Source organism: Teleopsis dalmanni, chromosome X (assembly GCF_002237135.1).
Source record: "Teleopsis dalmanni isolate 2A chromosome X, ASM223713v2, whole genome shotgun sequence".
NCBI classification, from domain to species: Eukaryota; Metazoa; Arthropoda; class Insecta; order Diptera; family Diopsidae; genus Teleopsis; species Teleopsis dalmanni.
In genome coordinates this window covers 41,270,275-41,322,716 of record NC_051848.1, presented here as the reverse complement: position 1 = coordinate 41,322,716, position 52,442 = coordinate 41,270,275, and the positions used below count along the sequence as shown (strand labels likewise).

The window sequence follows — 52,442 nt, the reverse complement described above, 5'->3', positions numbered from 1 at the left end:
TATTTTTATTATTTAAAATGTTATACTATATGGTTTTGTAGATAGTCTGTTGTCAACAATAATAGTGAAATGGTAAAGTGGTATATAGCAGTTGTAAATAACAGAGATCTTTTTAATTTTTTTTTCGTTCTTTTTTTATTTGCTTCTTTATTTTTTTTTGAAATTCTATTTCATTTTTGTATATATTAATATTTTGTTATTTATTTGTTATTTATATTACTCGTTTAATAATTATAAGACGTTATAAGCTTTATTAAAAAGTAATAACTTTTTGTAAATGAATATAATATTATTACTTTATTATATTAATTTTATTAAATTATTTAAAGCTGTTTTAATAGTTTTTTTAAACTGATTAAATCCATTTATTTAAAATCCTTACTTTTTGACATATTTTCAAAATAAATATTTTTCTGAAGATATTGAATTTTAATTAATTAATTTAATTTTTTTTATTTGATTTTATTAATTTTTAATCCCTTTTCAATTGTAATATTTTTATGCAGCTTATTTTATTTTAATTTCTGTTTTAGAGTTTGTGGCTTTAAGAACTTATTTTTTGCTTTGTGGGTGAATATACTATATGAATTATACATTTTTAAATAAACTAACATTTATAAATATACTGATCAGTGCAGATATTCAATATTTATAATAAAGTGACTTTACTTTAAAGTAAGCTCTGTATTTTTACCAGAGACAATAGACTTGGCGTGTGTTTTTAATCTATTTAAGTCAGAGTTTGAATGTGTATCAATTGTTGGTCCTGTTATGTTCTTTATAGATATTATAGTTTCGTTCATATTATGGAATTTTTAGAAACTTTCTCAGAATAAAATCTTGGTACGTTTAGAAATCTGGTAAATGATAAAACTCGTCGGTTTATTGAATCCACACGATCATAAAAGCGATTTGATTTTTTCAATTGTTTTTATATGATAATGTTTTAATACTTCATTTTCCATCATATAAAGGCGTTAATAGTCGTATACATTGCTTTATAAATATGTGTTTGTAATGCTTATAAAATATTTAGTATTGTCTTGCTCTCAGTCATATTATTTAATTTTTTAAATTTTGTGTTTAATGTGTTTATTTAAATAAGAATTAACAACACAGATAATCCTCATGTATTTGAGGACATTAGATTAGAAAGTGGTTAAAAGATATAGCATGAATAAAAAATTTTAATGCAGCTGAAGTTCTTATTTGTCAGATCACCAAATCTTAGTTTTACGAGACTTACAAGGTCTTTACGGTAGAGACGGAATATTATGATAATGTGTTTAATTTAATTTCTATTCAATTTAATAGTTTTTTTATCTAATAAATTCTGAAAACGACCAAGTCTACTCTAACTAACTCTTTCTAATGCTTGATTGGTTAACGACCATATTTCTCGCAAGAAATCCAATGAATTCTTCTACAAAAATGCCGGATGGTTTCTTTTTCCTGCAAGTTTCTCCAACTTTCATAAGAGTATTGCCGTTTTACGACCATATTTCTCGCAAGAAACCCAACGAATTCTTCTCCAAAAATGCCAGATTGTTTCTTTTTCCTGCAAGTTTCTTCAAATTTCATAAGAGTATTAAGATCAATACACAGCTTCTTTACCCGGATTCTTAGACACTAGAGAAGATCAGAGAAGATTGCAGTAAGCTTTGCAGTATTATAAATTTTCAAGATCGGGTCTTATTAAATGACAGCCAGGTCAGGTCAATCAGAAAGTAACACATAACTTAAGTATCTTGTATTTATTATTGACTAACTAAAGAATATAAATTTAAGTATTTCTCTTAATTATTGCTAGAAGCACATAGAAGCACCAAGTCGAGCATCTACTTTATTCTTCGTTTTATGTTCTTATCTCTGAGAATCTAGATAAAAGTGATATCAGCTGCACACTTCTTACTTGATATTATGTGTGTCTTGTGTTAATTTCATGGTGAATATAAACAAATTATTCATTTTGGAACTTGAGGTCTTTATTTTTGCAAACAAATATCGTTGGAATTCATTGATAATTAAAATCTATAGAAAATTCTATATACATATATATCATATAGGTAATAATGTTGTTATATGGTATTTTCAAGTATAATAATGCTTTCAGGACGACTTCAGGAAACTTGGACGAGTTTATAAAATCTTTAAACTAATTTTAGTGAATCTGTCTAATACTATTTAAAACTTAAACAATTTCAATTTGTAGTTGCATTATTATAAGGAAAGTTAATATAATTAAAATATTGAAATATACAGATGGGTTGCCATTATCTGTGATACATACAAGTTCTATTTACAAAGTTTCTCCAAGCACTTCTATGATTTAAAATAACGCTTTCAATACAAAATAAGTTAAGAATCCTTTATAAAGAAACTTTTGATCATTAACAGATTCGAAGTCAAACTATGGTATATTAAATTGTTAATGCTTATATATCCAGATAGAAAGGAATACATTTTAGTTTTTGTAAATGCCGAATATAATAACTTTTTTAAAAAAATATAATAGTTTGATTGCTTGGGTGTAACATTTCAAATAAAAAAATTTTTATTTATTAACTATTTACCCAAAATTATTTTTTATATAGGCACAGATCAGAGTAATAAGAAAATAAATTATATTTAATAGCATAAATGTTGAAGATTATTCATTAGCCGAAGAAATAATAAAATTCTTCGAAGAACTGGATGCTTCTCCATACTCAATATTTGTCGAGATGCAGAGAGACTAAGTAAACATTTACTAAATAAAACATCAATATTTCAAAAATAATTCATTCTAATAGTCAATTTTTAGTTCATTAGTTTAATTTCATTTAGTTTCAGTTTTTGAAAGGGTCGTGTAAAATTAATTTTCTTAGAGAGTTTTACTCAGTTTTTTTTTTAAATTACATTTTAATATCAATTATGACAGCATTAATTCATTCATTATATATGTTGGAGACAACATTATCACATCGGCATCTTGCATACAGTTCGCTTGATAGAGTATGTCACCGCTGCAGCATCCTCGCAATATTCCTCGTGGGTAATATTCTCGTAAAGTCTGGTAGACACTACAGCTAGTACTCAATTTGCTAATTTATAGCAAGTAATACGTATGAGGAATTGGTAATACTTATGTCCATTTCACACCTTCCACTGGTCATCTCATTTGTTAGTTTGTTTCCTTTAATATCTTTATGTCCAGGTGTTCAATAAAAAAGAGATGTTCTGATTCTTAGAAGACTATATAGTATCACCTATATTAGTCTAGGTGAGTTTTGATTGTATATATCTTAGCTTGAAAATAATGCTGAAGTAACACACGAAATGGCTGCCTGTGTGTACTCGCTCCCATATATGGTAGCTCAAGAGTTACTAGTCACGTTTCAATAATAATTATTTCATTGAGTAAAGGTTTATACAAGCTTTTAGAAATTAATTTATTTATTAGTTATTTACTTGCAAATATAAAATCAAATATTTTTTGCTAAAAAAAGTTTTAGTTTTAACAATAAAAAATTTTATTAAAAAAAATAATTTTTTATATTTATACTTATTTTATACATATATATAATTTTAGTATGGCGAACCAGCATTTTGGATAGGCAGACATACAAAACTGTTATACTATACACTTATGTTAACTTATATATTATCTGTAATATATATTATGTGCAAGATATATATCTATACATATAAGCCATGTTTTATTGATAACAGTTATATTTTTCTTAATTACTTATCGATCACATAGAAATCATACATTAAGTTTGTCAAGATATACATATATAATATAGTCGCAAAGAACGGACTTGGAATAAGTAGCTTCGTCTGTTTAAGTATCGCTTGAATTAATATAGTTTTTTGCGCCCTCCGAATAAGAAATATTAATGTAATACATTTAATGTACTCGTAGATTATTAGATGCCTTTTTGCGAGTGATGCTTGGGCCATGATAGACTTCTTTGAGCACCTTTATAACGGTACTGCTCGGAATGATTAATTATAAAACTGAATGATTAATTATAAAACTGATTAATTATATCCCTTAGTTCTGATATAACCTTATGGCGTTTTCGATTAATAAATTTGGATTCAATCAAGATTTACTCTAGAGCTGTCAAATTTTATTGCTTAATCGAACGTTTTCAGAGTAACCTAATGCAAACGACTTCATTGATTTCATTAAAATAGTTAGAAAAAGTTAGTCATAGAACATTTAATGTCTCTAATAAATTTCATTAAAAGCCTATTCATTACTGGTTTATAGTTATTTTATATAACTCTTGACTCTTTTAAAAAAAATTTATTAGCAAAAATGGGTGGATAATATAAAAGATGATCTTAATAAAATGGTTGAAAAATTTATAATAATTTATAATAATTTATATAATGCAAGGAACAAAAATTAGAAGATTAGGATATTTATATATATTCAAGATCTGTTAAAGCCAATGTGTGCCATTGTCCCGGACTGTTGAAAAGCCTAGCTAATTACGTACACCTATTTAATTAAGATCGTTTATTAAATTATCCATCTATATTTGCTTGTTCCACTTCCACCGAGTTAGGCCGATTTATCCGTACTTTTTAAAATGCTTGTTTTGCCACTTACTTGTAATATGTAGTACGTTTATCATATTTTGATTCTATATTATAATATTGAGTTCTAAATTTTACCGGACAAAGTAAGGTTTATTGTTAATTAGCACAGGTAGAGACGTGCTTAGACATTTGGTATGTCTAAGTTGGGCTATCCACAGCGAACAATTTGCGCTGTGGATAGGACTGCAATATGCTTAAAGTTGGTATATGGGCTAGGCAAATCAAAGATTCATATATATGGGTTATATATAGTTTATATAGTTTCTTGAAAAAATGTTGGTATTAAAGAAATTTGTCTGCATTAAGAATATATCTTTTGTTCACACATTTATTATATCTTTTGTTCACACCTTTATTAGAAATTTTTGTTGAGAAACTAGAACTGAACGTTTAGAAATTTTATCGATTGTATATATATTTATCGTTGATATAAAAATGTGGGGTAATAATTTAAATATCAAACGTTGGACAATTCTAAGTTTGTGTGAAGGGTGTAAAGGCTTCAACTAAAGCAAATTGCTTTTTTTCATTATATTTTTATATTACATATATTGAAGGCAGAGAAATTAATATCGTATGTAGAATTATGTTAAAGAGGAAAAGTAATAGGAAAATAAAAATTAATCAAATGTATTTAAAATGAATATATTATCTAAAGAGGAGTAGAAAAATATTTGAAATAATTTCGAAAACTTCCTTATAGATCGGAATGAAATATACAAGTATGTATATAAATGCTTAGAAATATAATTAGATGTACAAGTTCTATTTGTCAGTTGATAAGCCAGTAAGAAAGTACAAGTACTTTTTATTAAATCTAATTTCTCCTTTCTTTAACACTTAAGGGCAAGTATGGGTGTCTATTCTCCCTTACTTAAGGGTGTCTATTCTCCCTTAAACTATTTCAAATTCTTTTAACTCTTGTACTGATAGAAGGATTATTGTTTTCATATGAGAAAATAAATGTGGACATATGGTATTACTATATAATATTTCGAAGTGATCGTCTAATGTATGTGTCATCAATTCATGGTTACAATAACTGTATTGTGAAAATCTTATATATAATTCTGGCATAATCTTTTCTATATTTACTTTTAGATATAAATTATGTTACTTTAGTGATATCCACATTTTAAATCTTTGTCATCGTTTACATGATTTGTTTTTATTTATATTTATTTCGATATGACATATTGTGTTAGAAATTTATTTGTTTTTATTATCAAAATATTAAAGAAATAAATAGAAAATTTGAAAATCAACAAATAAATTTGAAAAATTTGATGTTTTCATTGTAAAACAAGCGAACTTTTTCCGGAAAATAATTACACGTGCTATCGTAAAAAATATTTTAATGATACATTTTTTACTATTGGCAAAGACATAAAATTTTGTAGATACACATATCAAAAAAAAAATTATTTAAATTTTTTAGAAGTCTTAAATTAAAAAAGAGTATATTGTATAATAAAATAAAAATAAAAGAATTAAATGAACAGATTTGGCATTGAATAATTTTTATTTGATTATGTGATTTTCTTTTTGATTTTCTGTGTAAATATGCGGATATAATATTTAAGAATTTTATTACTTCAACATAATTAAAATTTTATAAATTGTTTTCAATATTAAGAAATACATCATTTGCTTATTTTTTGCAAAATTTCTGGCAACTTGTTGATGTTATAGTAAATGAAATATTATAATTTATCAGTTGCAAATGGAATTTATATTGAATTGCAAAGGAAAGTAAAAGAACATAATTTTCCTATATCACAAGTATATAATTATAAAAACATTACTATCTACACCATTACGATTCCGACAATTAATATAAAAATTAATATAAATTAATTAAAAATTGCATATAAAATATGAAATATAGACATGATCCTGCGGAATATATATAAACAACTGATTTGGGGCAACATTGTATCTTAGCTTTATCGATTGCTATTTCTAGATAAATTGGTACGACTGCCAGCTTGTCTTGTATAAAGAAGACTGGCCTACTTTGTCTCGAGAATTTAGATTATTGGCATACCACAGCGAAGATATACATTGCTATTAGTATAAATAAATGATCTTTTTTTCAATTAATATTTTAAAATAGTCAACTGCAGTTATTATTAATGTTAATTATTTTTGTCGAAAGTCTTGTGTTTTATGACGAAAAGAAACTACTTAAATATTGGTAGAATTCAAATGGAAGTAAAAAGACAACAACAAAAATTTTAGTTAATATATTAAAGTTTGGCTGACCGTACAACGACTCTTGGCTGTTTCGAGTACTGCCAAGTACTCATTATCAGTGGTCTTAGGAAACATTCGAATTTTTTTAATTAGTTTATAGCCCGTATATAATTTGTATGGATTGCAAGTGTCATAGAACTCTTACCTATCAAATTAGAAACCATGACTAATCGTGTTTTTGCGCAAGTAGTCAAAGCTGCACAAACTTTCAATGCTCAAGTTCCAAGTTTTTTGTCACATTTTTTTTTTAAGTGACACTAACCAAAGCCCCAGAAAAAAAACAAACAATAATAATGTCTAACCAAAGAAGACATTATTGACATTATTGTTTAATACCGATTAGTCTAAACATTAAATAGTTAGCTACGACGGCTTTTATATAGTAACAATTATTCTACAAAAGTTCTGTAAGGTCTCACTTGTTCGTAGCCCCATTTTAACCGATGAAATTGTTGACAGTGCTTTTTGATTTGAGTTTAATTCAATTTATATGACAGGTACTGTCTGTTCGAAATTAGTTTTCAAATAGTTCACTAACTAAATGTTAATCATTTAGTAATAAAAGTGTAATAATACCCTGTGATAAGGTAGATATTAAAATAGAGATGTCCAAATCCATAGGTTCAAAGACACATATTTCATAGAATCTCTGTTATAAGAATTTAAAAAGAAAACTAGATAATATGTGTGGAAAGGCATGAAAATTACATTAACTGACTTACCCTTTTGCAATATAACCGATTTCAGTAACTTAGAAGTAGTTGCATTGCACTCGTCTTTAATATTCCAAAAATATCATTCACACATTTCGTTAGCAATCTGGGTTTTGTATATAAATTTTCTACACATGTGTTGAGCAGTTCCTCCATCACAATATCTGTAATTATCTTTATAGATCTCGATCCTGATAATGACTATTAAGGAGAGTTGAAATATAGAATATTTAGAAAATATTAAACAAACCTTGAATTTTAATTTTAACAGAAAGTAACTTATAGTCGGATAAAAAATATATAAAAAGCATTATCAAATAAAAAATATTAAAGAATCAAAAAACAAGTGGTGTATTCTTATAAAATAGCAAATTTAAAATAAGAAAAATTTTAATATGTTTTCAATAAAACGAAATATATAAAATATATATATAATATATACATATATCACATTATTCAGTAAAAATCGAAACTTTTGGGGTGCACCATTCATAAAAAACCAATATATATGAGTATATATTTTTGTGTTTTAAAACGATAACCTTCAAATAATTATTATTATTAATAAATAATAGGTTATGAATGCACCACGACCGAACTATTGTGCACCTAAAAGCTCAACTAAGACAATTCTAGACTAGTTAAAAAACTAGTAATTGCTGTCGGCTTAATTTTACCTATTTGATTTGGGACAAAGGTCCAGCTTCTAAGGTAGTCAATAATAATGTTTTGCCGCCGGTGGTCAGTTACCGCTGGCTTTTATTCATTTCTCGAATAAGTCTTTTACCTTCAAACAATACTTGAAATATTTATTGGGTTACATTTGAAAAAATTAACGAAAAGTAGTTTTGTGCATTGATTAAACCCTAAATTCAATAGGAAAAAATATGCCGTACAAGTTATTGAATATTAGGTACATGTCTTACATATTACGGCAACTCTTCTATCTTGAATCTACCGATCTGTCTCAAGTACCGATGATACTGAATATTATAGACGCCAAGTCAATAAAAGCATTTAACGTGATCATTAAGTGAGGTAAAAAGTGATAGTTTAGTCAATAAAGATATCACAAGGCAGTGTAAATATTCATTTGAACTAATTTATAAACTTTTGCATTACTGCCATATTTATAATATATATTCTAAACACCTTTTATTCATATATAATTTTTATTTTATTTTGTTTTTATTTCAGAAGCCAATATGAGTGAAGTGCAGAGCTTGTTGACAACTTTCGTCATACTTGCCGTTTTACTGATTTTTTTATGGACCCTCTATGCCATTTTTTAAATTCAGCGAGAAATTCGATTCATGTTCATTAATGAATAACTTAGCTAAAAATAGTATATAAGGTCTTTGTTACATGATAGTAATTAAATAAAAAGGTAAGTTTTCAAAAATTATATATTATATTACAGGTATCTTATTATCTTACTTATTATAGAATTCGATGAATTATAAAGTTTATTGTTGTTGTGATGACAAATACGTCTTTCTTAAATAAACTTTTATCTTCTATTTATATTTCTACAGTTGTTTGATACTGAGCTCTGGATAATATATTTTCACTCGCTATTATTTTAAAATATTTGAGATCTTTCATTGCATACACTCAGAAAAATAATTTTGTAGATTCAATCAGAATTTAATTATATCTAAAATCAAACTATAGTTACTCGACAGATCACGTTGGGTCAACCATCCCATATGTTGCTTTTTATTTCTTCTTTAGCACATGAGCTAAAGTTCTTCTAACAAAATTGTGGTTAATCTAACTTGTATATGGTTAGAGAATATTTTTCTGAGTGTACAGTTAATAAGTTTTGAAAAGTACGTTAAAGTTATGAGCTACTAGTGAAAATGGACATTTTAAAAAGTTTCTCCTTTACAACAGTGATTGAGAGACAATAATCAACTTTTTATTCTACGGTGACTTGCACTTTTGCAGGCTAAGATCACTTTTTATATTTTCAAGAAGTAGCTAATAATTTTGAAAAGGGTTTTGAAATTGATTGCGATCATAAAAAAATCGCTAAAGCAATTACAGGCCTAAATCAGCCCATCAGCCCAAAATGTTAAGTAGTAAATATCTTATTTGTGCTATATGACGATTATTACATTTTTCATGCTACCTTTACTAGTATAAATTGATATATGTGCATATTGTTAAGAACATATTCATATATGTATACTCGTTCCGACGATGATCGATTTGACAGTGTATAAAGAATTTCACCTCTTCCCTCTCTACACAAAAAGAAAACTTTGTGTAATTTTAGTAAATAAACTTCTTATGTTGTTCTTGGTCTTATTTATATTTGTATTTATTAAAATTAGTTGCTTTGGGAAGTTCTAATTAAACTAGTCGAACAAACCCCGTACCCTCTATAAAATGAAAATACATATTAAATACTCATACTAAATTAATAGCAACACTTTTTTATTTATTTTTAAAATTTTTGTTTTTCTATACAAATTCAAGTTTTGAAACTTATATTTAATGTAAGAGGGTTTGAAGAGCAATGAAGCAGCAATAACAATAATTTGATTATTTTATTGAAATTCGGCTGACCATATAATACTGTTTCGAGTATTGTCAAGTATGTTGCATGGTAAGGCAAATTTCAATAAATTAATCAAATTTTTGTTGTTCCTTTTTCCTTACCTGTTCGAACCCTTTCAGTTTCTTTTCCTCAAAAGTTGCGTTGTATTCGACAGAAAAACTTGATATAAAAAAAATTGAATTTAATATGTTCAGGAGATTCTCTTCATTTTTATATTACAATTTATTGATGATTTAACTATAAGATTCTTGCGTATACGAGTATTGTGCAGTTTTCGAATGTTAAACATTTTATTTTATAAACACAAAAATATGTTTTTAATTGATAAACTATTTGATTGCTATATATAAATAAAAAGATTAATATATAATCCAATTTGAAATTCTTTTTGATCATAAAATATCGAATGGCTCAAATGTTGCCATCAATTAAAATTTCTATATGGAAAACTATTTGAAATGTTTAAAAAGTATTTTAATTCAAGTAAATAAATGTGTCAACAAGTTTTGTATATAAAGTGATGTATATTATATATGCGTGTAATAATTTTTTTATTAATACGTAGAAGTAATAATTAATGGCAAAAACATCTACTCAACCGACGTACAACATGGATTATCTATATTTTTACTTGGACAAGACATGAAGCTTTGCTGACAAGATAAGAAGTACAGAAAATTGTTTTTTTTTGCTAAAATTAGTGGCGGATAACTTTATATATAGAAAATTTACTTTCTATATATAAATTGTATATATTTATATACTATAAATTGATTTTGTCAATATATATGTGTATGCAGTTTATATCTATTTAAATATTTTATTCCAAAATATGTGATGAAAAACATTATGTATGTATTTTTTAAAATACAAAAATAAGTAAGAGTATACATGTGTACATATAAATATATATACAATATAAAAATTATTTATATAATGAAATAAAAAAGGCTAAAGTTAAGAATTAATATTAAGAACAGTAAAATTTTCATATATTTGCCGTGCGTTGGAAATGCCTCCTTCGCCCACTCACATACAGTAAACCAATGAGCAAAAAACTGCGTCCAACAGAAACCAATTCAGCACACGGAATTAAATATTGGAATATTCATTGTACATACAAATCGATGGTATATTTTTGTTGTTGTCTTCAAGTATTTTATATGCTTATTGCTGTTCTTGATGAACATGGCATTTGTGGAGAAATCATATAGATGCGCTTTTCAGTTATTCCGTAGCAATCGGTACGAACGGTTTTGAAATATCGACAGATTTTGGATAAATCAACAATACAAAAGTGTGTGTTCCAGAAATTTTCATTTTGAAACCCTTTTTCCCAATTCAAAATAATTTTTTTTAATTACACAATTTAATCCAAAACTATCCTATCCATTATAAATCATATATGAAGAAGTGAAACTGTGATTTTAATATGTTCAATAATAAATAAATATCAATAAGAAAATTAAGAAAATTAAAATTTTATTAATTATTCAATATAAAAATATATATATTTTTTTGCTATTAAACAGCTCATATCACCACAACAGTAAAAACAACAAAACTTTATAAAAATGAATGAGGCCAGAAGTTTGTTCACCACCTTCGTTATCCTTGTGTTCTTACTTGGATTACTTTGGGCTTTCTATGAAGCTGTCTTCTAAAATATGCCAAACGTTTACATTAATTTTGCTATGTAAACCGACAGCACAGTTCTTACATGATGTTAATTTTAATAGAATTTATTTTAAATTAAGAAAACGAATTCCAAATCTTTAATATTGTAATAATATATCAATGTAGTTGTTAATGTGTAAATAAGGCGATATAGTCTATAAGACAGGTAAGCCTAAAAGCAATTACTTGCATTTAATTAATTTTAATTCCTAAACATATTAAAAGTTATATTAATAAAATTATTTTATTTATTTTATATAAAAATATAAACAAAATATCAAATTTAAACATTACATATCAACAGATATTACTTTGTAATATCTATATCTATATATATATATATTTAATATAATATTAAAAAAATATCGACAAAATTCCAAAAATCTTTTGTTTATAAGCAGTCAAGTTTTATAAAAATATTTTGCATTATCTTAATATACTCGTATATATACTATTTCGTAATTAACAATTAATATTCTGAATTTAACAATTTCGAACAGATATTTTATATTAATAGTGAATATTATTTTGAATGGACATAAAAAAAATCTCAGGAAGTTTTTATAAACTTCTATTTTATATTAAATTATTTTAGCCATTTCTTTATAACCCCTTTTACATATTTTTTTATTTATTAATTTTAAAACTTAGTTTTGTATAAAATTATTAATTATTTCTTTACCTACATAAAATATAATTAATAATTAATTCTTTATGTATGTATATAAAATATATTTAATAATTAATTCTTTAATTATGCATATAAAATATTATTATTAATCTTTTATTTTATGCATAAAATGCAATTAATTACTAATTATTTATTTTTATAAATGAAATAATCAAATAATATTTTTAAAGAATTTTTGTTGTGATCATTTTAAATTACTATACCATATATGGTATGATATATTGGATTCTCTATTTAATTTAACCTATAGCTGAAGGGATTATTGATATTTTTATATATACATATTAAATAAATTTTTGTTTAATCAAACAGTTTTTCAATTACTTAAATAAAACTTAAATAAACAACAGAATTTCACGTAGAAACTTTGTTTTATAAAAAAATGTTAATTAAAATTTTTTATTTAAATAATTCATTTAATTAATATTTACTTTATATAAAGTTATAATAGAACATAATTTTTTTTGTAAAATTTTTGATCAGATTGCTTTTTAAATATTATTTATTTATTAAGAAATATTATATAACTTTAAATTCCATAGAGGATTTATATTTAAAGTTTAGTTTTTTACTAATTAATTCTAATTAATTAATGAAATTAATATTTCTACATCAGAAATATCTAAATGTAGAAATATCTGTTTATCTATCTGTTTGTTAAAATTTGGGAACAAGTCTAAAGATTATTAAACGAAAGCTTAGACATTGATATATGTAAATCGAGCTAATATTTATACAATCATATATAATGTATAACTATATATTTCCTTTTAATTTTACATCAGTAATAAATTGTTAGTAATATTGTTGAAAAAATTTATAAGTAATTAACAATTTATTAATAACATAATTATTTCTGTGTATATATACTATATATTATATATATATACTAGTATATAACTCAGGCAGAAAAATATATATGTAACACAAAGGATAGTTAGTATATTTTACAATTATTGTTTTTTGGGCTTAGTGGCGTTAGGCATTTCGCTTCTATTCAGGTAGAGCTTAGGTGCCGTTTTAATACCACAAATCCGGTAATAAAAAGCTAAGTCTTAAAACTAACTTTTCGATGGATGCATGATATTATATTATTATATATCGTGAATTTATGTTAGGGATGTCTGCCATGTTCATAAGTTAATAGATTTACATAGTAAAAGTCCTAATTTTGCCCTTAATTTTGCCAGATCTGGCTATTTGCAACGATAGTGTTCAGTTGTTTATTCTTTTTGTTCCTTTCTGTAGTTCCTAAATTTGTGGTTGCTAATTGGCTAGACTAGCTATCATGAGTTTCGCCAAGTACGATCTTGGCTTTGTTCAGTAAAAACTTTTTGATAAATTCCCTATAAATTGTAGTTTGGCGATGTTATACCATTTTTTTTTTACAAAAAACCGAAAATATTTTATATCAAAGAAGTCTAAACAATTATTGCAATATATTGCAATATCTAAATATATATATCATTTTGTAAGCAACCATTGATTGTAATCATTTAACAATTTTAAAGAGATATATGTTTAGGGTTTTTTGATTATATTTTTGCAAGATTCAATTTTAGTTGTTTTCAGTATAAAACTTTGAAAGTCTAGAACTTTGGTATATTGTATATATCTTACTGTACATTTTACTTTTTTTTTTTCTTGGTAGATGTTTGATCTATTACATTATTTTGATCACGAATTATTAATGTGACTTATATGTAAAAATCTTTTGCTCATTTATTTGAGTATTCTTTTAGAATAGTGGAGTAGTCCTTTGTCCCTTATTAAATTGTTTTAATAACAATTAAATAAATATCTCCATGAATTTTAATCAGAAATATCTATAAATTTTGATTAATTTTCATTTAATTTTTAATATGCTATATTCTTATTTATAAAAACTAATACTTGAAATCAATATATTAGGTTTCAGTTCGTAGTTCGCACGCAATCTTAACGCTATCGATTCGCAAGGTTCTGTAGGCCCTAATTGAAGTAATTAAATAGATTATGATACTCATTAACTTTAAAAGTAGAAAGTTTGTGTGTTATTCGGTATAATTACGTACTGTTTATTAATGGCAATGTTAGTTGAACCATTAGTGGATTAAATCACTCTGTAGTCATCAGTCATCTGGTGACCACCTGGATACAAGACTCTATTATTTAGTTTATATAAAAAGAAATTGTAGAAATATTCTAAGGTTCATAAAAGAGTATTTGCAACAAAAAAGAAACTGTTAAGTAAACTATTAAATAATTTGCATATTGTAAAAATAATTCTATATAAGAGTATGTAAACAAAAAAATAAACCGTAAAAATTAATGGGTGATTTATGAAAATATGTATTTCTTTATGCCTAACAGCTGATTGTTATATATATCAGATATATATATATAACATAATATAAGTTCATTTTCTGTTAGCTTAAAAAAAAATGTTAGTTCAAATATGTGCTATTAGCTTGATTAAATAAAAATATTTATTTCATAAATTGTAGTGCATATATATATATATATCATTATGGATATATCTTGTCGCATTTTATAAAAAAAATTTCAAATATATGTTATAATTTATCCAGAGCTTAACATTTCTTCTCATGTAGCAGCTGCTATAAGTATGCTATTTATATATATAAAAATATATATTTAAGCATTTATTTTTTTTTTTTAATTTAAAAACAAAATGTTAAGCATTTTGTTGACAAGTAAAAAATGAAATGAACCAAAAAGCTGTCTATCTCTTTTTGAAAAACGCAAAAAATATATGTGAAAACATTATTCTTTTAAAAAACAATGCTTTAGATACTCTATTTCAGTATAAAAAAATTGTCAACGCTTTGAGTGATAAGTGTGCAAAAACGCGTTTATTAGTATATATATATATATATATATATATATATATATATATATATAAGATACATATATAAATGCGTAATAAATAAAATTTTAATTTTTAATAATTAATTTATTTTTTAATATACCAAATTTTATATATTTTTGTGCTGAATCTTAGAAATTTTCTAGAATTTTGGCTACTTTTTATATTTTTTTTATTAGTAAAAACGATGAAAAGTATATAAAACATCAGAAATATTTTCGTTCTATTTATTAAAAATGTTTCATAAAATCTTAAAGCGTTTTTTGCGTTAAAATTATTTAAGATTTTTAATGCAATTCGCTTCGATTTGCGGACAAAAATAGATGCAAGATTAATTCTAGAAAAAATAAATTTGTTTTCTATTTCATTTTCAGTTTTTTATCTTTCAATAATATTTTTTTATTGTATTTTTTTCCACCTGGTGGTAATTATTCATTGAACGTTAAGCATATAACACAATTTTATGTTTGCAATATTCTAATTAATAATAAAATTTATTAGTTTTTTCGAAATAATATAATATTAAAAAAATCTGTTCTAACCAATTATCAAATAGATCAATACATTTTCTTTTACTTATAAGAAATGTAATAGTTGAGATACCGACACATACTGACCCTCTCAATAGATATTACCAAAAATACATATTCTTAAAGGTTGATGTAACACAACTATTATTTTAGTAAATTCAATAGAACTATTAATTATAGGAGAGGGCACAATAGACGCGACTGTCGCAGTGCCACATCCCCTAACAATAATAATTTATTATAGGGATAATCATGATTTGGATTAACGAGTTTTGTAAAAAAGTAACAAAGTCACATATGTTAATCTTACATCGTTATGGCAGCAATATCCAACTGTATAAGGTGTAATCATATATCACAATCTCGTAAAAAGTACTCGATATCTATTTGACACTTTACGGTGGTACTCGGTGTGGTAGTCTATTCAAGATCTTGAGTATTCCTTATAGTATTTGGCAACTTAGTTCGTTATTGGAGATTGTAAATTAAAATTACAATATCCATTAACAATTATAAATAAATATTAAAATTTATTTTATTATTAAATTGTGTTAAAGCAGAAGTCTTGAGTTCAGTCAACAAATAGTTATAAAATATAACATTGATATTTTATTCTATGATGACAACAATAAATCATAATAATACAGACTTTGAAATATTTGAAAATATATGCCCTAAGTTTTCTCAATATATTCGTCAATCACCTAGTTCTTGCGCTTGTAAGGCGGCTATTAAGTTAATAAAATCCATGGATGTCTCAAGGTCTCCAAAATATTTAATATTTGCTTTTATATTATCTTAAAAATAATTCTGTGTTTATATTTCATAACTAACAAAAGTTTAAGTAGCATATTATATATAATAGATTATATATATTATATATAATATAATCTATATATAATAGTGTAAGCTTTTGTCAAACTTCATATATCGTGAAGTTATAACTAATACTTAATCTTTGTATTAAGTGAGAATAAGACTATTAGTGTTATTAATATTTTCTATTTAAAACTTGTTGTTAAACTTGTTTGAGTTACTTGGGTCAAGTGCCTCTCGCACGTCTCACATTTTCTAGATGTTGTACCTTACAGTTCATTAAAACCTTACGAGTCTTCTGCTACTTAAGAATTTCGTAATACCCATAGCATATCTTACAATATGATTTTCGTCTTGTCTCGGTATGTGTCTACATCACCTTTCCTTGTTTTCGTGTATCTTTGTTGTACGCTAGTAAATACTCGCTCCGACATCCACATAATTGATTCAATCCATTTATATTTTTTGATTATGTTAGGATTTTTAAAACACTCCCTATCAACCACAATAAAAGATTATATGAACTATTTTCAACGGTTTTTGATGAAGAGCTGTTTGTGTCTGCCACACAATATGGTACAAGTACAACAAATAATATATAATTGATCATCTTAAATATGGATTTGGTGTACAAATACAAATATGTGACACCATTGACCAGTTTAAGATAGGAGTTCAGTGATTTTTCTAACTTTCTAAACAATCAAATTGGTTAATCAACACTATAGGTATATCGATATACAGAATGTTTATAGGTCTTTCATTTTGGATATGCACTGTCAAATGATCAATGTTGATATTAAAAAGTAGTACACAAAGAATACTAGAATTGCACACGTGTGATCGCGAAATCGGCGTATTAGCTATATAACATATATATATATATATAACTTGAATTAAGCTAAAGTATTAGTTCGGTATATTTTTCGCTCTTAGAATGTTCAATACATATTTTGTTAGCTGTTTCTTTTAGATCTATTTGATTCTCGCAGTAATAAAATTCATTGATTAGATGTTATTTTAGCTATACTTCATAAACGAGTATATAGTGTCCTTTCCCACAACTTAAAGGTACTCTATAGCTATTCATTTCGATAAATTGCCATATATGTATATCTCATTTGATTTTATATATTGGGATGGGTTAAGCATTTCTTCAATCATGTCAATGTGGTTTGTTTTTGCTCTTTAAGTATATAGTACATGTAACAATCTCACGTCATCTATCTTCAACAGATATCATTTAAGCTCTCAGGTCTTCTTGATTTTGTGAATTTTTTTGGTCTTCTAGATGTTTTCAATTGAACTTTTAACTGACCCGTTTCAATATGTATTAAGAGATACTTAAGTGAAATGCTTATTACAGTTTTAATTTTATATTATTAAATGCTTATTGTAGTTATTATATTATTATTTGGTTATTATTTTTTTTTTTTTTGCTGCTGTGTTGGATAAACTCTAAAGTTTTTCGTTGAAAAGATGTTTTCGGTAGATTTATAAATATAAATTTATAAGGCTTTTAATTGGACCAAGTTATAATTATTTCTTTTATATAGAAGAGAATTTACCTGTAATGATTGAAAATACTTGCTGCAATTATTTGAAATAAATAATAACTAGAGTATTTTTGCAATCACTGACTTTATTAGGAAGACTATTAAATTTCTAAGTATTTTGTATTATGTATATACTGAAAAATTATATATAATTATTATATTATATATATAATATATAATATTATATATATTATATATTATAATAATTATTATATATATATATATATATATAACAATTTGTATTTCTAATCTGAAATATATGTCCTCTTTCTATCTAGAGAATGATTTAGAGTTTTCTAACGTTTTTTTTTATTATGCGACAGACGATCAAAGTAAATTGGATTATAATTAGTTAATGTATTTTTATTTTATACCAGAAGGATTTTAAAATATAGGAAATATCGCAACTATTATTGATATATAATATTTGTAAATAAATGTTAGAATAACTCATTATGTGTTAAAAATATAGAATTTTACATCTAAAACTACATAACATTTATCTAAAAAAAATTTAATCAATCTGTTTCTATAATTGATATGAAAAGCAAATATGGTATATAAATTTCGTATTGTATTAATTGGTTAAATAGTATTGTAAGCGCTAAATTGCTCGGTGTTTCTACTGGGATTATGATTAAATAATGATTAAATAATATTTAAAAATGTTATAATTTTGACAATATATGAAATAGATACGAGTATTTTCTAGTAAATAATAATTTAAAGTCGTCATTCTAAAGGTTAGATTAGGTTTTAAGCGTATCTGCTGCAGAATCCATCTAGCCCATCTATGCATACGTTGCCATATCCAAAAACTCATATTTTAGAATGTGGTTTTTATAGAGAATATCTGTGTTACATGTATTCAATTTCTCTTCTTTAAGAAAAGAATGTGATCTATTCTTTCGATCTAGCGATTATTATCATAATCTCCACAGAACTACTCCTAAGTAATTTTAATTACTTTTCAAAAAATGCAAATTTTTAAAATGGCAGCAATTTAATATTTTATAATATTAATAAAATTTTATAAAAACGTGCAGTTTGTTTTAAATAAAAATAAAAAACAATTTGAACTAATTTAAGCACTTGAAGTCAAAATATTAAATATCTTGCTGAAGGCAATATGTGCGCGGAAATTTATATCTATGTTCAGAGGAAATTCATCCAAAAATTTTACTTTATCTAAAAATACAACAGTTGTGCTGGAGATTTTGCGATTGCAAGAATCTTGTGGATAAGCAACATATTGAATGCTGTATTTTATCGCTCAACCGCATTATAAAATTTTGGGCGAAATTCCTTTAGCAATTAAGAAAATATTTACAATAGGAATGTGATTGTTTATAAAATTAATTAAAAAAAAAAAAAAAACTACATATGTGTGTAGTAAATGCGTATCTAATTTGGTAGTCTCTTGAATATAAATTACCACATTGTCAATCCAAAAATTTTGGCAATGTCAGTAGAACGTGTTCATGTCAATATAATACAAAATGTTTTATTTTTAAATAAGTTTTCAATTTGATTTCTCTAGTCTAACATAATATTTCGATAGATACCCGTATATTTATTTAAATTTTCATATTGCTCTCTTATGTATCTTTCAGATGACGTTAATGCCCAGCAGTAATTATGCCATAAAATTGCAATTATAGCCAAAAGGCGCAAGATCTTGAATACATTATGGTAAATAAAAACAAAAGCAAAGCAAAAACAAAAACAAAAACAAAAACATTTATAATAATTAATATTTCATATATATAAAATTAACAAAAATGTTTCTCATACGCAGTGTGTGACTAAAAGGGGTACATTTGAAGATCAATTCGAAGAGAAAATGCGCAAATGTTCAAGCAACAACAAACCAGAAAATCTAAAGCAATATGGATTGGAACGGATCGGATCGGATGTGCACACACCAAAATTACTGTACACAGATGCAGAAGTGATCTTAGATACACATATAGGTAAATTGGTGTGTCTGCCGCCTCACGTCTCCACTTCACGTTGGGCAGATTGTGGCCGCGGCATTTACGTCATCGTTAAATTTCGTTTATTTTAACATGCATACAAAAACAAATCATTTAAAAAATATATAAATTATTTTTTAGTTATAATTAAACAAAAGTGCCAAACAAAAGTATAAAAACAATATTTAAACTAACAAAAGTTCAAAAAACAATAAATAAGATCAACAGCACAAACCATAACAACAAAAATTGTTTTTCGGGGTTTTGTTAGGGATTAAAGGCACAAGCAAAAAAGAAACAATTTAAGCCGAAATGTAGGGTGTAGAAATATTTAAATAACTAAGCAGAAAATTTAACAGCACACACACAAAAGAAATTAATGTTAAAAAAATATATAGAAAACTAATTTTGGTGATGAAAATAATTTTAAATATTTACAAACAGAAAGTAATTTCAAATTTTTTCTAAATTAAATTCTTTTTTTTTTGCAGTTCTAAAGTTCTAAGAAAAATAAAGTTAAATTTACAGATCGCTTTTAAGAAGTTGTTTTATCTTAAAATACAAAAAATTAAAAAAATGTTGTTTTATTTCAATCAAAAGAATTTAAATGCGCTCAGAGTGTTTTGAAGTTTTCATACATAATAAAAATTTTTTTGAAGATAATATTTCAGTTTCTTAAAATTTCAAAAAACAATACATCATGCAATATTTAGACTATTGTATTTACATCGATAGAAATACAGCAATATTTCCCATTTTTATGAGAATATATAAATTACATAAAACAGATTCGATAAGTCAGAACATATGTAGTAAAACTGAAATAAAAATGTTCCAGGCATATTTACATAAACTTAGTAAATTTATAGCATTTTTATAAACAAATACAAAAAGTATTTAAATTTAAGAAGCGATAATCTAATCAATATAATAACTTATGAAATCTATTTTGATATCCCTGAAGAGAGTTTCTTGAGCTCATCTGCATACAAATTTACGGTCATCAATAAACTGAGCAATATATTATGGTTAAGAATCCAAAAAGTCAATGAAATTCCTCTCCAGAACTCCCATGACACGAGGATATAAGAAAAACGGATGTTTTATTTTTTAGTATGTATTTAGTAAATTAGTATGTATGTATGTATTGAAATTGCTCTCCAGAAATTCCATGACACGAGAATATAAGATATACGTAAGTTTTATTTTGTCTTTATAAAATTTATATGTATATTTATTATTTAGTGCCCTCTTAGTGCCATCGTGTTAGTTCAAATACAAACTTAATGACTCAAGCTTAATGACTTTTTGAAAAATGCTATGACCACACAATATCGTAATAAGATGAAAATTTATATAGAGTATTATAAGTACAACAGTCAAAATTTTATATATTCATTAGTTTTGCCATACAATATTTTTATACTAGACTAATTTCGCAAACAGTGAAGGTCAATATGCAAGGAAGATTTAAAAGTGTAGAATATTTTGATATGAAAATGGATGCCAGAGCATTCTAATATAGTAGGAAATGAGAGCGAAGACAAGCTGACGAGGCGCCCCTTCTACGGATACCCCTATTTCAATCCCTACTCCTACCAAGTTGATTTATGACCATTTTTTGTGACAGGCAAATAGCGAATGCGCCCATACTGCTTCAGTACTCAGGTAAAGTACTACATGACCGAGCTATTCCAAATGTACAAGATCTAACTTGATACACAGAAGTATCAAATATCTAGGTATCTAGGTTACTATCTGTCTTTGCAGGGCAAAGACTGGCCCATAGGACGGCATGGAGCTAGCCTCGGTATACCTTGTAGTATCTACTGCAATGCGTGTCTAGTAGATTCAGGATACAATTCTTGACATACTCATATAAAAATTACACCTTTAAAATCGTTCTCGATTCACATCCTCATTCATAAAGGCTTTTATGGACTTAAATAACTTCAATCCTCTTTGAATTTACATGTTTTAATAAAAATACTACAGAATACTAGTCTGGAAAAAAATGTGTAGTTACTTAGTATATGCATATATTATTGGAATATATTTTATAAAATACTTTCAATAATATTAAGAACTTTGTTGCCGAATAATACTGGAGAACTTGAGGTTTTATTTTTGGAATACAGAAGTATTGAATGAATAAAATTACTTTATTCGCAAATATTATTCTTTATTACTTTAATACTTTATTACTAAATTCTTAATTTACACATAACACAATATAACACACTCAGAAATTGGAACAGGCAATGCGAGCGCTGTAAATGAATGTGAAGACTTCTTGAGCTCTATAAAAACGTATTCAAGCTGCGAGTACTATATACAATATTTATAAACTTACAATTTTTCAGCATGACTTGAACTCATGTAGGCATACAAACAGGAAATAGGCACAGGAAATGCCTATTTTTGATAATGCTATGTTTTATCATAAGATACTGTTATATTCCTTTAGTACTACCTTTAGTGGATGACATATTAATGCAAAATATGAAAAATGATGTATATATACGAATAGAGATTTTGTGAGCTACGTCTGCTAAGAATATTGATTAGTAAAATGTGGAACAATACGAGTTAAAGACTTGAAGTTAAATACTCTAATCAGTATGGAATATTATTTATGGAGGAAGCTTTGGCCGACACACCTGTCTGTAATATTGAAATTAATTATTATATATATTACACTTGATGCTTGAATTTTTATTATATATATTTTTGAAGTATATAAGTAATTAAGATCTGTAAGGTTGTTTGCTAACAGTATCAACAAAATATTAATAATTGAATGAATAAGTTTTTTTATGTCTGATATTTTCATATATTCTGCAAACGTAAAATTTACTTGATCACGTCGATAATTGCTTCGGCAATTATTTTTTGAAAGCACATATTCAAAATCAGGTTCAATCGATTGGGTGCACCTTTCCTTAAGATCCATTGTGTTTGTATATGTTTTTTCGAATTTTAACTTCTCACTTTTGTGCATTTTATCTTTAACCCGTTCAAGACTTGCATTTTTTATTGCAGTTGCATAACTGCACTTGTGTTCCGAAGCTTGCATTGTCGGTGTTAAAGCGAAACTCTGATGCAGCTGCTTATATAGTATTTCTTTTTTCCAATTGAACATGATTACTACAGTCTGTAATATTAGGTAATGATACTCTGCACCGCTAGCTTACATTTGAAGACAACAATTTTGCTTACGTAAAGCAACTTGCCATATAATTTTTAACCAAGCCAAAAGTTGCCAAATTATGCAGTGAATGCACAAAGAGACAATGCAAAGGAAGTGCAGTCTGTAATTGTTTTTACAATTGCCTAATTTTCTGATTTATTAACTGCTTTTCAGTTAACAAGATTTTAATGTTAAATCGTTAAAGGTTTTGGTTATTAATTACTGAAAATTAAAATCTACTTTTACTACTTTTATTAAAGTCACTAAACTTAGTCACTGAACTTAGATACTTTTAAGTCAATTTATTTCATAAAGATGAAAGTCAATTATATGTACATATTTACTATATATATACTGTATTATATTTAATGAATAAAAAAATTATGAAATACGAATAAATGGAATTCAGAAAAAATATAAAATTGATCTTATTTCTCGATGATATTAAATCTACTCCACCTATTGCCAAAATCTCCGAAGGTTGGTAAAGATTAAAGAGTGTGAAGGATTTAACTGAAACTTAATTTTGTCACTTAAAAATAGAATACTATATAAAAATTAAGAACATTCATTTAACTTTAGTGAGGATACTAGCTAGATTGTATTCAGAAGAAATCTAATCAATGCATAACTTTCTCTCCTATCAATTTGTATTATTATTATATTTTTTTTCTAGTAAATGAAAAAATGGCCCCTATAAATATAAATTACTATTAAGATAATATCGATATAATAGATATATGATGACTGCCATTATCACCATTATCACAGAAATACTTGATTGTTATTAGGTTCTAAATAAAAGAAATGAAGAAAATCTTCAATTATTATTGACACTGCCATTAACGCGTTTACCTCTTCTTAAAGTAATCACATAATATATATTTATTAAATATAATATAACCTTATCAGTTGCCTTTACTGCTATCGCATCTGCAAGAATGGGCTTGCCGGTGAATGAGGGAAAAACGAAGTAAATATCGACTACATACACGCCGACATATACATATACATATATGTGCGCCGATCGGACGCTAACCTAGTAGCTGACGACTATACTTCCGAATTTGTCAAGCACTTTATCTACCTTGGAACCGTCATGACGAACAACAATGATGTCAGTCTGGAGATCAGATGAAGAATCACCATTACATATAAGTGCTACAATGAGCTCAGTAGCACTGAATGCATGTAGAGGGATCACTCAACAAACAAAACTTAAGTTCCATAGGTTGCTCATTTTTCCTGTACTTATGTATGGTGCAGAAACATAGACGCTGTCACAGAATGATAAAGCAGCACTGGGAATATTAGAGAGAAAACTTCTTCGTACGATCTTTGGTGTTTCATAGAGGGAGAGGGAGAGAGAGAGAGTTGGTGACGATCACCGTATTCGAATGAATCACGAGTTGTGTAAACTTTCTTACGATATTACGATAATTTAGCTAATTAAAATCCAGCGGCAACGCGGTTTTAGTCATGTCGTGATAATGCATAAGGAATGCTTCAGTGAAAAAGCCATTTGAAGCGGTAGTTGGAGGAAAAAGGCATAAAGGTAGATCGTGGCGGAAGTGAAATGATCGATCATGCTGAGGTAGCGGTAATTGGACTTCATGTAAGAGACTGGAAATAGTGGGCTGGAGAGACATGCTTCGTCAGTCCGACGAATTATTACTAAGTTAAAATACAAAATCCTGTTTTTAGCATCTATCAACCCTTTTGTTGAAATTTTTTATAAGAGTCTCTACCTTAGTCACATATCTTAAACTGTTTTTACACCACTCCTAGCAAGTCAAAAATATTATATAAAAATATTTTTCTTATTTCATAAATATTTAAGTAAGTAATTTTTTTGCAATTTCTTTTAAATTACATATATCAAATCGGCGAACCTTTCAATTTGTAAAATTTAAAACAGTTTATCAGAGGCGAGGTATATTTATTTTTGGAAAAACAAATCCAAACACGATCAAAGGCTGTTAAATGTAGTATAAGCCAATCTTAAGACCATGTTAACCACTGAACGCTGTGTTTAGTTCCGACTTTTAGCGAGCAGAAGATTTAATATCGTTTTTTCACCAACCTGACTGAGCTACCATCCTTTCAAAGTGGGGGAATACTAAGGTCACGTTTTTAAAGTTATCAGGTTTGTTCATTTTTAATTTAATAAGGATTTTGTGCCTGTGTTTTTCAACTTTGTCAGTGTACCAAAAAATTTTAAAGTCTTGGAGTATTGGAGTAATGGACTGGCTCTGCCTTTTTGCCTGGTTCTATGTAGGTCAACGATAGTAAGGCTTATGCAATATATCGTTTATTTTAAGTGTTATTTTATTAAAAATTAAAATAAATTAATGAATTTTTAAATTTTAATCTGCTTTATTTACAATAACAATGAATACCAAAATGTATTTATAAAACCCTTAATGGAAAAAAATAATAACAATAAAAATGATAACAAGAAAGGTGATTAAATATAATACAAACAAAAACTTTAAGATGCAATTAATAAAAACTTAAATAATTTAAAAGTTGATTATGTGTGAATCAGTCTTAACTCGCTTTATGTTGTGTTGTCAAGTATTCATCTCGAAGACTGCGCGTCATTTGATGCCCAATACGTATGCGCATCCATTCTGGAGCCAGTTTCATAACGAAATACTGAAATGTAGGAAGATTTAGATATAAATTCATTTGATTAAAATAATATATTCAAATTAATTTAGGATAAAGATAAAGTCTCTATATGATAATATTTTATGTATGAATCAATAAAAATCATATATAAACTTTTTAACCAAACTAAATATAATAATTTTAATACAAATTTAAAAATATAATATTGAATTAATCAGAATTTTCTATTTTTATTTATTACTTATGTTTATTAAATCGTTATTATCTTCAAATATTTTTAATTCAAAAGTAAGTTTTCAACTAAAAATCAAAATTAAAAATATTTATGAATTACCCACCTGTAAGCCATGCGTCCAGTATCCTGTCGTCTCAATAGTTTTTCCCAATGTGAATACTGCGGAACGTGTGAAGCTCTTAACATTCGGTATTAGGAAACCACCTTTCATAACTGTATTCGAATATTGATTCATTTTAGTCACCAGAAATAGAGGTGTGACGCATTGTACTGTAATGTTGTATTCAGCCAATTCACGTTCCATCGCTTGCGTTAAACACTTGACGTAACGTTTTGTTGCTGCATATACTGCCATCAATGGTATGGGTTGCAATTCACTACCCGATGAAATATTAACAATAGCACCTTTCTTCTGCTTCTTCATATATGGAATTATCATCCGAGACATCATTGTTACTGCAGCCACGTTAATGTTAATCATATCCCATAATGTATCCTCGGGTATATTATCGAGTTCATCGGGAAAGTCATACATTTTTCCAACATTGTTTACTAAAATATAGAAAAATGAAAATCAAAAAAAAAATATTTTCATATCTGCTATATTCATATCATATCATATTAACACTAGTTTAGATATTCTGCAATAATTTCAATCCAAAAAATATAGATCCCCTAGTTTTTTACTAACACAAATATAACATATGTTTTTACATATAAAATATTTGATTTTAAGATATAGTTCTTAATATCTCAAAATATTGAATAAGATAAAACTGACAATGTTGCAAGACTGTAATGCCCACACCGCTCAAATTTTTTATTAAGGCAATACTTAGTCATTAATAATAGTACCCAATATATGTGAAATGGACTTCGTGGGTTTAATGGCGCTTCATTAAGCGTATTTCATAAAAAAAGATTTCATAAAAATTTATTGTTCTTTATAGAAATATATAATTAATAGATTAAAAGATAAGGTTTTAATATTTCAAAACTAAATTTTCGAAACTTAGTTCCAAAATTTGAAAACTTGTGAACAAGTCTTACCACTAAATATAAGTACACATATTGTTGACATCTATAACTAAACTTTAATTGATATATCGTATATATGATATATTGCAATTAGATTAAGTTTTATACGCATGCATCATCCTCGAAATTTTAAAAATTTATGATAGTAACGTAAGGTTGGACGGACCTGGACCTTACACTTCAATGACGTCATTGATATCAATCTTATAGTTTTGGTTAATATAATTATAAAAACAAAATTTAAGCGGATGTTGCTGGACTATTTGGTAGAAGAAAGTTAGGGAATACAAAAATTATATATACATCTAATGGATATTCAAAAGTATACATTTTAATGAGTTTAATGACTTTATTCTAATTAGACATAATTTGTAGTATTATTTTGTTATTTTGTATAACATTGTTTATGATATTTAAGATTGTAATTAAATCTTAGTTGTCCGTTATAGTTGTGAGTGGTGCTTGGCCGAATGGTGGGGACAGTGTACATATGCTTGTTCAAGCTGTTTATAGAAAGTTTCCTTTGTATCGTCATCTTTATCTTTCGTCGGGGCGTGCGCACAAATTAAAGTAATGTAGAAATATGTTGCCTTAATAAGGATTTTTGCGAGCCTTTGATTTATTGGTGTAAATGTTGAGACCAAATTTCTCAACTTTCGGCTTACCGCAAATCCGACTCCGAATTCGTGCTTTGTTGCATGGCAGCTGTAGTAGATGTCACAATGTTTAGAGTATTCTTATGCAGCCCATCGCATTTCCAGTAGGACGGTAATGTCAACCTTATAATTCTTGGGGATATTAAGCCAAGAAATATACATAGATGCACTTTCGGACATTCCAGTTGCATATTTTTTAAATTTTTAAACGTTTGCGTTTGTCGTCATCAGTAGATCATTTCCTTATCTGAGGCTGCCTCTTCGTTTGCATTGAAAGGAGTTTTTAAGTGATGTGTTCCATGCCCGACGCATAACCTTATATATCCATGAGGAGGATTTCGCTGCACACGTTAGTGCACTACGCACGTATGATTGTAGCTATCCAGAGTGGGTCACGCGGAGGCTGTGTGTTAACTTATAGAGAACAGTGACAAGGATCGCGCTGGCATTTACTATGTTAAATGCAATCAGACACTTTACCTTCTATGTTCACTCCCTCCAGTGGCGTCGCTAGGCGTCAGCGATGTCGGCGACCGCCGACGGCCTCGCGCCCGCAGGGGCCTCGCAAAAAGTTACCGACTGTGGATTCTAAGCACTTAATAAATATTTTGAGCAATTTGATTTGATAATGGCATTAACTATATTCGAAGTATCGAATATAGTTAAGTATATTCCCTAATGTTTATATAGTAATCAGACTCATGTTCACAGTTCCAGTCAGTATAGCTTCGACGAAAAGAAAGAAGCAAAGTTAAAAAAAGTTTAAGACGTACTAGAAAAGTATGATGGTCCAAGAGAGACTATCTTCATGATGATATAATTTAAAAAAAAATGGGGTGATACTAAAAGTATGAAAATTCATTTATTTTAATTTGTGTTTATTTTAAATTGATTAGCAATAAAACTTTCAATCATGCTTTGTCTTATTAGTGAATGTAACTTATTTACTTTTACAACTGGGTTATAAAGGGGGCCTCGCAATTCTGATGTCGCCGATGTGCAAAGTTTGTCTAGCTCCGCCACTGACTCCCTCATATTATCACCCCCTATATATTGATTGTAATTAAATCAATAAATAAAATTATTTATTTCTTACTTTTAAACAACAACTATAATTCATTCTTAATGTTTATTAAAACTTATAAATTGCATTTGTAATGCAAAAAATTGGTTATAAAAATTTTTTCATTGAGCCCGCTCCATTGGAAGTTTCTAGTTCAACGTCTAATTGTGGGTGACTAATATTACACAATTTTGATTTATGATATATGATCATAAAATTGCTATAATAACAATTAATAATTTGGTTGGTTAGTTTTAATTTAAAAATTGAATTTTGCTTATAAAGCAATGACTACGGCTGCTTCAGTTGAATTCCAAATAAAAAAAACAAAAATAATTATAAATTTTTACAACTAAAAATTGTTGAATTATATCTCAGAGTTTAAAAATATGAAAACAATTAACCGTAAACTATTAAAGTAAAAACCATGAAATACAAAAATTGTGTAAATGACACTTTTATACATTTTACCTCTTTCGTTTCCTCAGCTGAGTTGCAAGCTGAGTTCAATAAGTAAACCGTAAATTGTTTAAATACGCCTAAGCCATGACAAGGTTGAAATTTTAACTACCTGAACTTTTTTGTGGTCTCTTATATCTGTATCTCACCAGCTAGTAGCTACCAATGAAAGCCAAATATTTATGTAACTCCGTAGATGTACGCATGTAAGTAGACGTACACAACTGCATACAAAACGTAAAATCATTGCAATGAAAAAAATAACATTGGTAAGTATCTGTTAGAAGAAGTAATTATAAGGTTTAGCAAAAAAAAAAAACTGAAATTAAACGTTAATTTTGTTTATTGTCAAAACTTGCAATGGTTCAGCATTGAAAATTATTCAACCTTTAAAAATATTTAAGCTTAACTCATAAACCAAGGCAGACATTACATTGTCGACAATGAAACTCATGATTTATTTTAAAATCTGTAAAAATAATAAACATATCGCAAAGATTTCGCCTCAGATGCCTTTGGTTGTACTCGTATGTACATCTCGCTTCTCTGCTATAATAATAATAATAATAATAAGATAATAAAAATTTAATGATTTTTCTTTTTACAGTTCATTTAAACTTTGCCTTAAAGTTTGTTCAATCGCTGTGTTTATCTACAAAATAAACATTTAAATTAATATTGACCATCGCCAAGTTAAAAAATATTTTCCGTTTTTTATTTGAATTTTCCCCATCAACTGTGCATTAAAATTTGTTTATAAACAAGCAAATTTAGTTAATTAAATAAATAAGCTACTAAAATGAGAAAAACAATATTTAAACAGAACATATTATCGAACAGGTTAAATAAATAATTGCAGACAATTAGGAAAATTAATTTTCGTATTTGTTTGCACTTTTAAAATGAGGTGGAATCTATATAAAACTTTAGACAGTGGGTCCAATCGTCCAATAGAAATAGTATTAGAGTAAGAGTGTTATACGAGTACTCAACTAAATGAATGTCCAATTTAATGAATGGTAACTTTCTGCCATTGACTATACTTTTACTATAAAACTTTAGACAGTGGGTTCAATCGTCCAATAGAAAGAGATATACGAGTACTCAATTAAATGAATGTCCAATTTAATGAATGGTAACTTTCTGTCATTGACTATACTGTATACTCTATATAATTTATCTCTTCTTAATCTTTTCTTAATATATTAAATAAAATATTTTACCATTTGGAATATTTAGGACTTTAATAAAATAGGCTAAAGAAAATAATACATGGTTTAAGAAGGTTAACAGAAGCATTGAAATTAATTTAAGGTTTTTCACATCATATTTTACAGTTATAATTATAACCACACTTCTGAATGCAATTTTTATTAACATAATTTGACGTCGAGAACCGTATCAAGTAGGCAAAACAAGCGTTTAGTCGCTTAAATAAAGCCTTGTTCTCCAGACTTTAGTTATCATGTCGAAGTAAAATACGAATATTTAACTCCAACATAAAATCTTGCCTCTTATATGGATGATATAATAGAGTTAAGGTGATGAATCACCAACTCAGACATCTGCATATCAACATCAACATCCTATATGGATGTCAATCTTGGTATGCTGCGGCAAAGGGCATCAGTGCACTACAAGTTTTCGAAAATCCGTCATCACGCAAAATTGTTAAAGTATTTTGGTCAAATACAATTCAAAATGGTCTTTACGTTTATTGTCTTTAACTCAACAAAAACCTATAAGAACCGAAATCAAAAAACGCAAATGGAACTGGGCCGATTACAGTTTAAGCATACCGACTGGTGACACCAAAAGAATGGTGATTAAGTGGAACCCGTTGGGTAGCAGAAGAAGGGACGAAGACAGTTGGAGAAGGGAAACTGATATGGAAATGTCTCACAGGCGGAAATGCTGGGGAGAGTTGAAACTACTACTCAACAATCGTACCGAGTGAAATATCTTTCACTCTAGGAGGCTCTATGCTCCTCCTAGCGAATACCAACTTTTTTATCACTATTGTGCTATAACAACCTAATAACTAACATATATAATTTAAGAATGTTGTTTACTGGAAAAATTGGCTACTATAATCTTATAAAACTAAAAAATTATGATAATACGAAAAAGTTTTACAATTCAAAACAATCTATTTATAATTATAATTTTAGAAATAACAACACAATGCTTACCAAGGATGCCAATAGGTATTCCGGATAGTTCTTGCTCAATGTGTGTATAGATTTCACGTCCTTTGGAAAAGTCTGCTGCAATCCATTTCGTTTTTACTTTGAATTCGCTTTCTATACAAAAAAAAAAAAACAAATTTATTTTAATTAGTATTTCACAATAAAAAATAAAACATTAGATAAATAAATTTATATGTGTATATATGTTTAATATAAATATATATATATATATAATGTATAAATAATATACATAAACACATAAAACTATTATTTTCCGAGGCACAATTTTCTACAACTTACCATAAATAAAAAATACTGCACTAATAAAAGTTTTTATTCTTTTTCAATTAGTTTAATATATTATAAATGTTAGCTTTAAATAAATTATAGCTAGAAAAGATCCGGAATATATTGAATCATTTGAAAATTTGTAAAGAAATGCTTCATTAATTCATAACGACAGATTTTGATATTGATACAATATTGGTTTTAAAATGCACGCTTTTTTAAACGTTCACTAAGTTGTTCAGCAATTCATAAAATTCATTTGTTTTTATATTTATTTAATATTTTTCATTCAAGTATTTTTTATAAAAATATGAATTAAATGGTAAGTGAAATTCAAAGAATTTATTTGTCGATTCTTGAAAGTTCATCCCTTTCCTCAACTTTCAGACCCATAACACTGCAAAATTACACTAGTGGACTCTTAAATATTTAGTTAGAATGGGGTCTATAAGGGGTAAAATGTATAAATAAATAAAATTTTTTAGATACAATCTAAGCGTTTAAATATTTCTTACTAAATAAGTTAACGAGTCAAGTGATATTTTATAATACATATTTTTTTTTTTTTATTATAAGGCTTATTAAGTATAGCACGACATTGGCAACACACAAAGGTCCTCAGCTGTGAAATGTTATGAAAAATATTAGTATGTAGCATATTTAACAAATATTCTAACACGGAATTAGTGACTTATGCTTCTTCCATAGCATATATAAGAAATTTACTATTATAATAAAAGTGAGCTATGAATGATTTATATATAAAATTATAGATGAAATCTTTTAATATATGCCGCTTGACTACCTTAGTGTTGTTTTCAAATGAATTATGTTTATAATTTCCATAAATTGATGAAATATTATAATTTTGACTAACTCTTTCGATAAAGATTTGAAAGACATTTTTAAGAGAGAATGTAAAATTAATAGTGGATTAGAAATCTTGATTTGTAGCAAGTGATTTGTTATTTGAAGTCTATAGTACTTGGAGTTGGAATCTGCTTCGAACTATTTAAATATTAGATGGTAACATAACTGGATATTTTATGCTAAGACTGTTGATAATTTTATAAAAACTATTCATTCAATATTAATAGTAAATGTTTTTTTTTGTATAATCTGAATTATTCAGAAAATTGGAGAGGAGATATGTGAAAATGAAACATATGTACATATATATACTATGTAAAAAATATGTGAAATTTATAATTAAAAAGATTCATGTCTTTCGGTATGATAGTTCGGATAGAACTATGGTCTTCTTAGTAATAAGTATCTAATCGAGTGGAACGGCTAGATTAAGACCAGTTAGGAACAGTTAAATATATAAGTTATATCGAGGCTATGAATTAGTTAAGCGTATTTATATTTAACGGATTCGTTAGATTGGTTACATGAACGGTTTAAAATGCTTTGATTTGGAAGTTATTTGATTCGCTGTATGTCCAGATTTTCGATTGAAGAATTAAGTTACTAAGAATAAAAAGGCTTTGTGTACTACCAAGAGGCGACAGCAAGTCGGAGATGGGTCTTGTGGGCAGAGGCTAATAGACCAAGGATGACACTTGTTTGCGAAAGCCAACATATTAAGCAATGTAAGTATTGAATTTAAATAGTTGTGTTCGTAGACTAGTCATTGTAATATGTATCATTGTAGTTGTTTTATTAATTATTAAATAATATATGAATATTTATGATGTGAAAATTGTATAGTAAGGTTGTATATAAAGTTTTTCATTACATATTTTGAAACATTTACTAAAATTTTGTTCATTAAAGATATGTTTTATTTTATTATTTAAATCTTTTGTATTTAATAACTTACCAATTTCATTGGCCACAGCAACCAGTTTCTCCTTTGTTCGTGAAATGAGTACCACATTAACGCCTTGTTTGGCTAATTCCTTAGCGTACTCTTTACCGATGCCATCCGTAGCACCTGTGATAACTGCAAAAAGATATTTTTAATAAATAAAAGTAGTACGAAAGGTGAAAAAAGTTTAACAATAATAAGCGAAATGTTTTTTAATTAGCACGCATTTGATAATTGGTTATATTCGCTGCAGTAATGAGCATATTGGGGTTTAATAAGGTTGCCTTTAGTGTTAATTGAATTTGTATCTTGGAAGTTAAATACGAAATCCATCAATGAAATTATTTCTAACAAAATTCATGCAGATGTGAAAATAGTTTTCTTGAAATTAAAATTCACACTGTATTTAGAAAATAAAAAAAATATTCAAATATTGTTTGTGGGTTTATTGCTTTGAGATTTGAATGCTTCATTGCAACCAAATGCAGCTATGAACTTTTTGAAATATCTGGTCAAGTTGCACTCAGTGCAATGTTTATTCAACGGAAGCGGTTGAAGCTGTGAAGCGAAGGTGTATTCCAAAATATTGCATATTGAAGTGTACATTAAAGTAAATTTACTTTACCATGTGTTTTCAAAATTTTGCAATTAATATTGTTTGTATTCATTAGCAAGTAACAATATTTGCAAAATCATGTAAATAATTTGGACACTTGGAAGCAAAACAAAATTTAGTACAGGTTCTGCTCGCTTCATGCGGTAATTGCTTAATATTTAGTTAATCATACTTGATATTTGAGAAAAACTATATAATCATGTCTAAAAATAAAAAAAATAAGCAAAAAAGTATTAAAAGTTTCTTAACAGTATAGAAGAGTATAGTATAGAATGAATAGAGTCCATTCCTTTAAGATTGATAACCTTATAAATCAGGCTATATAATCGGTTAACATTGAAACACCAACATAAAGGATTAACATTATTGCCAATGTGATAAATCTACGATAGGAATACCAAAGCTGTAATAAGAACGGAAGCAAACAGATTTTAGAAAGTGTTTATGGTATAAATGTGTTATACAGCATTAGCACTGAAAGCTAAACCCATCTTATTCTTATAGTTCTTGAAATAATAATAGAGAATAAGTTGGAGAATAAGTTTACTGGTCCATGACTTTAGAAAGTAATTAATTCTTATAATATAGCCTAAATTAAATTTAGACTTTTGTTGGTGGTTAGGCATTTCAACATCGGTAGAGAGATCATCCACAGCAGGTTAGATAGGTTCAATACTTCACATTCAAAGAATAGTCAGGGGTTTTCAAACCGAAGAGCGGCAACAAATTGTTTATAATTATTCGTAAATTTAATATAGTCACTATCAATACAAATGTGAGTTTGAATTCATATCCAAACCCAAAACATTTTAAGCTGAAATCTCGAAAACCCTTAAAAATGTCTGTAGTAAATAATTTAAATAATTGGAATTTCAAATGTGTTAAAAGCGGTATACCGCGATTATCAGCAGTAATGATCATTATTGCTAATAATCATTGCTATTAATGGATAATCACTAAGCATTAAACATTTCTAAGCTTTATTTTATTAATCCATTTGATTACTAAGTAGTTTTTTTTTAGCAGATCAAATTGAATAGTTATGATTTCTGGTGCCAAACCCTTTACAAACATAGAATAACCAATTTTATGGCTTCGAGCGTTAGTGTAAATAAAGTACTTACAATAACAGATATTGAGATCTTTATATATATTTGGACTAGATCTTGATATTAGGTTTTGTTATTAAGGGAACTTATAGTACTGCATTCTTTTGAAGTATTTTTCGATGATTTTTCAGTTGGCAACACTCCGATGAATGTGTGTTTTCCAAGTATTCGTAGTTAAAGGATTGATCGGATGAAAAAGATTTTTTCATAACCATAGAAAAAGAAGAGATACAGGTACTAATATCTTTACAAACTCTGTGCTTGTATATATATTTGTCTGTAATTCATCTTATTGGATTTAGTTTCAGTTTAGTTATTTGCTTAATATAATATATTTTTATTTGTTACGCATATAGACAGTCTTTACTCCTGAAAAAGTGAACGCTGCTATTTAACAGTTCTACGTTAAGACTTTATGTACTTTCTACTACGAAACTCAAATAATGGAGCTAAAGACATTAAATAAAAATATCTCAACTTTTTTGGAGAAGAAAAGTATCACTTTAGTAGTAGTGCAAATATACGTGGACTTAAACGGAAACATGGTGTGGGCAATATTATCAGTTACTATTATTATTAATATAACTCAAGATGTATTGTGACCAAAACAAATCTATTAGTTATAATGTTAGATTTTTGATAAATTTTAGAACGGTTTGGGGTTTGTTGTTTAAGTGTATATATGGGCGCATAACAATACAACCTAAACGTTGTTGTCTTTTGTGTTATTGAAAGTGCTTTTCAAAATTTATGTGGGTAGTGTGAGATAGAAATCCTTTGTCTGGAATGAGATGGGCACTCTAAAAAATACTATCCTAGTTTTCGATGTCAATTTCACGAAATTGACAGACATCGGAAAGATTCAATTTATTTAAGTGGTGCGTCAATTTGACTAACCATTTGCCGATTCAATTATAATTGATAAATGTTCGGGATCAAAGGGTAAAACCCAGATGCAGATGTACCCCAGAATAGTGCTTTTGGCACTGAGCTTCCCCCTGCGTAAGACCATTATGCGTGGTGTAGAGCTTGCATGCGTAAGACATTCTACACGCTGTGATCCTGTTAAGTTGAACATAGTGGATTTAGACCAGAGAATGTCGATAAATAATTCTGGTGGACGAGACGAACAATCTATCCAAGTTAAATATATGCTCGAAGAACAACAATTGCCTCGGAAAAAGATAAATGATCGATTTTAATAAATTAAAATAAATTAATTTTATATTTTATTTTTGATTTTGCTGTTTGATATTTTAATTGTTATTTTACCATTTTCCCATTTTATTTGCTCCATAAAAACTGAATTCAAATTTTTAGGAATATGTATTTAATTCTAAAATTTAGCTTGAATATATACTCTTATACAGATGTTCTGAATATATGAATGTATGCATTTTAATAAACTTTATATATATATGGTACATATAAACTGAGAAATTGAAAAAAAGAATCAACTTGAATTTCGGAATAAAAACTTTTGGATGGTCTATAAACAAATGACATTTCTGAAACTCATTGACACAGCACGCGACAAGAAATATCATTATTATTATTATTTTCAGTTGAAAAACTTTAATTATAAGCAAGAAAAAATTTTGTCATTAATCAGTTAACCTCCGACAATGATTTAACAAATTGTGGATAAAATGAAAAACAACATTATTAAAAGGCTTACTTTTTGTTTAAATAAATTACATATTTATAATTAAATATTTTTTTCATTTTTTATAATAAAAATTTATAAACGGAAAAGCCATTTGTTATAAAAATCACATTATGAAAAAAAAAGAAATCGATTTAAAAATGCTACTGATAGAAATGTTAGCAAATAGTTTATAAAGCCGGGAATAATAAGATAATTATGTACAACTCTAGTAATAACAAATACAAGTAGTCAAGTATACTTTCTTCCATCGTTCCGAAGTTGAATGACATATGTACTTGTATTCATCGTGCTGCTCTGTGATAGTTGCAATAAAAATTTATGCACGTACTGTGCATCGACAAGATACAAGATACAAAGAAAAGCAGCGTTGCATGGCAATTACCGATTGCATTACCACACTTGTTATTGGGTTTTGAAAGAAAGCGCAAAAAAAATAAATTGTTTTTGGCTTAAAATTAAAAATTTTTGAATAAAATATTTATAGTAAACTACAATACAAAACTTAGAGTTCAAATATGGTTACAAGTTAACTGACAATTTATATTTCAGTATTGTAAACATTGTAATCAGTCGAAATCAAAACCAAAAAAATGATATTAAATATCTTTAGTACGGACTCACAGAGCTAGTGGAATGAAGTTCTCAAAAAATTGGAGGAAAGAAAACTTGACAACCACTTGAAAAATAATGTAGACCAACATCAAGCAAAATAGTTTCTTATCACAGCAAAGTAAATATCAAATAAAGTAAGAATACTTCGTTATGCCTGATAGACTTAAAGGTTCTCTATGATTAGTATACAGACTTCAACATTTTCTCTGATCACAGTATCGATTATCGTAACCTGATGTATAAGTTAACTAAGTTGAATAATTCCGACACTGGTGAATTTTGTGAAATACCTACCAGGGTCACTATTAATATTTTGATGATTTATTACTACTCTCGATATGGATTATCAAGACAAGAGTGCATCTTAAAGGTTTTCTATGATTAGTATACAGACTTCAACATTTTCTCTGATTACAGTATCGATTATCGTAACCTGATGTATAAGTTAAGTAAGTTGAATCATTCCGACACTGGTGAGTTTTGTGAAATCCCTACCAGGGTCACTATTAATATTTTGATGATTTATTACGACTTTCGATATGGGTTATCAAGACAAGAGTGTATCGATCAACTTTCACATTTAGCGATGAAGTCCCATTCTTTGCTGCTGTGAAACGCTGGTACAATAATTTTAATCGTGACCGCAGTTTGCTTACTGACGATATTCGAAAAGGTCGTCCAAAATCAGTTGTTGTACCAGAAAACATTGATATTGTGCTGAAATTGATATTTGTGATGCAAGATCATCATGTGGCATACCTAAGCATTACTTTCACCAGCATATATAAAATATTGCACTATGAAATATTACAATTTTGACAAACTCTTTCGATAAAGATTTGAAAGACATTTTTAAGAGAGTATTTAAAATTATTAATGGATCAGAAATCTTTATTTGTAGCAAGTGATTTGTTACTTGAAGTCTATAGTACTTGGAGTTAGAATCTTCTTCGAATTATTTGAATATTAGATAGCAACTGGATACTTATCCATTGCCTATCCGATTATAACGGAATTAGGCAACATCTCTCTAAAGGACATATTGGCATTCTTAACTGCTACTCGTCTATGGAACTGAAGTGGGTATGCCACAATAATCCTCGAGGATGCAGTGACGCAGTGACTACTTCCCAACCTTTTTCTTTGAAAAAAAAAAAAACTGGATATTTTATGCTAAGACTTTTAATAATATTATAAATACAGTTCACTCAATATTAAAAGTAAATGGTTGTTTCATATAAATTGGATTTTCCAGAAAGTTGAAGAGGAGATATGTGAAAATGAAACATATGTACATATATATACTATGTAAGAAATATGTGAAATTTATAATTAAAAAGATTCATGTTTTACACGAGCATTCGGGAGCAAAATTCTTAAAACATTAGTAACATCTTGGTAAACATAATATAGTCTTTAAATATAATATATAGATTATGAGTATAAATACATAATTTCTTGGCGTTGTGCGTTATTTGTACGAATTGGAAATATATAAATTATTAAGACATTATATGCCTATTTCTGTATTGGTTGAAGTATTTAAGATAAATAAGAAACGTCCACAATAACGGGGCTCTTAAGGATTTGCAACCCTAACAGATCGATTAGGTTTTCTATGCTGTATGAGACCGCACTGTCTTTATGTGTTTTACTATGAATGGTAATATTGCGTGACCATAGGCATATATGTTAATTATCTTTAATTGAACTTTTATTAACTCATTCATAGATATAAAAAGAATTTGAATAGTTTTGTTAAATACTTAGAATCGAATTTTTATTTTTATAGAGTCATGTGTAGTATGGAATTAAAAAAATGCAAGAAAAATCTTTAATGGAAGTGTAGTAATTGGAGAAATGGAGGAATGAAATCATTTACATATATCAGTAGTGAATATTATAATAAATTTTAAATGATTACTATTTTTAAAATATATAAAATATATTTCATATAAATAATATATAAGTAAAAAACACAGAATTAAATATTTTTTTGTTTAAGGTTTACGTATAATGAGAACTATTGACGAAAAATTATATTTTGTTCAGTTTTATATAAAAATTTTTTATTCCATATCTCTAGGCAATTCATTAGTTAAATTGTTATATTACAAGGTAAATATTTAAACATTTTTTTTTTATATTATAATAATTTAACTCTGTTTTTGTAGATTTTGTAACGCCGAATGCTAATTTGTGCAAATATGAATTTTGTTACAAGCTAAAAAATGTTGATGAAAATAAATGTTTTAAAATTAGATATGTAAATGCATGAATATTTGTTTTGGGCATTCATCAGTGATGACAAACAAAAAATTTGTAAATTTTACTAAAAGCCTTCAAAATCTCTGGTCAATATATTATTTTCAAAATAAGTAAAAAGTAACTATATAATATTTTTAGTACGAATTTTTTAATTGAGATAGTGTTTGAACTAACGACTCATACGTGCATGGCATATACATATGTTATAATCCATATTCATTCCTGTACCCGAGGTAGACTTGAGTTACAGAGTTAATAGAAAGGATTGCTATGAGAACTCACAGCTATAGTACTGCTATGTTATACTTATTTAATTTCTTTTAAATATATATCATATCAATATCGGCTCATATCTACTATATAATCGCATTTCGTTATGAAATTTCATTAAGAAATTCAAGAGTTAATTATTTATGCCGAAAGCTACGCTTTTTATGTAGACAAAGAGGCTATTTTTAAAAGTTAGAATAATTTTAGAATTATTTTTAAAAAATTAGAAATTTAAAATATTATTCCCAGAAAAAAATAATCAAATTAATTAACTCAATTAATATTTTAAATCGAAAACTATATACCAAAGTAGATCAAAAACAAAACAAAATAGAAAGTCAATATAGATGATAGAACAAAGAGGATGACGTATATATAATTTAAATAATATTAATTTAAAGTAGATCATAATCCTGATGATAACTCTCAAGGAGAGTCGAAATATAGAGTAAAATAAAAAATATAAAATGCTGAATTATTTAACAAGAAGGGACCTACAGTCAGATAAATATATATATATATATATATATATAGGAAGACAATGTTTATGCGTATATTGCATGATTCTTAATATCGTTAACTAGAAGACGTTATCAGAATATCATACGAAATGAAAGAGTTTAATATTCTCAATAGACAATAGTGTCAAAGAAGAAGGTGCCTATTCAGACTTTTACCAATCAGCAGATTATAGTGAATATCAATTAACAGAATTAATAATGGGTCTAAGTAATAGAAAAACACATTATCTTGAAAAAATGCTGAAGATAATTAACAGATTTTTTAAATATTTTTATTATGAGTTAGTCCTGAACTTAAGCTTGAAAATACTCCACAGAGATAAATAAATAATATTATAGTAATTATTTGAAAAAATATTTTTTTGTCTTCAATTTAATTTTTTTTTTTTTTTGTTATGATATATACGTATGTATGTAACATATATATAAACGTTATAATACTGCTGTTCTTTTACATAAAACATATGGTTTAAATGGCTATTTTAAATGAACATAATACACTGCATTTAAACAAAATATTATTAACAAAAAACGATTATATACAAGATATAGAAGATATAGTACGTTATGATGAAAGTGGTTGTTCTGCAAAACTCTATAGTATGGATTGGAGAAAAGTTTATTTGAGCAGAAGCCGACTGAAACCTGCGCCACAGTAGACATCAAATAGCTTAGTAAATAGAAAATAATTACAAAATGAATAATTGAAAATGAGCTCAGAGTTAAGTTCTACAAGTGCTAGAGAGAGAGCAAGAGCACGCTAAATGTTCAAAGAAAACAAAAAAAGAGATAAGTTCGAAATACTGTAGTTACTGTTGTATTTGTAAGAATTTAGGGAATTTCACGATATAGTCTTTCTGGATGTGAACAGTAGAAAACATTCGAACTGAGCTATTAGTAAATATATAAAATTATCGAGTCTTCTTCTTCTTTTTTGCTTCATGAAATGCAAGTTAGTGTCTAAAGCACTTTCACCCAATAGTTTCTGTGATCACTAGTATAACCCACTGTAACAATAGTTTCATTGCATACTGATAATCAGTTATACAGTTGAATTTACAGAACTATAGTTTGAAGTCCAGCATATTGGAATATATAATCCATTTGTTTGAGGATAGTATAATTCTGAATAAGTCTGAGCATCAATAGAATATAAACAATTTCAGCATTCTGTATTTGATATATATACTGTTGTATACTATCGACACTATCATTTCTGATATACCATGATCGAGTTCAACTAATAGAGAGGTTTTTATTTAAATTAAATCATTCGAATGTTTACAGCAACCCAAGTACAAGGATTTGTGTTGGTTTGGGCGGATGTTATGATAGTCATTATTAATACAAATGTGTACCGCGATGGTTCTTTAAAGATATGGTTAATCAAACATTTTAATACTTTACTAAGAAAGAGATTTTATACCATTACACAAGCCACACACTAACCAACATGGAATGGAAAAAAACGTTGAAAATTTTAATTCATTCTAACTCAAAGCCAACTCCACGACCAGCAAACGCAAATCTACTTGACTTATCGGATCGAGACATTTAATAGGTTCAAGTTAGAACTAAAACATAGTTAAGTATTGGTAAGCCCCAATTTATTCTCACTCACGGCCATCTCAACGGTCGCCTCCACGGCCACCTCTCTAACCACTAAACGCAAATCTACTTGACTTATTGGATCAAGACATTTTATAGGCTAAAGTTTGAAGTAAAACATAGTTAAGCGTTGGTAAGTCTAGGAAAATTTATTGATCCAAATGGCTGACGAATTTATAGTTTTAGATTCGTGTGGCCTGCGACTCTGAATTGTACGTTGATTAACTCAAAACCGTGCTTTGTGCAAAAAGTTGGTTTTAAAAAAGTATTGATATATTTAGTATTTCAGAAACGTTACAGTCTTTGTAATATTTTTTTAATTTGTTGAAGAATATTTATTTCCACATAAAAAATACTGCTCTTTAAAGAATAGCAGTGTATTTGGGCTGCCTGATATGTGTAATGTAAGAGTAGTTAGTATCATGTTTTTGGAACAATATGATCCATTTCCTTATTTTGGCGGCGATAACCACGCTTATTGTAGTTGTTTATTTCGTTTCTTATTTATAGAAATTTTCAGAACTTGATACGAGAAGTGTTAACATAGATTATACATTATTAAAATTTAATTTAGTTTGTTTATACTTATTTTGATGGCAATATATTAGAATTCATTAAAATTGAAATAAGCGAATGCTTCAAATTTGTGCTGTGGATTATTTAACCTTGTTACAAAATTATAATATAATCCAGAAATTGTTAATACTGTTTCTTTTACAGAATGAAATCAATTCTTGAATGTAATTAAATTAATTAAATTTTCAAAAAATTTCAGAAAAAACATTTACAACAATTAATCTTACCTGCCCATTTTCCAAATTTCTCGGTTAGCGTCTGTGGTAGCTGCGGTTGAAAATATGGTTCCAGTAAGGACTTCACTATCATCACTGTTGATTTGAAGTTATCAAATAGGAACGCAGTGATGGCTAAGAATCCGATCAAGTAAATAAAGTACGAAATCAATTGCCAAATGAATGCCATTTTCAGTAGCGTAAATATGCTCACTTCCACGACTGTTGACATTATAATAAGTAAAGTTTTTGTAATAAAATTTTATACACAAAAAGCAAAAGAAGAATTTTTTTTATTCTTATCAGTTTGAATTATCATAAACTATATGCGCTTATCAAATTCTTTATTTATTTATTTTTTATTTTTCAGATATAGTCTACTACACTACTGAATTCACTTTTCGAATAGCACTTTTTACTGGTACCACTATTATTCATTTATTCACATATGGAAAAACTGTAGGCAACGCTAGAGCATGGTCAACATAATCACTTATATTCCTAATTTTTACATCACTGGTATTATGGGCTGATAAAGCAAAACTATTGAGTACTTCAGTGTTTTTGCTTGCTTCAGCGTGAAATGCTAAATTTAACCCACAATTGAACTTCACTATTTAAACTTTCAGTTCGAATTGACTGAGCTACTTTTCTATTCGATTTTCGAATTATTATAGACTTTTTTTAAAAAATGCAAAGATACTCTATTTCATTGCGCCTATTCAATTGAATAATTGAATAATTGAAGACTTGAATTTTGTATCGGAACGCAAACCGCAGCAACGAACGCCGAACGCGAACTGATTGAAGTGCTGCAGACGTTAAATGGCGAAGCACACATTCAATTTGAGTTGCAAGCGGAGCTTCAGATACTGAAACGAATCCAAAAACCAAAAAAAAAAAAAACAAAAATAATTTAACATGAAATTGTACAAGAAGTTACATTATCAGATTCGTTTACGGGTACATGCAGGCGCGATGGATGCTTCTGCAATGGTTTTGTTCCGCTTCTGAGTCACCGCTTGGAAGCTGTGCTTCAGCCATATTCAGCTGTTGTAATCTCTTTACGATTCTGAACTCTTGATATTGTTGTTGTTGTTTTCGGCTTGAAAATTTTGGTACTACACAATCACTTACAGAAATTTTTGGGAAAAACTAGTTTGTTACAATATGAAAAATAAAACGAAATAAGAAAATTTTAATTAAAAAAAAGTGATTACATTTGTTGTTGCTATTTAAGCTGAAATTACAAAGAACAGGTTTCCCTTGTAACGAAGCGACAACTATTTTCGGGTTTCTTGTTGCAATTGTGACCCATTTTTCGCGGCACTTACCGAAATGAAATGCTTACATGCACGGCTTCTGATTCATGTGTGAAGAAAGAATACATAATAAATGCAATTTAATGAAATTTTTTTTTTTTTTTTAATAACAACATATTAATTCATTAAAAAATTAATTAAATAAATTTTATAGTATTTATTTTTTTATATATGGGCTAATTGGTTTAATAAAACAATCGTTTATATTAAAAGTTTACTTATACGAGTATTTATCTAATATTTTGACTAAGCTTGGCATATGGAGTCTAAACAAATTATATACGGACTATAAACTAATTAAAAAATTCGAATATTTCTTAAGACCACTGATGATGAGTACTTGGCAATACTCGAAACAGCCAAGAGACGTTGTATGGTCAGCCAAATTTCAATAAATTAATAAAAATTTTTGTTCTTGTCTTTTCTTTGCTATTCGAATCCGTCTAACTTTTAAATAAATTAATTTTATTAAAAATTAATCGAACAAAACACTTGTTTATATTAAAAGTTAACTTATATTATTTTCAAATTTTGACTAACATCGATAATTTCCTTCATCTGAAGGAAGTTATGGTCAGCCAAATTTCAATAAATTAATTAAAATTTTTGTTCTTGTCGTTTCTTTTCTATTCGAATTCGTCTAACTTTTAAATAAATTTATTTTATTAAAAATTAATCGAACAAAACACTTGTTTATATTAAAAGTTAACTTATATTATTTTCAAATTTCGACTAACATCGATAATTTCCTTCATCTGAAGGAAGTTATTGACATAAAAGATAAACTTATAAATAGTAAATATAAAATAAAATAAATATAAAAAAATTTGTCATAAAATAAAAATAAAAAACTTTATAAAAAAAATTTAATTTAACGATATCCGAAATAACTTAATAAAAAAAAATTTCGGATTTTTAAATTTTCTTACTATTACTTTAATTTCTATCTAAGGCTGTGTGCGAGTTCGAGTAAATTAAGGTAAAGTACCATAAATTGAAATTTTCTAGAAATTTTTTTTTGCTCTGCACTTATGTAAGTATTTATTTATTTAATCATTGCACTTATTTATTATCGTTGGTTAAAATCTTTACAAATTTATTTATTTATATATTAAACATCTTTTAAAATTTTCACAATTTTAGATTTTGCTGTCTATATTTCTTAAAACATCGTATAATGGTGTCCGGGTATTGAAAAACTTTCATCAGAAATTTCTATAAATTATTTTCAATACATTTAAAATATAATTAGGATATTTGAATGCACTGAAGTAGTTGAAAAATGTTTTTAATAGTTTCACCCAAAGTACATAAGAACAGCAATAATGGATAAACGTCTGTTATATAGACGTGAATATCCAATCCATGGATGTGTGATTAAAAAAAGTTTTATGATTCTATAATATCAAAATGATTACTCATACTTTTTTTTGTTTCATATGTCGATATGTTAAACTTATATGTTAGCATGTAAGTATATAGTATATTTGCATTTATTAGTTATCTATTATAGCAGCTCGAAATAAACCAATTTTCTTGAAATCTGTCAAATGTAAATCATTGTGTCAAAATTTTGACAGCTTATATTTGCAAAACGATATAGGGTAATTATATTACTCGAGTTAGTATAAAATATTTGACACTCTAATGAATATGCCAATCAAATACTTCTTTGTCTATTCTTTGACAAGAATTTTTGAGCTGATTTTACAATGTTTATAATAAAGTCAATAATTGAATAAATTATTAAAATAAATAAGATATACGATTTCTAAAATTTGTTTTAACTGAAGACCATGCTTTGTTCTTCTGCTTTCAAAAAATATGCTGAAAAATAAACCGACAGGCAAACATTAAAAGATGGATATTATATTGTCGAACTGATCAATATATTTAGTTTATTAGATCTTCAATATCTTTTTCGCTACTCTGGAAACATTTTGACAAGCTAATTGATATAATAACTAAAAATTTATTAAAAAATATCTTAATACATACTAAATTCCAGGTGATCAGATGTACAATATATATATTGCTATTCGTTTATAAGGTATACTAATACTGTGATAATGGATAGTTTTATGCGTTTATATCAATTAAATCAAAGACTTCTTAAGTTCAAATGTATTTACAAAAATATCACTTTTTTATATATAGATGTAAATAGATGTAAATGGATTTGATGGATTAAAAATACAATATAAGCGGTATAGATAAATAGTTACTGTTATAAATAGTTTTTAGACGATACAAAATGTATGTAGGATACTTGATTCTGTCATATCCTGCATATCACATATATACGGATTTTATCACTGTTCGGACAAAGAAATCACTTTCCACACTTAAACAAATTTAAATCGAAAATATTTATTGGATATATCATGGAATTTTGTTTAGATTATAAAACTGAGAATTAATTATTAAAGTCATGAGTATACATAAAACGAAAATGTTAAGATTATATTTTTATATTTATTGTTATCATGAAGTAATATTTTTATAAAGATATTTTTCGAATAGTTATAAACTACAGCAACAAAAACTTTTTTTGTATTATTTTAATTAATTCAATATTTGGCTGACCATACACTTGTTTCGAGTATTGCCAAATACCCATCAGCAGCGGTCTTGGAAATAATTCTTTTATTTAATTACTTGTAAACAATTTTTTTTGAGACTGCAAGTATCAAGAATCGAATTCGTGTCCTGCCAAATTTAAAGCTCAGAGTCAGCGCACCTTAACCGATTGAATCAACACCGTACTTAACTTTTATGTTTGAACATTTTTCTGGAGTTTTGTTAATTTGCTGTGAAAGTTTTATTAATAAATTTACTTGCTGTGTTTATATTAGAACGAAATCATGAACCTGCTGTAGAATAATTGAATTAATTAATTAATTATATTTTTATATTTATTTGTTAAATTTACTATTCTGTTTGTAGTAACATTATTTGTTGCTTGATTTATATATTCTTTCTTATGTATAGAACCTAATCTACGAACTTAAAACTTAGAAAGTCATGGTAATAAAATAATATTTTTACATAAAACCTCGATTATTCTTATTCAATAAATAAACCATTATTTTGGTAAGTTTCATGAAGAAGAATTACTGCTTAAGATGGTTATAGTTTCATAAGATATATGCTACTTATACATTTATTGAATAATTAAAAAAAAATTTAATAAAATGCTTTAGATAATATAAAATTTATGGTACTACTGGATTTCGCAGATTTAAAAAATTTATTATAATGGAAATTTTCACTAATAGTTTGTCTGATTGTGCAATATTAAAATCTTACAGTTTATTTTTAATATTTTCGGTACAACTGTAGTGAGAGCACTGCGTTTCTGATAATATTTGATTTAAATAATATAAGATACTTGTACATAGAAGCAGATACAGTAGTTTGCGCATGGCTGAAATGTGAACAGAATTAGTCTAAATACTCTAAGATATAGGTTAGTATTCAAACAATGACGTCATTGTTGAAAATGTAGTGAATTAAAATAATCAAATATATTATTGTTTAATAAATATTCTTACATATGCAAAAAAAATATATCCAATTAATTATATCAAAATAATTTAATTGTGAAACAAAACCTTTTTTACACGTCTTTCTAGCTAAATTAAATGCAAGACCTAATTTTCGTTTCCCATATGAATTTTTTTTTATGAGTTACACTATAATAAACTCACACTAATTTTAAATTATTTTAATTATTAATTATATATTAAAAATAAAATTTATATTTGATGGAAGTCGAAAACTAATTTCATTAAAAGTTACACTAAATTTTTAGTAATTGTAAATATTATTTTTACTGCAAATATAATTTGAAAATTTTAAACAATTTATTTAATTTATTTGCAATTTATATAAACAATTTAGTTTATTTTATAACTGTTCAATTTTTTTTATACTCACAAAAATTATTTTAAATTATTTAAAATAAAAACTCAAATCGCACGGTTTTATCGATTTTGACACTAAAATCTAAAATACTTTTTGACATTTATTTTTTGACCATTTCCATAAAAGCTTTATTCTCAAAAGCTTAAAGTTTTTAAAAACTTTAAAAGCATTATTTAAAGTATAGTAGAGACAACAACCATGTGCGCAATTTGCTGATAAACAAACCACACTGAGAGACAAATGCGATAACATAATTCAGTACAATCACAGACAAATAATATTTGTCTGTGGTACAATTCAACAGTTGATTTCTGAAGTAATTTGTTTAAAACTTAAAACATTGCACAACAAGGTATTTTATAATGAGTAAATATATTTAATTTGTATGTTTTTTTTAAGTTGAAAATAGTAATGAGAATCAGTATTGCTGACTCTGTATCGGAATTTTTTAATTGCAATTATTTTTATGTTGTTCTCATAGCCTAATATGACATATTTAGCTTCTGAGCTAGCAAATTTATAATTTATCTCAATTAAATTAATTAAATTATTCTACAATTGGTTGCAGATTTCTTTTTTTTTTCTTTTTTTTTTTAACTTTCGTAAGAAAAGTGACAGAACTACAGAAAAATGTGCGAACATAAAAGTCAAGTACGGCTTTGATTTAATTGTTTAAGGAGCGTTGACTCGAAGCTTCAAATTTGGCAGGACACGAGTTCGATTTTTGGTACTTGCAGTTTCAAAAAATTATTTACGAATAATTAAATTAAATAATTATTTCCAAGACCACTGATCATGGGTATTTGGCAATGCTCAAAACAGCTGTATGTTCAGCCAAAAATTCAATCAATTAAAATAATATAAAAAAAATTTTTGTTGTTGTGGTTTACTATTCTTTGAAAAACATCTTAATTATTTTTAATAAAAAAATATATTAGAAGCATCGGAAAATTTAGAACTTAAATTTGGCTTCTGCACTTCTTACACAAGTTTTCCTTCTGTCTTTTTCTGTTTGAACATACATAGAGTGCTTTACTTATTGTACAAGTAATCCTCATATAGTATAGTCGTAATCAAATTTTAATGAAACTTTTTTTTTTAATTTATATATTTCTTTATCTTTTTTTTAATTAATTCACATTTCATAATAGTAATAATAATAATTTTGGAGTTCTGATTCTGATGATGACTCGCAAAGAGTGTCAAAATATAAAATATATTAAAAACTGTTAAACAAACGTTAATTTAAAAAAAGGGTGACCTGTAGCTGGACATAAAATATATAAGAAAACATTATTTATAATAATTTCAGTTATGAAGATGATTTCATTTTAAGCAGTTCGATGCTAATAGAACTATTTATATTATCAAAATCTTTCTTTATTTTCTTATATAAGCTTATATAAAAACTAAAAGTATAAACATTAGTCATCGTTTTCTTGAATGCTTAGCTACCTGTTCGTTAAGTATTGTAACCTTTTTTTACTGAAAGGGATACGATTTAGTAAGGTTATTATTGATTTTTCATCCAAAGCAGTGAATTTATGGAGTGCATAATTTAACAACAAATTTTACTTTTTCAACAACCAAATGTTTATAGTTTGGTGTTCCTTTAAACATGTCCCAGGTTGATTGGTTCCAATGACTGCTCGAAAGATTCCAATTAACAGTTATTTGCCATTTTAATATTATACTCCATGCAATGAACTTCTGCAAATAAAGAAGATCCAACCAATTGAATTTAAATAATTTCATTTATTCTAATTGATGACCAATCAGACAGACTCTTGAAAAAAAACTTTCCCTTAAAATCAGTACTTTCCGGAATCTACCAAATCCAGACAATCATAAAGACAATCTATGAAAACAATCTGTGGTTGTTTTCTCATCATCCAAGTAAGCAAAATTGGGTTAAAGTGAAATTTTCAATGTGTAGATTGTGCCCGAAGAGAAAAACGTTTGGAAAGCACCTACTAAGTTTTTGATTGTTGAAACCCTTGTCTACGAGTTATTTTTGAGCAAAACTCATAGGTATTTGGTTGATAATGTTAACTGATGTTCATTTAGTGAAGAAAGGTAGAAAGTTGGTAATTTGGTTTTGGAAGCAAACAGCATTATCAAACAGGTAATTCACATTCTCCTGCTCAAATTCAAATCTACACCAGAACTGTCTGCATAATTATGCTCCGAGTGGTTAGTCTTCATTTTGTTGTGCTAATAAATATTTGTTTAAGCTGAATGGTATTATTTCCTGCCAATTGTTAATATCTTATTTTAATTTTTGTTTCATTAAGCCAACTTATGGAATTATAATTGCATTTTTGTTTAAGAAATTATAGTGATAAGCAGGCAATATACCTAAAGAACTTGTATATGGATATGGATCGAATAGAGAGTTTTCGTGTGGACACTAAAGAAACCTTGGAATCTAATTTTTGTCAGTAAATAATATCCAAATTATATTTAATCTTAACCGTGTATTCCTATTATATATTTCAATAACATTAAATATTTCAACAATATTTAATATTTAAATAATAGTTAATGTTTCAATAATATTTAATATTTAAATAATATTTAATATTTTAACAATACTTAATATTTTAGTAATATTTTAATAATAATATATTATTGCTGTTTAAAAAACATAAAACTTTTCTCAAAATTTAATACAAAAAAAAAATTTAATTACAAATATTTTAATTTTGAATTAAATTGGAAAACTCTTAAATATGGAGTTAAACTGTAAGAATATTGTTTATAAAATTTATAAAGAACAGAGCAATAATATATGTTTATTAATGCAATATATAATTAATTACATTAATTATAATCAATTACATATTAATGCAAGAGACATTGTCTCTCAACCAATTAAAAATTATATAAGTAGCATGTACAATGGCAAGGTAGCGCGGGGTGTCGATGTTGAACTCATATGGGCAACTGAACACATCCGCGTCTTAGGTAACTCCAGGGCGTATGTGCTCGTCAAGTCAGATACGCTGTTTCCTGATATTCATTACTCCGATATTGGTATCCATCTTGCAATGGCAAATCTGGCAGTTAAAAAAAAAAATCTAAGCATACCTATAAAAACTGGGTAAATAAAAGTTCTTGTTAGATATCAACATTTTTTTGGTTTAAGCTGGATAAGAAACGTGAGTTAGTTGCTTTAACTAAACGAAAACGTGCTGAGCACAATGGCACTGATGTTGACAGAACGCTGCGCATCAGGAAGACATACCATGAGACTGGGTCTATCCTAGACCCAGTCTTACATTATAAAAGGAAACTTTAACTTTCCTTTTGTAATGCCCATCTTTGGCCAATAGAATATTGAAAATCTTTGGAACCTCTTCTATTAATATAACATGGTAATCATTTTTATAATTAGGGACTTATTCAAGGTATTTAAATTTCACTTGAGCGGGGAAATTATGTTTTTTAGTGTTCTTCGCACACTGACCACTTTCATTGTTTCGGAGGTTCTTATGGACTGTGTATACCATTAATCTGCTGTATTGCAACGAGTCATTATTTGAACTGAAGTGAGATTAGCTGTGCAAGGCCGTCACTCTAATATAAAATAATCGATGTGAAATATTTTTAAAGCAATTTATCAGTTATTGCGTTGTTTTTTTTTTAATGTAATAAAATTCAATTTATACATATATATACATATATTTGATTAACATATGTTATATTCAGAGATTGTTTTTTGTTGTTTACTGTTCAATAGTTCTCAAACTCAAACAACCACACATGTAGTTTCTATGCTTGTTATTGCAAGCTTAACTTATTTCACCAAGTTTAGTCCACGAAAAACAATCCAGTGTGCCCTGGGGCTATAGATGTTAACAATACAAGCTATTCGCATTGTCAAATGGCTTGTATTTATATATATATATAGTCTGG

The 52,442-nt window shown here is 27.0% G+C and overlaps 1 protein-coding gene and 1 long non-coding RNA gene across 2 annotated transcripts; one reads left to right on the top strand and one right to left on the bottom strand.

The window, feature by feature from the left end:
• The first annotated feature begins 11,325 nt into the window (after window positions 1-11,325).
• LOC119689605 lies at window positions 11,326-20,361 on the top strand. Its single transcript, XR_005253464.1, has 4 exons — window positions 11,326-11,428; window positions 11,664-11,974; window positions 19,884-19,962; window positions 20,069-20,361. It is a non-coding gene; the product is annotated as an uncharacterized LOC119689605 (long non-coding RNA).
• Window positions 20,362-25,745: 5,384 nt separating this feature from the next.
• On the bottom strand, window positions 25,746-44,479 carry LOC119689604 (hydroxysteroid dehydrogenase-like protein 1). Its single transcript, XM_038104472.1, has 5 exons — window positions 43,288-44,479; window positions 33,824-33,946; window positions 31,714-31,824; window positions 26,409-26,857; window positions 25,746-26,094 (listed from the first exon to the last, which is right to left on the bottom strand). Exons 1-5 carry the CDS (start codon window positions 43,505-43,507, stop codon window positions 25,987-25,989), a joined length of 1,011 nt encoding a protein of 336 aa, XP_037960400.1. The 5' UTR covers window positions 43,508-44,479; the 3' UTR covers window positions 25,746-25,986.
• Window positions 44,480-52,442: the final 7,963 nt, after the last annotated feature.

What these genes read in the sequence shown, in the direction of transcription:
- LOC119689604 (XM_038104472.1), bottom strand. Translation starts at nt 43,507, where the DNA reads ATGTCAACAGTCGTGGAAGTGAGCATATTTACGCTACTGAAAATGGCA. An exon ending in GAAATTTGGAAAATGGGCAG is followed by an intron (nt 33,947 to 43,287) that starts GTAAGATTAATT and finishes ATCTTTTTGCAG; the next exon opens with TTATCACAGGTGCTACGGAT. An exon ending in AATACCTATTGGCATCCTTG is followed by an intron (nt 26,858 to 31,713) that starts GTAAGCATTGTG and finishes TCTATATTTTAG; the next exon opens with TAAACAATGTTGGAAAAATG.